Source organism: Mobula birostris, chromosome 1, assembly GCF_030028105.1.
Source record: "Mobula birostris isolate sMobBir1 chromosome 1, sMobBir1.hap1, whole genome shotgun sequence".
NCBI lineage: Eukaryota > Metazoa > Chordata > Chondrichthyes > Myliobatiformes > Myliobatidae > Mobula > Mobula birostris.
In genome coordinates, this window is record NC_092370.1 from 166,723,094 (window position 1) to 166,795,182 (window position 72,089).

A 72,089-nucleotide genomic window follows, 5' to 3' on the forward strand; every position below is an offset into this window, starting at 1 on the left:
TCAACTGGCTTTCGTCTAGGGGGAGCAAGCCTTCAGCCCCTCCAAACTGGGTAATCAAGTTTGTGTGGATACTGTGTGATGTACCCCACCCCGCCCAAATAACAGACAATACACCAGATACGATTAAATGATTACACTTTACTGGAACTATGTAATTAATGGAGATGAAATATAAAAGGAAAATAAAAGGTGAAAAACTTATCAAAGTTCAACCACTTCATGCACACAGCTGAAGCTCAATTAACGGAGTCTTCTTTCCACAATTCGATCCCCTCTGACCCCCTCGACCCACCGCCTGGGACCAACCACGGTGGTAAGTTAATACTGGTCAGGATAATGGGGGGTTATTACTTCTGTTCTTTTTACTTCTGGTGTGCTTTGTATATAGTGTGTCTGCCATGCTGTATAGGTTGTGAAAGCTTCTGTATATACATAACGGTTTTGAAGTTCGAGATAAAGTTGTTTGTTCGGCATGAAATTGTCGAGTGTGCCTTTTTCAAAGTAGAAGTAACAACATATTTTTGGTGACAAGGTGAACTGGTTTTGTGAACGTATTGGCATATTTTTTTTGAACAGGAGCTTTGCGTTTCAGATGGCTACGTTTAGAACTATCGGTGAATTTCTGGAAGGAAACAAGGACTGGCCGGAGTATGAGGAAAGGTTGGGACACTTTTTCTGTGCTAATGGAATTACTGAGAAGGCTAAGAAGCACTCTATTCTCCTGAGTGAGTGTGGGGCAAAGACTTACAAGCTAATAAGGAATTTATTCGCACCGCAGAAATGGGGACATTCCATATAATGCACTGGTCAAGCTCATGGGGAACCACTACAATCCGAAACCTTCTGTAATAGTCCAATGGTGTAAGTTTCACAGCCGTTTCAGGAAGCCAGGTCAGTATGCGGCCGATTTTGTGGCAAAGTTTCGGCAGCTGTCAGAGCATTGTGATTTCGGAGCGGTGTTGAATGACATGCTCCACGATTGATTGGTATGTGGCATTAATAATGACGGCATGCAACGCCGCCTGTTAGGGGAAACCCCACCACTGACTTTCAAGAAATCTTTAGAGATTGCCCAAGGCATGGAGATGGATGCTAATAATGTCAAGGATATACAGAAAGGACATGGGGGTCGCAGTCAGCGGCAGTGCACCAAGTCAGGAGGGAGACTGGTAAACAGGCAAAGCGGGTGGAATGTTTCTGGTGTGGAGGGACCCACTATGCAAATGATTGCAAATTCAAAGACACTGTCTGCCATGCATGCAGCAAAAAGGGACATTTAGCTAAAAAGTGCAGAAGTTCAAAGGGTAAGATTAAGCCTGGGCAGGGGAAAGCTCAACAGGTTCAGGCAGCCACACACCATCTAGAAGAAGCAGATGAAGAGGCAGCGTGTGCCGACAACATGTTTGCAATGGAAACAGATGAGGAACCGCCTGAACCATATTATGCCACAGCCACTGTCAGGGGAAAGGACATTAAGTTTGAGGGCTACTGGATCGGTCATTAGTGAGGAGACCTACAGGAGGACATGGGGGTCCAACCTGCCTCCCATTAGACCGTCAAAGCTCAAACTTAGGATCTATACAGGGCAGCCCATACCTCATTTATGGGTGTTATATGTGGACATTTCAGCCGGGGGTCAGAAGGCTGAAGCCAGGTTGGTGATAGCTAAGGGCAGGGGGCCCAGTCTTTTGGGTCGCGATTGGCTTTGCAAAATCCGGCTAAACTTGCGTTAAATTAAGTATGCACACATGATGGAGGACATTCTGCAGCGGTACAGTGATGTTTTCAGGGACAAGCTAGGAACACTGAAGGGCGTGATAGTGAAACTCCATGTCGGCCCTGAGGCTACACCACGTTTTTTTAAAGCCCAGGTCGGTGCCCTATGCCATGAAAGGCAGAGTCGAGGAGGAGCTGGAACATTTACAGAGGCTGGGCATTATCGAGCCCGTCCAGTTTTCAAGGTGGGCAGCTCCCATTTTTCCAGTTTTGAAGGCAGACAAAACGGTGAGGGTATGTGGGGATTATAAGCTTTCGGTGAATCAGGTCTCTAGGCTGGAGGAGTACCCATTGCCACGGGTGGATGACCTGTTTGCGACTCTGTCAGGAGGTACGCTGTTCACAAAGCTGGACATGAACCACGCCTACCAACAGCTGCTGCTCGATGAGGATTCAAAGGAGTACGTCACAATTAATACGCACAAGGGATTGTTCAAGTACAATCGCCTGGTGTTTGGAGTAGCATCCAGCCCTGCCATTTTCCAAAGGACAATGGACACTTTGCTGCAGGGGATTCCACACGTAGCAGTGTAACTTGATGATATTTTGATCATGGGGGCTACGGAGGTGGAGCATCTGGCTAATTTAGAACGGTGCTGAAGAGGATCTCAGATGCAGGGCAGCGGTTGAAACATGGAATATGTGTGTTCCTGGCATCGAGTGTGACTTACCTGAGACGCAAGATCACAGCTGAGGGGCTTTGCCCTGTGGAGGACAAAGTTAGAGCTATTAAGGAAGCCCCAAGCCCTAAGACTGTCACGGAACTCAGATCATTTTTGGGCATGGTGAATTGTTATGGCAAGTTCTTTCCTGAACTCTCAAAGGTTTTGACCCCACTGTATAAGCTGCTTCACTATGACACTAAGTGGCAGTGGGGTGAAGAGCAGGAGAAAGCTTTCAAGCAAATGAAAGAACTCCTCCACTCAGCGAAGCTCCTTGTTCACTATGACCCAGACAAGGAGATCACCCTTGCATGCGATGCCTCGCCCTATAGAGTCGGGGCAGTTCTCTCACATGTAATGGAGGACTGTTCAGAGAAGCCTATTGGTTTTGCTTCACGTGCCCTGACAGCTGTTGAGAAGGGATATTCACAGCTAGACAAAGAAGGTCTGGCCATTGTTTTTGTGGTCAAACGCTTTCATCAGTACCTTTATGGACGCGTATTTACAATTTATACAGACCATAAACCACTGATGAGCCTGTTCAGTGAGACTAGATGCATACCACCGCTACCCTCAGCCAGGATGCAGCGTTGGGCTCTTACATTGTCAGCCTACCAGTATACCATAGTGTACAGAGCGGGTGGAAATAATGCAAACACCGATGCACTGAGTCGACTACCTTTACCTGAGACACCTGTTACTACATATGTGCCTCCAGAGACTGTGTTTTCATTGGAGAGGCTGTCAGAGACAGCTGTAAAGGTGACCCAGATCAGGCAGTGGACAGAGAGGGACCCAGTCCTGTCCTAAGTCAAGACTTTTCTTTGACAAGGTTGGCCCAGAGTTGTGGAAGGAGAGGATCTGAGGCCTTACGCCAAACGCAAGACAGAACTCAGTCTGCAGGATGGCTGCATTTTCTGGGGGGGGGGGGCGAGGGTCATCGTGCCTCCCCTGGCCGTTCACAGATTGTGGAGGAAATTCATGAGGCTCATCCAGGAGTGTCTCGAATGAAAAGCCTTGCAAGATCCTACGTTTGGTGGCCAGGAATGGATCAGGATCTGGAGAACAAGGTAAAATCATGCACACAATGTCAGACTAATCAGAATATGCCACCACCAGCTCCTTTGCACTCATGGGAGTGGCCAGACCACCCCTAGCCTAGCTACATTTGGACTTTGCTGGCCCTTTTATGGGGCAGATGTTTCTTGTAATGGTAGATGCGTATTCTAAATGGATCGAAGCTCACATCATGAGCAACATCACAGCCCCCTCAACCATAGACAAACTCAGGCAAGTGTTTACAGTCCACGGGTTGCCCGACACTCTGGTCACTGATAATGGCCCGACGTTCACCAGTGTACTGTTCAGTGAGTTCATGCAGCAGAATGGCATTTGTCACATTCAGACGGCCCCTTTCCACCCAGCCTCCAATGGTTTGGCTGAGCGGGCTGTTCAGACAGTGAATGCAGGCCTGAAGTGGATGACAGGGGACTCTCTTAGCATTTGGCTTTCACGTTTCCTGTTTAAATACCGCCTCACGCCACAGACTACGACTGCCCGCAGTCCAGCAGAGATGCTGATGGGGCATAGGCCCAAGTCAAGCTTGGACCTGCTGTGCCCGGACATGAAGGCCAAAGTGAAGAGAAAGCAGGAAAAGCAGAAAGAGGGACATGATCAACATGCGCGAGAGAGACAGTTAAAACCGGATGACAATGTCTATGTAAGAAACAATCAGCAATGGCTGCCTGGGGTTATTCTTAAGCAGAGTGGTCCTGTCTCCCATGTTGTTAAGCTGACTGATGGGCGTGTTTTCCGCAGACATCAGGACCATGTGCGCCTGCGTCATGATACCGGCTCAGAGGCAGACAGTTCCATGGAGTTTCCATTTGTGAGACAGACTACGGCGGAAGCATGTCCACCAGTGACTTTGCCAGAGGGCGAGACGCTGGCAGAGGGGTCGGGGTCCCCTGAGGAGGATGGACATTCTCACGCAGACACACAGACCCCTCTCATGCCCCCAACACCAGATCCACCCAAAACACCCTCACCAGCGGTGCCTGCTGGGTCACCAGGGGTATTGCGCAGATAACAGCGCACTCGTAAACCTCCTGACAGACTGAATCTTTGACAGGACAGTTCTTTTTTTGTTGTTGTTAGATTGAATGTTGAATCTGTCACGTTTTCCAGGTGTTTTGTATTGGTAAACTGTTGCTGAGATACTAGTATAAGTTTTCAGGGGTACGCAAGTTAATAACACCACTGTTTTTATTTCCTAGTTTTTACATTTGGGGAATGTTGGATTTTAAAGGGGGAGAAGTGTTGTAACGTGAGCATTATTTAAAGTAAGTTAATATTGATTAGGATAATGGAGGGTTTTAACTTCCGTTCTTTTTACTTCTGGTGTGCTTTGTATATAGTGTTCCTGCCATGCCATATGGGTTGTGAAAACCTCTGTATATACATAACGGTTTTGAAGTTCGAGATAAAATTGTTTCTTGGGCATGAAGTTATCGAGTGTGCCTTTTTCAAAGTAGAAGTTACTACAGTGTTTTTGGAGAAAAAAGGGTGCAGAATTTCATGAAAAGAACACCTCTCCAACTGTTAAGCACAGGGATGAATCAATCATGCTTTGGGCTTGTGTTGCAGCCAGTGGCAAGGAGAACATTTCACTGGTAGAGGGAAGAATGAATTCAAATAAATACCAGCAAATTCTGGAAGCAAACATCGCATCGTCTGTAAAAAAGCTGAAGATGAAAAGAGGATGGCTTCTACAACAGGATAATGATCCTAAACATACTTCAAAATCCACGATGGACTACCTCAAGAGGCGCAAGCTGAAGGTTTTGCCATGGCCCTCACAGTCCCCTGACCTAAACATCATCGAAAATCTGTGGATAGACCTCAAAAGAGCAGTGCATGCAAGATGGCCCAAGAATCTCACAGAACTAGAAGCCTTTTGCAAGGAAGAATGGGTGAAAATCCCCCAAACAAGAACTGAAAGACTCTTAGCTGGTTACAGAAAGCGTTTACAAGCTGTGATACTTGCCAAAGGGGGTGTTACTAAGTACTGACCATGCAGGGTGCCTAAACTTTTGCTTTGGGCCCTTATCCTTTTTTTGTTATTTTGAAACTGTAAAAGATGGAAATACAAAAGTAAATCTTGTTTAAAATATTAAAGAAATGTGTCATCTTTAACTTTATGCCTTTTGGAAATCAGGTCATCTTTTACTCGCTTAGCTATTCACAGTAACAGAAATTTTGACCAGGGGTGCCCAAACTTTTGTATGCCACTGTACATGTCTCCTCTAATTACAAACTGTAGAGCAGAGGAGAGAGTATGATGGGGAAGAAATTGATGATAGATTAGGAAAAAAAACTCTTAACTATTTCACCTTTGACCCTATTAAATTAAAAACTACTCTGATCTACATTGTGTCTTCACAGAAAAGCAATAAACTGATAAAAATTAACATGAGATCTTTTCAAAATAGTTCAGGTGATTTATAAAGAGTCTGCAAAACCGTAATTTACTCTTAAATTAACCAAAATTAATCCATGCATTTTCATTCTGGATGCAATTATGCTCTCATTCTCACTCCTGAATCTGAATGCATTGCCTCAGGCTGCAATATAAACAACTATTCTAACTTGCCATTCACAGAAGAGAGCCAATTAATTCCTCTGATAAACAGCCCAATAATATAAGGAGTCTATATCATGGGTAGAAATGGAGGACATAATCAGAGCACAGCACTGACAACATTAATGGAACCATGGACAAGAATTAAATACAATGGGCATTCAGCAGGTTAAGCCATTTAGGCTTTGTGAAAGAGAAATCAAGTTAGACCCTTCAAATGCCTCTTCCCTGTAGCCTGGTAACATTTTGTTCTTCAAGTATTCATCCGGTTTTCATTTAAAAATGTATTGAATATTTTCACCACTCCTTTATGAAATGTACTGCAAAAGAATTCTTGTCATGTTCTATCTTGGAATTCTTTCAATAATCGCCTTGTATCAATATCCTCTGCTTGGTGCCATTCCAGTTACAAGAAATAGCACTAGAAATTGCATTGCCCATAGAAGGATGTGCTGTGGTTTCAGTAACTGCTACTCATGCCAATCACTTCCATCTCCCTATTAGCTCATGAGAGACGTGAGTAATTTTCTCAGCTCTGATGAAATTAGTTAATGATGGCCAAGATCAAACCCTTACTTCTGAAAGGAAGGGTGAACACTAAACCATCCTTGGTGGCAAATGTGCAATGCAGAGGAATGGCAGGACTGGGACAGAAATGGTTAATGGCATTGAAATCTTGGTGAGAGACATCAACCACTCAAAGTGGATGTGTACACTGGAGATTTCAGTAAGGCCACCCAGAGCAAGGTGAAATAGAATGGGGAAGAAGTTGGGAATGATGCCCCTGAACTTAGTCCACAGCCACAAGAATCTTAATAGTGTCACACATGTAATCAAAGAAGACTGAGGCAACCACACAGGCGAATTTACTTATAGTAAATTACAATTTTTGTGGATTCAATATAAGTAACCTAATCAAATTAGGAATGGTCAGACATACAGTTTATTGCTTTTCTATGAAGATGCAATGTCGATTTTTAAAAATTTAATGTGGTTACAGAGGTCAAATAGTTTTGAAACTTTCCCTAATCCACCACCACAGTATCTTACATCTGACTCACTGATGCATGCTACTGTTTCTTGCAGAACAGTGTGACATCAGGAGCACTGTTCCATTCACACACTCACTGTGGTGCACACACATTTCACATCTCACCCACACTTTAACAGTTATTCAGTTGCACAAATTGAAATGTGACCAATCACTGTCCCTCTTCCCTCTGCCTTTCAGAAACAACTAATTAAGTGCCACAGCAAGTTGGAAGGAATTCTTCCAAAGCCAAAGGCTCATTTGATTAGAGTATCGTGTATTGGCATTAGCTCTGAGGCTGACTAGCCACTGGAGAATAACCATTGGTGGATTAGAGGTCACTGTAGATTGTGATATGCTTGTAAAAAGGAAAGCCCATAGATTTCATTCCATGAGAAACACACAAGGTCCACAATAAGCAGTGAAAATTAATAACTATGTATTCACATCAGTGCCTCAGGCACTGCTTGCATTGTATTCAGTTTCAAGGGCAGCTTTGGTGCTCTGAATGCTCTCTATAATTTCAAATATATAAAGAAGAATTGCCAGGGTAATGACGGTTCCATTACAAACATCCACATTCCAATTTCAAATGAAATCAGACATCTATTTTTAAGTACGTAATTTGTTTACTTTCTTTTCCTTTTTCTACTATCAACAGTTAAGAAATGCTCGAGAGAAAATAACTAAGGCTTCAAAAAAGATCGAAATAATACAAACACAATTTCTCAAAGAATACGTGGTGTAGGAATCAACTCCTTGATTTAAAATTCATTTTTGTTACATTCCCTCAATCCAAAAACACCAAGGCCATTTGTGGCAGCATGACAAAAACATTAATATTCAGTTAGAAAGACATGAACCTTAATGAACAGAGGGAAATATCTAGCATGAATCACTCAAACGTTGACTGTGACTGTGTTCAAAAGTAAAACTAATCTTCAGGAAGGTAATAATCAGAACCAACCCCAACTCAACATTTAACAAAATTTGAAATTTTCTTTGTTCACTCCGGTCTTTTCCTACTTACTTTGTAGAAAGCAATGTTGTTGTAGCCTGTGTAAAATTTTGCTGATGAAGTCAGCTCCAAGACTATATTCTCTCTAACTATCCACACCTATATTCTCTCTAACTACCCCTACCTGTGCGAGAGTGAGTTAACAATTGATTTCTAGGGATACCATTCAAATGAGATTTTGTCCATGGAAAGTAATGGCTGTAATGAGTCAAGGGGTTGCTGAATGTCTTTTGGACCGTTCACAAGTCTAATAGTGAGCTGTCGATGTTAGGTGCGATTGCTTGAATGGAAAGACCAAGTCCTCTTCATTCTTCCTGAGGCCCTACTAGCATTGTGACCAGCAACAGCACCTCACTTGTGATTTCAATTTTCCAGTCAAGTACGCACTAAACAAGTGGACAAATGAGCCTGTGAACAGTTGTGTGTAGAGATTGGGATCAACAGGAGGTAATTCAGCCTCATCAAGGCTGAACTGTCAATATACAGTTTTTTTTCCATCGCCCACCACATTCAGCAACATCTAGAATAATGAATGCATGTTATTCCATTGCAGTGGTACTGAACGATGGTATTGTGTCATTTATAAACAGCAACTGAGCTTCAACAGTATTGCATGGGTATACCTCTCTCTCTCACGCGCACGCGCACACACACACACACACACACACAAAAGCATACATGTATACACACATATAAACTGTACTGTGCAAATATCTTAGGTACATATAAATAGCTAGAATGCTGAAGACTTCTGCTTAGTATTATATTTGTCAATGTGGAACAGAGAGCGTGTTTGTAAATCTGACGGGAGAAAAGGATGTTGGGAGTGGTGAGGTTGGAGTGCCATAGGAGGGTGTGGGACAGGTGGCAGAGAAGGAGTGCCAGGGGTGGGGTTGGCATAGGTGCAGGCACACCCAGCCCTGAGACACCAGGCAAGGTCATTCCAAACAGTTGGTTTATTGATCATTATAGTATGTCTCTCTGGTGCTTCCTGCTCCCTCCCCTCTCCCTTCCCCTTTTCCCAAACATGATTCCCTCTCTCTGCCCCCTTCCCACTCTCAATCCACAGTAGAGACCCATATCAGAATTAGGTTTATCATCACTCACATATGATTTTTTTTTGCAGCAGCAGTACAGTGCAATACATAAAATTACTACAGAGCAGTGAAAAGCTCTAAGGCACCTTTGCTCTATATATGTACCTAAGACTTTTGCACAATACTGTAGGAGATTGCAGTGTCACCTGTTTTAATGAATTCATAAGAATAAATACACCCTCTCTCTTTAAGGTCCAACAGCATGGTAGATTTCCAACAGACCAAATGAAAATGAAGGGAGAAGTGTGTTCAAGACAAGTCAGGAAAATGATAATAGAGGAGCACAGATCTGGGGAAGGGCACAAGACCATCTCAAAGACACTGAACGTATCTCTGAGCTCAATGCAGTCCATTGCGAAAAGGTGGAAAAAATGTGGAACCGCAGCCACACTGCTTAGAGTCAGGCTGCTCCTCTAATTGTTTAGTTGCTGGAGAAGAATGACACTTGTAAAAGAGGCTACTGTGATGTCAGCAGTCACTCTGAATGAGCTGCAGAAGTCAGTGGCTGCAACTGGAGATGAAGTTCATGTCTCCACTGTCTCTAAGGGTTTCTGGAAGAGTGGCAAGGAAGAAGTCTTGGCTAAAAAAAAAATGCATATCCTTGCCCGTGAAGTGTCACTTAGAAAATACCAGGAGGATGTGGAAGAAGGTCTTGTGTTTGGATGAGACTAAGGTAGAACTTTTAGGCCTCAACCATAAGTGTTATGTGTGGCATACATCTAATACTGCACATCAGCCAGGTAACACCATCCCTACTGTAAAGTATGTGGAGGTAGCATCATGCTATGGAGATGCTTTTCAGCAGCAAGGACTGGAAATCTGGTCAGGATTGATGAGAAGGTGAATGAATGCTGCAAAATACAGAGAGATCCTAGATAAAAACCTGCTAGCTTTTGTCAGAAAGCTTAAACTGGAGAAGAAGTTCGTCTTTAAGCAAGACAATGACTCAAAGCACACTGCCAGAGTAATCAAGGAGTTGCTTCAAATGAAGAAAATTGATATCTTTAATGGCCCAGTCAGAGTCCTGACCTTAACCCAATTGAACATCTCTGGCAAGACCTCATGATTGTTGTCCACCACTGCTCCCTAACTTTATTTGAAAATTGTGAATTGCTTTGCAATTTTCCCTGTTCTTTTGGGCAGTACTGTGAAATAAGAAACATGTGGTTCACAATAAAAAATCTCAGTTAAATTGATCAAAATCTCCGGTTGTAATACTCATTTATGTGAACAAACGGTTAGGAGCTGAATACTTTTACAGGCACTGTATACATATATACATGTATAGATGTTTCTGTTAATTCTGTTTCTCTCTATAGATGTTGCCTTACCTGCTGAGTTTTTCCAGGTTTTTTTTTGCTTTTGTCATCTAATTTTTCTTACACTGCAGCATTTTACTTTGTAAATTAGACTTCGGGTATGGCACCATGTATTGTAATGGGTCAGACACTGACATTGCAAATCCACTGTATATTTTCACCCTGGCACTCAGGGAACATCAGTTGCTGACCATGTTGTTGAAGTCCAGTTCAGAGCATTTTGAATACACCTGTCATTAATGCAGAGGAACATCCTTTAATATTTAATGAATGAGAAAACTGAATCAGCAGCTATTGATAACAACATTAACCTAACAACCTAACATAGTCTGAACTCTTCTTTTATAGAAAGAAAGTTTCATTTTTTAAAGCAATTTTATTTCCGAATTCCTCCTTCATCAATTTTCCTAGGTCACCATCAAGGTTCAAAATGACTTATTTCCACCCTAGGACAGTTGATTTTGAGTTGACTGATGAGACAAATACAAGACCCATGGACTTTGAATTGAATTGACTTTATTTCTTACATCCTTTATATGCATGAGGAGTAAAAATCTTTATGGTGCATCTCCGTCTGAATGTGTAATGTGATTACACATTATAGTTACTTGTAATAAATAGTATGTACAGTAAGATATATAACAGAACAGTCAATATAGCTTAGAAATACAATTGTCTCAGTGTGAATTAACAGTCTGATGGCCTGCTGGAAGAAGTTGTCCCGGAGCCTGTTGGCCCTGGCTTTAAAACTGCGGTACCATTTCCCAGATGGTAGCAGCTGGAACAATTTGTGGTTGGGTGACTCGGGTCCAGTGATCCTTTGGGCCCTTTTTATGCACTTGTCACTGTTAATGTCCTGAATAGTGGGAAGTTCAAATCCACAGATGCACTGGGCTGTCCGCACCACTCTTTGCAGAGTCCTGCGATTGAGGGAAGTGCAGTTCCCATACCAGGCAGTGATACAGCCAGTCAGGATGCTCTCAATTGTGCCACCTGTAGAAAGTCCTTAGGATTTGGGGACTCATGCTGAACTTCTTCAAGCAGAACTTCTTCTGGTGGAGCAAAGGGCAATCGATGGTGTGGTTGAGTACTTTGGGAAGCTGTATGTTCCTCCTGTCATTTACGATGGCCTTCTGTGTGCTTGCCATGTAAGACTAAAAATTTATCAGTGCAATGTCAGATGCAGTCATGAGCCCACAGCTTGATGGAGACGTAAAACTTTTTTTCTTGAAGAGGCAGTGAAACATCGTTAAAGCATTTCACTCGTTCCTTGTTAATCTTCTTGTGGTGCAAATGATTCGTAATTCAATTAGTTGCATTTACAAGTATGAATTCAAGAGGAGGAGGAAAAAATTAACCGCCTCCCATTGCTGGGAGTTGAGTTCCTCTCCGCACCTTGTGGTGCACTTTGCCATTTCTTTAGCTACTGCTTGTTTTTTAGCTGGTGAGATGCTCAACTTGGCATGGATGGAAAGCCTGCAAGGAGATGGCCGGGTTCAAACCCAGGACCATTCACCTTGAAATCCGGTGCAGATGCCACTACACCACCAGCCAGCTGATGCTGGGAGAGCCGACATTAATTCTGTTTATCTCTCCACAGACACTGCCTGGCATGCTAGCTCTTTTTTAAAATCTCATTTCCACCATTTAAAGCTTTTTAATTTTCAGTTAAACTGGAAAAGTGGAAATACATTAACACCGGATATAATAGTAGATGTTTGATCAGAAGACTCAAACCCTTTGTACATGTCGAATGTTTTCATCACCATGACCAGATCCAGAAGCTTCGATGGCAACCATGAGGATGCAACTGTGAGAACACAGAAGTCACAGAGGTGGTGTTCATGAAGAGTGGTGACAGGAGATGATTGGTTCTGGTTTGGTGGTTTGAGCTGCTGCTAATTGATTGGCAGCATTTCGTATCAGTGGAGCGGGTACAAAAGTAGAAGCGTCAGAGCAAATGGAATCCATCAATGCTGCTTGGTTATTGTCAGACACTTAAATGAGAAGCCTCAGACACTCAGTACAAATGAAAATCATCAACAAAGCTCTCTTAGCTTAGTTGAACTATTGCAAAGCATCAGCTCCATTTTGAAATTAAACACATTCTATTCAGTAAAAGTTAATTTATTATTTCTTCGAATTCCTACGTGATGCAAGTAGTCTGAAATTATATTTGTGTTCAGCTTCAAGAGGTATATCATAAACAAAAGAAAATTCTGAGGTGAGGAATCCAGACTTCGAAAAAATTTATTATCCAGACTGATTTTGCATGATTAAGTCCCCTCAGCCTGTGTAGTCGCGTGGCTGTCCTGGGAAATGTTATCCAAGGGGTCTGCAATGGAGACATTAGCCAATGAGATGTCTTAAGCTCTGGAGTATTCAAAGAATGTGCTGACTTAACTGTTGATATAAGTGATAGTTCTGAGAACAGTCATCCTGCAGAATAGAATGGCTTTAGATTTTCCATTTGCAGAGAAAGGAGGCACCTATGCCATTACACACCGGGAGGCAATTGGTGACCCTTGGGAGTGCTAGGAGGCTGGTGGGCTATCGTACTGCACTGAGGTGTTACTGGAGCCATTTTGCTATTCTAATAAGTAGATTTATGATTTGTTTGTAATATAGTGGGGTTTCCATGGGGTTGTATCGAAGCCTGCCGGCTGGATGTAATGAGGTTGTGACATTCGAGGGATAGAATCTATTGTAAAGATTTAATCTTTGGAAGTGTCTAATGTCTTCACCACCATGGCTTTCAAATGCAATATTACTGTGAAAATACAACCATGGGAACATGAAAGTTGGGTGATCACAGGGATGGGACTCATGGCAAGTGGTGGCAGGTGATGTTCAGTGGTTTGATCTGTAGCTTTTCATATCAGTGGAGTGGGTATAAAAGTAGAACAGTCGGGGTGCTCCAAGGAATTTCACCAGGGTCTCACTGATGGGCTGGATCATGAAAGATGCCACAGATCAGGCAGAGTGGGAGGTGTGCTGCAGTGAGGAGGTCCTATGCAGATCTAGATAATTATTTTAATGCTTGTTCTGTTCTGTTCTAATAAATGAAGTTTTAAAACAGATAAGGAAATTTCTGTCTTTCTGCCTTACCAGCTGTCTGTGCAAAACCTTTGGAATAACATTTGGCAAAGTCGGCAAGGATCTGGAGAGTGCAGCAGAAAGCAAAACTGCTTAGGAGTAAGAGTAAGAGTCCCCATGCAAAGCATGCCGAGTACCAGGGTGAACCGATAACTCGGTGGCATTTGGCAGCCTGACCAATTTGCTGGTGGACCAAGGTGCACCAGTGGATTGGACAGACAAGCTGAATCCTTGAGCAGTAAAGATGGGACACCATTTTGTGTCCTAGAAAAGAAGGGGGCCAGGGAGGGACTGTTTAGCTACTGATGGCCATTTAAAACAACATGAAACAATCTTTCAGAAAGAGGAGAAATTAGGGTATCCTAAACATGGGGGTAGGGGCTCGAGGAGAAACCTGAAACCGTGACCACTTCAGTGGTGATTAAAGATTACTCGTCCAAGGAACTAGTGGAGTTGGGGATCAGTACAGACAGGAGTCTGGGAACCATTAGCAGTGCAGTTGTTAAGGATACCGGATTCTGCGGGGGGAGGTGGAGTGTTCTTATCTGACTGGGAAATGGGGTCCTGGGAGGATTGTCATCACACCACAGGCTGAACGATGCCCTACGGGGAACGGAAGGGAGGAATTGTGGAAATTGCAGCAAAGCAAGGGTTAAAATGTGCTAACTGAACAGAATGCAGACCCCTTGTACTGTCTTTCTGTTCAGGCCTGGGAACCAAGTTCACTAGGTATGTGTGCCCTCCGTCGGTCGTGGTCGACCATGGGTACTGCTCCTCTGGTAGTCACTGGGAGCGGCCTCTCCAGGGCACAAGCCAGGGCAGAGTTGATATGGAGATCCGTCTGTTGCCCATGCAGTGGGACCCTCCCCCCCCCCCCATGCTGATGACAGGTCCAAAGGAAGGATGAAAGTCGGTACGGTTTGGTGCCAGCAGCATCGCAGGATTTGCTGTGCCGGTGCTGGGTACAGCAGTCAGCCACCTTCAGGACTCCGACTCCGGATCTTTCCTCGGAGTTTACTCCCCAAGCCTTTCCCGTGAGCGGGTATAGCCGCAAGGCAGCGGGGGTTTGATATCGGAGTTTTCCCTCTCCTAGATGAGCTACCATCCATGGTTAACGAGCCCCATCTGCCCAGAGCAACTGGTTTTAAGGCGCCAGTGGCCCGCCTTTGCCCCTTCTCCTGTCAGTGAGAACAGCTCCTCCGGGCATAAGAACTACGCCACATGTGAAGGCCAGGAGTTGGACTTAGTTGTCAGAGGCTGTGTGAGACAAATGCCACGAAGAGCATTTGTTTAGTAGTGGGAGCTCGTCCCCACTACCACCCTTCGGCTATGACTACCTTTGGAGCCACTAGGTATACCAAGACAAAATGAAGATGGAAATGAAGGATTCTAGGGCAACTCTTATGATTGGGCAGTTATTTTACTGGTTCTCAAGTATTATTGCCTTTAATATGAATTTAATTGGTTATTAATACCTGATGTATGTATTATGATTGGTACTTAACTATGCAAATGTCGAGATTCAGAAGTGTACAAAGTTTCTATTGCATCAATATTTGTATACAATTTCTGTTTAAAGATGACATTTCTTTGTTCAGACATCAGCGCACTGTGATAGGGGCCAGGCTGTTATCCTTGTGCACCAGGTAAATAAAGTATGATTGATGAACAAGTACAAGTCGTTGGAACCTAGTTAATGGGTGACTATGGTTAGTGGAGGTTCCACCGGGATGGCTAATCCTAGACTTCATTATATGGGAGAATGAAATTGTGCCCTCGTAGCTGATCAGTCTCAGATCCGAGGCAGCCCATATTGGAGTAAAGGACTGAGACGGCTGTTGGAAATCAAATTTCCTGCCGCTTGGAATAGTCAAGGTATGGATCACATTAGTCGGCGACAGATTGAGAAACGGGTGTTAATGGAGGAAAGCCGCAGGAGTATAAAAAAAGGGTGGGGAGAGTACAGGGGGTTCGGGTCCTGCGAGTGTACCTGTGGGCCGGGTCCCAAGAAAAGAGTGTGAGTGTGAGTAAGAAAAGGAATTTCAAAGTGCAGATGACTGTGAATATGTGAATGCTTTGGTAGTGTGGGCGGGAGGGGGAGAGAGAAAGACAGAGACAGCGAAAAAGACAGAGAAAGAGATGAAGCTATAATACTCATATAAATTATGCTATACAGGAGTATATTATGCTTTACAGTTAAGAGGGTTAAGAAAAGCCTTGCAGTATAAGCACCACAGTCTGCCTGTACCATCCCTCAATCTATGGGACCAGTAAAAAGACAAAATGGCACCTGAAAAATTGTTTGGCTAAATTGTATGAGGAACCTGCAATAAAGAGGCTAGAGGTGCTTCAACTGGTTCCTAAGACAATATGCTGTACTCCAAGCAGTGTAACAGGCCTATCTCTGCATGAGATAGTATTGGGACATCCTATGTGCTCGCGAGTTGATCCTCCACTGTGACAATGGGCTGAGGAGTAGATTTAAACGGTGGGGGCAGGGGAGAGAGAAACACAAGATGATAGGTGAAAACTGAAGGGTCAGGATGAAGCAGAGAGCTTGGAAATTGATAGGTGTAGGAGAAAGAAGACCATGAAAGAAAGAAAAAGAGGTGAGGAGCACCAGAGGGAGTCAATGAGGGGCCAAGGAGATAAGATCAGAGAGTGAAATGGTGAAAGGTGAAGGGTTGAGGCATTACCGGATGTTTGAGAAATCGATGTTCATGCCATCAGGTTGGCGGCTACCCAGACAGAATACAAGGTGTTGTTCCTCCAACCTGAGTGTGGCCTCTTCATGACAGTGGAGGAAACCACGGATAGACTTATTGGAATGGGAATGGGAAGTGGAATTAAAATGGGTAGCCACTGAGAAATCCTGCTTTTTCTGGCGGACAGAGTGTAGGTGCTCATTGAAGCAGTCTCCCAATCCGTGTCGTGTTTCACTGATATACAGGATGCCACACTGGGGGCACCAAGCACAGTATATGACTCACAGGTGAAGTGTCACCTCACCTGGAAGGACTGTTTAGGGCCCTGAATGGTAGTGAGGGAGGAGGTGTAGGGGCAAGTGTAGCACTTGTTCTGCTTGCAAGGATAAGTACTAGGAGGGAGATCAGTGGGGAGGGACAAATGGACAAGGGAGTCGCATAGGGAGCGAACCCTGCGGAAAGCAGAAAGTGAGGGGAAGGGATAGATGTGCTTGGTGATGGGATCCCATTGGAGATGGCAGAAGTTTTGGAGAATTATGTGCTGGACATGAAGGCTGGTGGGGTGGTAGGAGAGGACAAGAGGAACTCTAGGCTGGTGGGAGGATGGGGTAAGTATAGACGTGCGTGAAATGGAAGAGATGCAGTTGATCTCATTTCCCATTCCCAGTCCGATATGTCTATCCATGGTCTCCACTGTCATGATGAGGCCACACTTAGGTCGGAGGAACAACACTTTATATTCCATTTGAGAAACCTCCAAACTAATGGTATGAACATCGATTTCTCGAACTTCCGGTAATGCCCCCCACTCTTCTCCTCTCCTTCACCTTTTTCCCTCTCTCACCTCATCTCCTTGCCCACCCATCAACTCCCTATGGTCCTCCTCCCCCCCATTTTTTCCTTCCATGGCCTCCTGTCTTCTCTTTCACCATCAATTTCCAAGCTCTTTACTTCACCCCTCCCCCTTCAGGTTTCACCTATCACCTTGTGTTTCTGTCTCCCCTACCCCACCTTTGAAATCTACTCCTCAGCTTTTTTTTCTTCAGTTCTGCCGAAGGGTCTCAGCCAACATGTTGACTGTACACTTTTCCATAGATGCTGCCTGATCTGCTGATTTCTTCCAGCATTTTCTGTGTGTTGCTTGGATTTCCAGCATCTACAGATTTTCTCTTGTTTGTGACATGGGGCCCTGGGACCTCCATTCCTGACTCTCCTGCTGGCAATCGTACAGTCTCTGGAAAATAAAACCAAAGACCTCAGAGCATAATTGCAGTAACAGAGGGACATCAAGGACCAGTCTCTACTTCATGGAAATATGGCTCGCCCTCAACACTGCGGGCACAGTGCTGCAGCCCAAGAGTTTCAGCATCCACCAGAAAGGCAGGAAAGCTGAGTGCGTGTAAGGGATTTCTTCTTTTATGTTACTGCTAAGGCTAAGAATAAAATGGCTTCTTTGTTATGTTAACTGCCGAGAAAGTGCTTCTCTCTCACAGCTTGTTTGGGTTATATTACTGATAAGAGCATTGTATTCATTTGCTAACCAACTGGGATAGATGTTATTCTTTCTTGTGTGTCTGTAAGCTATTGTTTTGTGGGCTTTAAGGCAGAAGGCGATGGCAACAGAGAGAGGAGATGTAATGCTGTAAGCTGGACGGCGGGACGGACCCCGAGCAGGAGTCCGAGGCCCAGGGTCTTCGGCGAGGAGAGGAGACGAAGACAGACTCGTGGAGTGTCTGGTCGACCACCGTGGTTGGTCCCAGGTGGCAGGTCGAGGAGGTCGAAGGGGATCGAATGGTGGAAAGAAGATTCCATTAATTGAGCTCCAAATGTTGTGCACGAAGTGGTTGAACTTTGGTAAGTTTGGTGCCTTTTACTTTCCTTTTATATTTTACTTCTATTAATTACATAGTCCCAGTAAGATCTATAAAGTGTAATCATTTAATCACATATGGTGTATTGTCTGTTATTTGGCGTGGTGGGGTACATCACACAGCATCCACACAAACTTAATTACCCAGTTTGGCGGGGCCGAAGGCTGTTCCCCCTAGACGAAAGCGAGCTGAGCAAGCCTGAGGCTTACCAGGGGGCTACATGTGTTAAAAGTAAAGGTGGTGGAGTAGGTTTCATGATTAACTCATGATGGAGCACGGATATGGTGGCCCTGTCTCAATCCTGCTCAGCTGACCTGAAACATCTAGAGGTCAAATGTCATCCATTTTATCTGCCAAATGAGTTTTCCACCATCGATCTGGTAGCGGTCCTTGATGTCCCTCTGGTACTTCCATTATGCTCTGAGGTCTTTGACAGTCTGACCAAAGGATTTATGCCCGAAACGTCGACTGTACTCTTTTCCTAGATGCTGCCTGGCCTGCTGAGTTCCTCCAGCAATTTGCGTGTTTTGCTCAGATTTCTAGCATCTGCTGATTTCCTCGTTTGTGAATCTGGTACCAGTGTATATTCCACGTCTGGCACAGTAGGAACTGAGCACCATGATCAGCAGACACGAAACAGTGCACCCTGATGCTGTTCCTATCATTGCAGGGGAGTTCATACAGGCCAGCTTGAAGAAGTCTTTGAACAACTACCATAACAGGAGTCGACACACTTGACCACTGTTATGTTAGCAAAAAGAGTGCTTGCCATGCCATCCCATGCCCACATTTTGGAAAATCTGATTACCGGTCTGTACTTCTACTCCAGGTGTACAGGAAAAGACTAAAGACCGCAGCACCAGTGGTGATGACAAAGAAGGCATGGCCAAGGGAGGTGGAGACTGCTTACTGAACTGCTTCAAGACAGTAGACTTGACAATATTCAGGTATTCATATTCGAATCTGCGGCACCTTTCACAATCCAGCCTGTCAGTGAGACCCTGGTGAAATTCCTTGGAGCTCTCAGACCACTCTGCTTGAACACCCACTCCACTGATATGAAATGCTGCAGTAAGTGGACCAGTGAAACCACCAAACCAATCATCACCTGCCACCACTTGCCATGAGTCCCACCCCTGTGTTCACCAAACTTCCATGTTCTCACAGTCATAATTTCACAGTAATATTGCATTCGAAAGCCATGGTGGTGAAGACATTTGACACTTTCAAAGATTAAATCTTTACAATAGATTCTACCCCTCGAATGTCACAACCCCATTACATCCAGCCGGCAAGCTTCGATACAACCCCATGGACGCCCCACTGTATTACAAACAAATCATAAATCTACTTATTAGAATAGCAAAATGGGTCTAGTAACACCTCAGTGCGGTACGATACCCCACCAGCCTCCTAGCACTCCCAAGGGTCATCAATTGCCTCCCAGTGTGTAATTGTCATAAGGGCAGTGGCTGGGAACGGACCCAGGTGCAAGACACAGACACTGAAGTACTAGGGACAGGACTAGGATACAGGGCAATGGCAAGGACATGGACAGGAAAACCAGGAATCTGGAACAGGACTGAACAAGGGAGCTAGGAGCCCAGGCTTGGACTCCGAGCCAGGGACTGGACAAGGACCCAGTACCTGGGTCTTACCTCTGGCTGGGGACCCAGAACTAGCCAAGGATGAGGCTTGGCAGGCAGGCAAGCAGGACGAGGCAGAAATCTACAGGCTTGAAGCTTGAGGCTAGAGGCTAGAGACTTGAGGCAAGGCTGGAGGCTGGAGACTTGAGGTGAGGCTGGAGGCTGGAGGCAGGAGACTAGAGGCGAGGCTGGAGGCTGGAGACTTGAGGCGAGTCTGGAGGCTGGAGGCAGGAGACTTGAGGCGAGTCTGGAGGCTGGAGGCAGGAGACTTGAGGCGAGTCTGGAGGCTGGAGGCAGGAGACTTGAGGCAAGGCGAGGCTGGAGGTTGGAGAGTTGAGGCGAGGTGAGGCTGGAGGCAGGAGGCAGGAGACTTGAGGCAAGGCGAGGCTGGAGGTTGGAGAGTTGAGGCGAGGTGAGGCTGTAGGCAGGAGACGAGGCGAGGCTGGAGACTGGAGGCAGGAGACTTGAGGCAAGGCTGGAGACTGGAGGCAGGAGACTTGAGGCAAGGCTGGAGACTGGAGGCAGGAGACTTGAGGCGAGGCTGGAGGCTGGAGGCAGGAGATGAGGCGAGGCTGGAGGCTGCAGACAGGAGACTTGAGGTGAGGCTGGAGGCAGGAGACAAGACGAGGCTGGAGGCTGGAGGCAGGAGACTTGAGGCGACGCTGAAGACTGGAGGCAGGAGACTTGAGGCGACGCTGAAGACTGGAGGCTTGAGGTGAGGCTGGAGGCAGAAGACTTGAGGCGAGGCTGGAGACTGGAGGCAGGAGACGAGGCGAGGCTGGAGACTGGAGGCAGGAGACGAGGCGAGGCTGGAGACTGGAGGCAGGAGACTTGAGGCAAGGCTGGAGGCTGGAGGCAGGAGACAAGACGAGGCTGGAGGCTGGAGGCAGGAGACTTGAGGCGACGCTGAAGACTGGAGGCAGGAGACTTGAGGCGACGCTGAAGACTGGAGGCTTGAGGTGAGGCTGGAGGCAGGAGACTTGAGGCAAGGTGAGGCTGGAGGTTGGAGAGTTGAGACGAGGCGAGGCTGGAGGCTGGAGACTTGAGGCGAGGCTGGAGACTGGAGATGTGAGTCGAGGCGAGGCTGGAGACTGGAGACTTGAGGCGAGGCTGGAGACCGGAGGCAGGAGACTTGAGGCGAGGCTGGAGGCTGGAGGCAGGAGACTTGAGGCAAGGCTGGAGGCTGGAGGCTGGAGACTTGAGACTTGGCTCCTCCGGGGCAGGGCACGGATAACCATCCGACAGAGGCAAGGAACAGGATGGGACAGAACCAACCCCAGTTAACAGCAAGACGGCCTGGCTTACCTAGGCGGAGGCAAGGGACAGGAAGGGAGCTAGGAACAGGGTGGCTCCAGGACAAGACTGCAGGCAAGACGAGGCGAGGGTTACGGGAGAGGAAACAGAAGGCAGAGGAAGGGATACAAGGAGTAAGGACAAGAACAATCCAGCAGCCATGCCCTGGTGTCTGAAGGTATTTATGCAGCCAGCCCCAACGAGCATCAGCTGACTCAATTAGTTCAACAAGGACAGAAACAGGGTAGATAGGAAAACCTGGAGCAAGGATCGATGGACTGGACCGTGAACTGGAATACGGACTTCACGGACCGGACTATGACAGTAATGGGATAGATGCCTCCTTTCTCTGCAAATGGAAAATCCAAAGCCATTCTATTCCGAAGGATGACTGTTCTCGTATCTATCACTTGTATCAACAGTTAAGTGAGCACATTCTTTGAATACTCCAGAGCTTAAGCCATCCTATTGGCTAACGTCTCCAATGTTACCCTATGGATAACATTGCCCAGGATGGTCTAGTGATTGCACAGGCTGAGGAGACTTAATCATGCAAAATCAGTCTGGACAATACATTTTTTTGAAAGTGTTGCTTCTTCACCTCAGAATTTTCTTTTATGATATATCGCTTGAAACTGAACACAAATATAATTTCAGACTACTTGCATCACGTAGGAATTTGCAGAAACAATAAATTAACTTGTATTGAATAGAATGTGTTTAATTTCATAACAGAGCTGATGCTTTGCAATAGTTCAACTAAGCTAAAAATGTTACGTTGATGATTTTCATTTGTAATCCCTCTGAGGCTTCTCGCTCCAGCGTCCCTGAATAATAAGCCAGCATTGATGGATTCAATTTGTCCTGATACTGTTTCTCCATGACCACAATGTCCTTGTGAAACCTTTCACCATGCTTGTTACTGACAGTGCGAAGGATCGCAGGGAAGAAGTCTAAATGGGAATGTAGAAAGTGAATCTTTAGTGACCTGTCATACTTCATGGTTTTGCATGGTTGAAGCATGTTGTCAACCAGCTGCACATAGTTTGTTGCTCTGTAGTTGCCAAGAAAATGTTCAACAACATCCTTGAATACATTCCATGTGATTTTCTCTGGTCCCACTAGAAGTTCTTCTAATTGCCTGTCATTGATGACGTGCTTGATTTGTGGACCAACAAAAATGCCTTTCTTAATCTTGGCATCAGTCATTCTGGGAAACACCTGTCTCAAATATTGAAATCCTTCATGGAAATTTATAGCTTTTTCAAACCCTGTCCTGCCATGCCTAAGCATGCCCAAACATGCCTGGACAAGATAGACAACTTTACAGATTACATTGTGGCCAACATTTTAATTGAATTGGACTTGAATTGAAATAATGGAGATTTTTCATAATCAGCAGCCCAAAATCCATAAGATACCCTCAAAAGTATTCAGGAAGCTGCTCAGTATATCATACACATACGGCACAACATACCACAGGTAGCAGAATCAGGTTTATTACCACTGGCATAGGTCGTAAAATATGTTGTTTTGTAGCAGCAGTACATTGCATTACATAATAATTTAAGAACTATAACTACAACAAGAAATATATATTAAAGTTAAATAAGTAGTGCAAAAAGAGAACAAAAAAAAAGAAATAAAAACAGGAAGGTTCATTGTTCATGGATTCATTGTCTATTCAGAAATCTGATGGCAGAAGGGAAGAAGCTGTTACCTGGAATGTGAGTGTGTATCCTCAGGATACTGAGCCTCCTCCTTGATGATAGCAATGAGAAGAGGGCATGTCTTGGGTGATGGGGTTCCCTAAAGATGGATATCACCTTTTGGAGGCATCGACTTTTAAAGATGTCATCAATGCTGGGGAGGATAGTGCCCATAATGGAGCAATCTGAGTTTACAACTTACTGCAGCTTTTTCCAGATCCTGTGCCGTGGCCCCTCTATATCAGATGGTGATGCAACCAGTTAGAATGCTCTCCCTGGTACATCTGTAGAAATTTGTGAGAGTCTCCTCAAACTCTTAATGAAATATAGCTGCTTTTATACCTTCTTTGAAATTGTATTAACATGTTGGGCTGGGGATGGATTTTCAGAGATGTTGACACCCAGGAATGTGACACTTCTCACTTTTTCCGCTGCTGATCCTTCGATAAAGACTGTTGTGTGTTTCCTCAGTTCCCCATTCTTGAAGACCACATTCAAATCCCTGGTCTTACTAATGTTAAGTGCAAGGTGTTTTTTGTGACACCACTCAAAAAGCTAATCTATCTCACTCCTGTACACCTCTTTGTCATCATCTGAGATTCAGCCAAAAAGGTTGTGTCATCGGCATTTTATAGATGGCATTTGAGTTGTGCCTTGTTAGACAGTCATGGGTGAAAGAGAGAAAGGTGTCCATCTTTTTGGGTGTGGCATTTCAATGATTGTATTGTGTTTCTTTGTATTTACTGTGTATGCCTACAAGAAAATGAATCTCAGGGTTGTATACAGTGACATATATGTCCTTTGATAATAAAATTACTTTAAACTTTTAGAACTTTGAACATAACATCATATACACAGCATTCATAAGAGAAACGTAAACATAAATTTTAGATTGTTTTTTGCATGATTAGATTAGATTATGAGGACACGCAGTCCTCTTTTATTGTCGTTTAGTAATGCATGCATTAAGAAATGATACAATGTTCCTCCAGAATATCACAGAAACACAAGACAAACCAAGACTAAAAAAAACTGACAAAAACCACATAATTATGACATATAGTTACAACAATGCAAAGCAATAGCGTAATTTGATGAAGAACAGACCATAGGCATGGTAAAAAAAAGTCTCAAAGTCTCTCGAAAGTCCCATTATCTCACGCAGACAGTAGAAAGGAGAAACTCTCCTTGCCATGAACCTCCAGCGCTGCAAACTTGCCGATGCAGCACCCTGGAAGCACCCAAGCACAGCCCACTCTTGAGTCCGTCGGAAAACTTCAGGCCTCTGACCAGCCCTCTGACACCGAGCACCATCTCTGCCGAGCGCTTCGACCCCAGCACTGGCAACAGGCAGTAGGCAAAGCCAAGGATTTGGGGCCTTCCCCTCCAGAGATTCTCGATCGCACAGTAGCAATGAAGCAGGCATTTCAGAAGTTTCTCCGGATATTCCTCCGTGCTTCTCACGTCTGTCTCCATCAAATCAGGATTGTGCACAAATCATATTTAACAAATACGATATCATTTCAGAGCGGCCGCGCACGCTGCACCGCGCCGCCATCTTCTCCTCCCCTCCTAAGCATGAAAGAACAGAATTAGAACACAAACAAAAAACAATGCTAATTTTAGTGCAAAGTCATCAAAAATGTTGTGAGTTCCTAAACTGGGTTTTTACTTAAATTAGGCTTTTGCCAGGAGGTTCAAGAACAGAATGACTGAAGGGAAATAGATGTTTATGATCCTCTATATATTTGTTTTTGAAATATAACTAGTATATGAGTGCAAGGCCCCTGTAAGCATAACTACACAAATGCTTATATACAAATGGACAAGCAAAGTTTCCATTTCAGGAATCCAGAATGGGCATCTGCCCTCCATCAGTTAAATGTAGTTATAGCCTCAATGCTAAAGCTGTTGGCCTGGGAGATGAAGGTGATGGTGATTGACTTACTGGTGGACTCGGAAGTGGAGATATCATTGATGGCATCTGTTCCTTGCTTTGAACAGCCTACTGCAGGTAGCCCATGCCTCAGTGCATCAGTGTTGCCAAGCAGAACATGAATTTTGTGCAGCATCTTCAAACACTGTGCTTTTCTTTAAATTTGCATTGGTTATGCAAGGAGATCCTACAATGATTTAACTTCCATTTTATGTCCAGGTCTTGAGAGTGATACGTTATCTAGAATAAAAGACACCCCTTACCCCTTGTCAGTTCAAATGAAACAGGATTCAATAGGATTCATCTAAAATAATTCCCCACATGCAGTGTATTGAGTGAGATTTTGCTGCTATTGTTGGCAGAATTTCAGATGGTGTCAAGGCAGCATACAGGAGTGAAGTAGATCAGCTGGTTGAGGGATGCTGCAACAACCAGCATCAATAAGACCAAGAAACTGATTGTGGACTTTAGGAAGGGGAAGTCGAGGGAACACACATTAAAGGATCAGCAGTGGAAAGGATGAGTAGCTTCAAGTTCCTGGGTGTCAACATCTCTAAAGATGCATCCTGGGCCCAACATACTGATGCAATTACAACAGCAACCTTATTTCATTGGGAGTTTGAAGAGACTTGATATGCCACCAAAGACTCATGCAAATTACCACAGATGTACCGTGGAGAGCATTCTAACTGGTTGGGCCACAGCGCAGAATTGGAAAAAGCTGCAGAGGGTTGTAAACTCAACCAGCTCCATCATGGGCACTAGCCTCCCCAGTATCGAGGACACCTTCAAAAGGTGATGCCTCAAAAAGGCGGCATCCATCATTAAGGTCCCCCACCACCCAGGACATGCCCTCCTCTCATTGCTACCACCAAGGAGGGGGTTCAGGAGCCTGAAGACACATACTCAATGTATCAAGAACAGCTTCTTTTCCTCTGCCATCAGATTCCTGAATGGACAATGAAGCCGCGAACAGTACCTCACTATTTTTTGCTCTCTTGTTGCACTACTTATTTAAAGTATTATATATATATATATATTTCTTGCTTTAATTTATAGTTTTTTATTATTATGTGTTGCAGTGTACTGCTGCTGTAAAGCAACAAATTTCATGACATATGGCAGTGATTTGAAGCCTGATTCTGATTCTCAAGAATCTGGAGTGCAGCTTGAATCAAAGGTTTTCTGATTTATAAGTAAGAATACTACTAATTGAATTACATCCCTTATAATACAGACTTAATGAAGAATCCCAAGTGCCTTGGGTACCATTGTCACTATTTGGAGGTCAAGTTCCATACATTTCACTCTTCAGATCAAATAAAACTTCACTGCCTACTTAACAGAGACCCTCATTTCAATGAATGTCAGATGCGGCTCAGTTAAAAGCATTGTTCAGCCAGCATAAGAAAATCACAAATTTCCCACTTTGAAGTAAGTTAGTGATAAAAAAAAATCTAGTCTGCTATTCCACTGAGGGACCGCTGCCCTATTGGAAAGTATAATAAATCAAGATTCTAGCTTTTCTCTTAGGTAGAGCTTACAGTTGATGGTGTAGTGTATTACATATCTAGAGAAGTTGAACACATTTAGACTGTTTTCTCTGCAGCATTGGGTGCTAAATCAGCAATTGGGTAGAATTACATAAATGGCATAGGTAGCACCAAGTGCCCTCCAGCTTTCCTTTCTCCCATGGTGAACCCTCCTCTCCTATCTGATTCCTTCTTCATCCCTTTAACTTTTCCGCCTATCACCTCCCAGCTAAATACTTCATCCCCCCCTCCTCCACCCACCTGACTTCACCTATCATTTTCTAGCCTGTGCTCTTTCCCCTCCCATACATTCTTATGCTGGTATCTACCCCCTTCCTTTCCAATCCTGAAGAAGGGTCTCAGCCTGAAACGTGGACTGCTTATTCAGTTCCATGGATGCTGCCTGACCAGCTGAGTTCCTCCAGCATTTTGTGTGTGTTGCTCTGCATTTGCAGCACCCGCAAAATCTTTTCTGTTTATAGATTGAGTAGACAGTCTTTTTTCCTAGTGTAGAAATGTCAATTACTAGAAAGCATAAGCTTGAGGGGAAAAGGGAAAAGTTAAAAGAGATTTATTAGGTTTTTTTTAATTAGACAGAGTTGTAAGTGTCTGGTGAAGGTGGTAGAAGCAACAATGAAGAGGAATTTAGACAGATACATAAACAGGACGGGGATACAGAGATACAGAGTACATGTGGCAAATGATATTAGTTTAAATTGGCATCATGGTCGACACAGACAAGGTGAGCCAGTGCTGTACTGTTCAATGTTTGATCATCGAAAAGATCCAAAGACACACTTTCAAACAAGAACAGGGGCGCTGTCCCTGCAAATATGTATATCTCACTCACTATTACTAAAAGATAAAATAAGGCCAAAGGTATAGGAGTAGAATTAGGCCATTTGGCCCATTGAGTCTGTTCCACCATTTCATCGTGGTTGATCTGTTTTCCCTTTCATCCCCAGTCTTCTTCCTTCCCCTCACACATCTTCATGCTTTGACTAATCAAGAATCTATCAACCCTCTGCCCTAAATATACATGAAGACTTGGCTTCCACTGCCACCTGTGGCAATGAATCATCACTCTCTGACTAAAAATCTCTCCTCTTCTCCGTGGTAAAAGGATGCCCCTCTAATCTGAGGCTGTGTCCCCTGGTCCCCCACATAGGAAACATCCTCTCCACATCCACTCTATTGAGGCCTTTCAATATTTGATAGGCTTCAATGAGGTCATATGTCATTCTTCAGAACTCCAGTGAGTACAGGCCCAATCATCATCAAATCATTGTTAGTGGAAATCTATTACACATGCACTCACTGGCCACTTTATTAGGTATGCCTGTGCATCTGCTTGTTAATATAAGTATCTAGTCAGCCTATCATGTGGGAGCAACTAAACAAAGGTCAAGAGATTCTTTTATTTCAGACAAATCATCAGAGTGGGGAAAAGATGTGATCTAAGTGACTTTGACAATGGAATGATAGTCCGTGCTGGATGGTGTGGTTTGAGTATCTCAGAAGCTGCTGGTCTCCTGGGATTTTTGACACATGACAGTCTCTAGAACTTACAGAAAATGGTGTGAAAAAAAACAAAAACAAAATACAAAATCCAGTAACTGAAGATGCCTTGTTCATGAGAGAAGTCATAGGAGAATGACCAGGCAGGTTCAAGATGACAAGAAGTCAACAATAACTCAAATAACCACACTTTACAATGGCAGTGTGCAGAACATTTCTGAACGCGCAAACATTGAACCTTGATGTGGATGGGCTACAGCTGCACAAACATATACTCAGTGGCCACATTATTAGGGACAGGAGATACCTAATAAAGTGGCCACTGAGTGTAGATTAGCTGCAGTACTTTGTGCATTCCAATATTGACTGAGGAAAGTACTTCCTTGTTGTATTACATTGAAGGACGTCCTAAATGTAAATGCAACTTCACTTCATTATTTAACACTATTTGTGCATTAAAAATAAGTACTTTTGGGAATCTACTCTATTGCTTGGACGTCATCGTAGCTTACCAAACCTAAGTATTCCATGTTGTTAAACAAGCATATTTTAGCATCAGGCAGTTTTCACTCAATAGGAATAGGGGCTTGGGGCCGGCTGGTGGCACAACGACATTGGCGCCAGACCTGGGAGCGGAGGTTCCCGGGTTCGAAACTAGTCAGGTCCACTCCTGAGCATGCTTTCCACCCGTGCCGAGTTGAGTGTCGAGACCGCAACTCGACCTCGTAAAACAAAGGGAAAATACTGCGAAAATGTCTGTGTGAGGAGTGGCGCGCCACACAGTCTCTCTCTTTCGTTCTGTGCCTTGGAAAAAACCATGAAAAATCCATCATCACGGACACGCAGATGCACACGCACAGAGGTGCATGCACGCACACGCTCAGACTTGCAGGCACACAGGCACACGCCGAAAAAAAGGAATAGGGGCTTGGATTCTGATTGACTCTCCATGGGTATGGGGCACCAACACTGCCCAGACATAGCAATTTATGAGCTACAAAACAACCCCACAGTTATACACTAACCACAAGAGATCTTATTCCATCAGCCTGCATGAAGCGTGCAAACACAAGGAAAGATTTCAGGGGCATATGCCAGGTTGGCATGGAGTTATCATGTTCATTTCAAACTCTGACGATCCATACAGACACAAAGGGTAGACATTTGCAGATTTCAAACTTATCAGGTCACAATTATGAACAACCCCATCAATAAAACACAGGAGCCTCCCAACAACAGCTATAAAAAATTCATTTTAAGTAAGTTGAATACTTTTTCTCTAGAAGAACAACAGGTTTCAATACTTCTTGAGAATGAGAGTTTGCACAAAATTATCAGTTTCCAGGTGAACTCACCACTGGTCACAGCTGCTAATCTTACACCCATTTGGGAAGGACAACACTTCCACTAAATGCTACAATGGATGAGAAGACAAAGGGGATCAGTGTCCAGGTGCCAAAATTCAATAAACCCTTAGAAAAACCATGCAAAATTATTGGGTCAGGTTCTACAGGGAAGGAAATGAAGATCAAAAATTGAACTGACATAGAGCCTTGAATCACACTGGGAATTCTGGTCACTTCTGATTATTGCATTGCAGAAAAAGAAAATAGAGATACTCTAAAAGGTGTAAAGGAAGTTTGACAGAAGGCTACTGAAGCTGAATTCCTCTGATAAAAAGAACATCAGCAATGTGCTGAAAGCAGGTAAGAAAGAATGGGAGAAAGGAGCAGACAGATATTGATTGAGTTTCGGAGCCAAGTGGGATTGAGTTTAAGAGCTGAGAGGTAATGTTGCAGCTATGTAGGACCCTGGTCAGACTCCACTTGGAGTACTGTGCTCAGTTCTGGTCACCTGACTACAGGAAGGATGTGGAAATGATAGAAAGGGTACAGAGGAGATTTACAAGGATGTTGCCTGGATTGGGGAGCATGCATTATGAGAATAGATTGAGTGAACTCAGCCTTTTCTCCTTGGAGCGACGGGGGATGAGAGGTGACCTGATAGAGGTGTATAAGATGATGAGAGGCATTGATCATGTGGATAGTCAGAGGCTTTTTCCCAGGGCTGAAATGGCTAGCACGAGAGGACACAGTTTTAAGATGCCTGAAGGTAGGTACAGAGGAGATGTCAGAGGTAAGTTTTTTTACACAGAGAGTGGTGAGTGCGTGGAATGGGCTGCCAGCGACGGTGGTGGAGGCAGATACAATAGGGTCTTTTAAGAGACTCCTGGACAGGTACATGGAGCTCAGAAAAATAGAGGGCTATGGATAACCCTAGGTAATTTCTAAGGTAAGGACATTTTCGGCACAGCTATATTTCTATGATATGTTGACAGATTAAATTATGAAGAAGTAAGAAGCCCATACATCAGATAAGCAGTGGCATAGATGAGTGACTTGTTCTATTTTGTAATTGCTTTGTGATATATCATCAAGATGTACCATCAAGCAGGCCACTGGCATGCTCAAGACGTGCTCTGTATACCTCAAATGCTCTTCAACCAGCCTTCAGTATTTACCAGTGAGGACCCATCGGATTATCAGGTGGTACTGCATTCTGCATAACATTTCCCAATTATGGGTAAAGTTGGGGTTGGGATTGGGTTGATGGGTGAAGGTGGGGTAGTCGGGGGTAAAACACAGACCTCTAGTATGGGGTACTAGTGAAAGTGTGCTTGCAGTACTGCATGCATTTCTGGTCTCCTTTCTTGAGGAAAAATATACCGATTTTAGAGGTTCACCAGGTTGATTCTGGAGATGAGGAGATTAGTCTGTGAGGAAAGATTGAGTTGCTTGGGACTATACTCACTGGAAGTCAGAAGAATGAGAAGAGATCTTATAGAAACTTACAAAATTATGAAGGAGATAAATAAGAAAGAGGTAGGAAAACTGTTTCCACTGGTTGGTGTCATGGTCCAGATCGGGGTCCCTTTAAATTTAGCTTGTTTATGTTACGATCCGGACTGTTGATTCCCTGTTTACCCGTGTCCCTCGACTTTGGTGATTAGAGGCAATTAACACTCGGCTGAACCGGTAGTCTAGAGTCTCCAGCTTACAGCCGTTTGGTGCAGGAGCGTCTGCGAAGTCTGCAAAGTCACGGCGTGCCAATGTCTTCTGGCCAGAGCAAGCCTAGTCTCCGCCCGAAGCGAATGCTGGTAATTTGCCTCTCCTCACCGGAGCAACCCTGTCCAGTTACCTCGCCAAAGCAAGCCTGCAAAGTTTCCTCATCAAGGTGGGTCTATCAGTTAACCCGCCGGAGAGAATCAAGAGCTGCTGTCTACTGTTCCCGGGCTGAGTCGAGAGCTCGGCACTACCCGGAGGTTCCAAGCACCACGTCCTGGCTCTGGTGGCATCCAAGTATCACGTCCACATCTTGGCTCTGGCGGTATTCAAGTACCATGTCAGTCCTGGCCCTGGCGGCTTCCCAGTTCCGAGTCAAGTCCTGGCCCTGGCGGTCTGTGATTCCTGTCCTACCACCCCTGTCTGAATCCCTTCTCTGCCCCTCTCGCCTCTAGCCCTCGTCTGCAGCCCCTGCCTGCACTTTGGTCTAGTTCCATCACCGGAGCTAGATAGGTGCTGTCTGGTGTTCATTCGTGTTGGTCTTGTCTTGTCTTGTCCTTGCCTCCGTGGGGTAAGTCAGGCCGTCTTGCCGTTGCCCTGCGGGGAGTCATGTCTTGTCGTGTCTCGTTCTTGCCTCCATGGGGTAAGTCAGGCCGTCTTGTCGTTGCCCCGCGGAGGGCCATGAGTCCCGGCCCTATGTCCTGTACCCAAGGTGGGGTCCCGGCTCTCTGTTCTGTGTGTGAGTCCTGGCCCTATGTCCTGTTCCCAAGGAGGGGTCCCGACTCTGTGTTCTGTGTATGTGCCCATGGTTCCATGTACCTGCTCTCCCAAGACCGAGGCTCTGTTTTCCATGTTCCTCCTCTCCCTAGCCCATGTCATGTCCATACCTGGTTCTGGGGTCTGAGCCCGAGACTTGCCCAGTCTCGGGCTCGGACTCCATACCCGAGCCTCTTCATGTCTCCTCTAGTTCTGGGAGCCGATTCTGAGTCCTAGCCCAGACCCTTGGCCCCAGCCTAGTCGTAGTCCTCACTCCTTGTCCAGTTCGCTACTCCTGCTCCTGCCTAGCTCTCCTGGTATCGAACAGTAAGCTAAATCTAGGTAACCTCACAAGATGTGTCTTGCATTTGGGTCCACCCTTGCTCCCAATGCCTCCGCCATTGTGACAGTTGGTGAGACCAGAACTAGGGAATATAAGCTCAAGATTTGGGGGGAGTAAATTTAGGATATAGATAAGGTGTAAATGGTTTTGTTTGTAGCGTATCTGGAAAGAGGCGGAGCAGAGTGATGATGGCGCTAAACAGCAACTCCTTTGTTTGCACCTTTGTAAACAGTTCTATTTCCATCTTTAATATCTCTATTTTACCCTTTCTGGGTTCTTTTGAAGATCCTGACCTGGAGTTACACGCTGACTATGGTTCTTTGCAAGAATGGGACCCGCTTTCGGGGTTTCAGGACTGGCTGTTGTTTGGCACATTAAGGGCTCGACCTAAGTATTTGGCTCGGTTTTGGAAGCCTAGGATCTCGGGGCTCTGGAGACGGGAGGATCAAGGGTCGGTGTCACAACAGGAGACCCGTGTGTTGTCGGGGGAGTGGGAATATCTGTGGCTGTGTGCCCATGCGCTCGTGATCTTTGGGCACAGAGCGCAAAAAAAGCGACATGGCGGACTTTTAACATTGTAAACCAGTGAGTTGTTTGTTATGTCTCCCCACTCGCTATGAAAATGATGACACCTCTTTCTCCGTTATTAGGGAGAGAGAGAACCTGTGGTATGTCGAATACCGGGTGAACAAGTAGTCTTTGGGGTAACTGCAAGTTTGTGTCTTTACTGTTGCTTTGCTCACGCTTGAGTGCTCAGTGGCGGGTGCCGATGCTTTTTTGTGCCGGCAGGGGGAAGGGGGATTCTTGCTTACGCTTGGGAGAGGGGAGGTGGGTGGGGGGGGTACTTTGGGGTTCTAACATTTGACTGTCATTCATTCTTCGGGGGCACTCCTCTGTTTCTGTGGATGGTTGCAAAGAAAAGGCATTTCAGGATGTACATTGTATACATTCCTCTGACATTAAATTGTACCTTTGGAACCTTGGAATTCTCTTCCCAGCGAAATGGTAGAAATTACCTCATTGAAAATATTTAAGACACAGTTAGGCGGATTTTTGCATAGCGGTAGAAATAAGGGCTATGGGGAAAAGGAGCTGAATCCATGGCCAGAACAGGCAGGATCTTACTGAAAGACAGAACAAGCTTCATGGGCCAGTTGGCCAAGTCCTGTTCCTGTTTTTTATGTTGTCAATGCCTCCAGTGAGATAATTAATATTACATTGCACTCACGTGAAATCAAGTCAACATTGCCAAGTCTGTCACCAGACAGCTGCAAAGCTCCAGTCATTCCATTTCCAATAGCCAGTGATGAGGAAATTATCTCCAAGATTTCTTTGTTTGATATCAGCTGGAAAACTATGGCAAGATATCTCCAGTCCTTGTTGTGCCTATTTAACCAGCGATCCAGGAAAAAAACAAACATTTGACTGAACATATGAGTGTGGGTTCACCTGATCGATGGGTGATGGAGACAGAGATGCCAGGCTGTAAAGACTGAACTGAGTGCCACTGATGGATGGACAAATAGAGATGGAAGGAATATTGAAGAAAGCACACACTTCAAACTTGTTGGTGTGAAGAGCAATGTGATGGATAAAGCAAGCGGGAGTAAATAAGAGACAGTTTTTTGAGGCTGGTTTGTTTGGTGTATGTGGGTCAATCAGCAAATATACTGACATATTCCAACCCTGGTTGGTTGTGAAAAACGTGTGTCTGTTTGGATTGTCAGAATGACTGGAGCGTGATGGTTCCTTGATAATCACTTATTCATGACACCATGAATCACCAAACATTAACTGCCTGGCTGTCCCCATTAACCAGCCACTCAACTAGAGTAGATTGCAGGAAACATTTCCCCATGTCAGAGGTAGTTAAAACTAGAGGACATACACTCAGTGGCCATTTTATTAGGTATGCCTGTACACCTGCTGGTTAATGCAAATATCTAATCAGATATCGAGCAGCAAATCAATACATAAAAGCATGCAGACATGGTCAAGAGGCTCAGTTGTTGTTCAGACCAAACATCAGAGTGGGGAAGAAATGTGATCTAAGTGACTCTGGCCCTGGAAGAATTGTTGGTGCCAGACAGGGTGCTGTGAGTATCTAAGAAACTGCATTTCCTAGGATTTCCATGCACAACTGTCTCGAGAATTTACAGAGAATTATGCAATAAACAAAAAAACCTTCAATGATCAACAGTTCTGTGGGTAAAAATGCCTTGTTAATGAGGGAGACCGGAGAAGAATGGCCAGGCTGGATTAAGCTGACAGTAACACTGCATTACAACAGTGCTGTGCAAAAGAGTGTCTCTAAACGCACAACACGTTGAACCCTGAAATGAATGAGCTACAGAGGCAGAAGATCACAAACATACTCTCAATGGCCACTTTATTAGGTACAGGAGGAACCTAATCAAGTGACCTCTGTGTGTAGATTTATGGTAAAGACGAAGCGATTTGGAGGAGATATGAAGGGAGGACTTTCTTCACCGAGAGAGTGGTAATTATTTGAAATAGACAGTCTGAGTGAGTGGTCAAAGCTGTTTAAGTGGCTGTATTTAAGCAGTATCTAGATGTACACTTGGACTGCCAAGGCAGGGAAAGCCATAGACCAAGTACTGGGATATTTCAGATTTAGATTAATTTATCACATGTGCATTGAAGCATACAGAGACGTGCATCATTTGTGTTAACAACCAACACACCCAAGGGCATGCAGGGAGCAACCCACAAGTGTTGCCATACATTCTGGCATTAACGTAGCATGCCCACGCTGCTTGGCAGAACAACACAGTACATAATAAAACAGAACACTCCAAGAAACAAAGTCAGAACAAGGCCCACTCCTCTCTGCCTGCCACCCATGCACATAACCCCAGGACAGGCTGTCTTCTTCGGCCTGCCGTGACTCGTGGATTCACAGATGTTGGTCTTCCCCAGCAGACTCAGAGATTCACAAACTCAAACTCTGACCATCAGACCTTGACCTCTGGACTTTCTACTTGACCCTTGGGTTTCAATCCAGACTATCAATTGAACTTTGGTCTTCAATGCAATTAATATGGAAGGCTGCCACTTGTTGGTGTGGGTAAGTTGGGCTAAGTAACCTGTTCCCATGCTGTATAATTCAATAATGCTGTAACTGGATCAGCCACATAAATACAACAGCAGCATATCTTTTTATCATGGCTCACAATAACTCCAGCCATTCTGACAACCTTGACCCACTGCAATATAATGTAGGACCAAAACAGGTCTATTGACCTGGTCCTACATATTTCTGAAGCTTCTGGACAATAAAGGCAAATGTCTCAGTCTATTGTTTATTGACTTCAGCTCTGCCTTCAATACTATAATTCCAAGCAAACTCATCATCAAACCCTGGATCCTGGGAGTCAACATGTCCATCTGCAACTGGATTTTTGACTTCCTGACCAATAGACCCTAATCAATAAGGATAGGAAGCAACACTTCCTCCATGATTACTCTAAACACTGGTGTTCTACAAGGTTGCATCCTCAGTTCCCTACTCCGCTCCCTGTACATTCATGGCTGGGTGGTCAAATTCTCCTCTAACTCCATGTAAAAATTTGTAGACGATACCACAGAACGGGCCCAGATCTCAAATAATGGTGAGTTGGAGTACAGGAAGTTGATAGAGATCTTAGTAACATGTTAACATGACAACATTTCGTCAATGTTCGTAAGTAGAACAAAAGAGCAGGTCATTGACGTAAGGAGGGGTGGGGGAGGAGGCAGTGCAAATGCTCCTGTCTACGTCTCTGGCATTGAGGATGAGAGTTGAGAGCATCAAGTTCCCAGGAGCAGACAACACCAATAGCCTGTCCAGATCCAACTACATTGGCATCACAGCCAAGAAACCTCAGCAATGCCTCTACTGTCTCAGGAGGCTAAAGAAATCTGGCACGTTCTCGTCGACCCTCACTGACCTTTTAATCGGTGCATCATAGATAGCATCCTATCTAGATGCTATCACAGTTTGGTATAGCTACCGTTCTGCATGGGACTGCAGGGTACTGCACAGAGTCATGGACACAGCTCAGCACATCATGGAAACCAGCCTCCCCTCTATGGACTTGGACTATACTTTTTACTACATCAGTAGAACAACCAGCACAAACAAATTCCGCACCTCCCCTGGACATTTTCTCTTCGCCCCTTTTCTGATGGGATAAATTGGATTTTTGACCTCACTACCTCATTATGATCTTGCACCTTATTATTTACCTGTTTCTCTGTTGCTGTGAAACTTTATTCTGCATTGTTATTGTTTGACCTTGTTCTGCCTCAATGCACAGTGTAATAATCAGATCTGTGATGAAGCTCACATCTCAGTGCTGAGTGCTCCATTCTGCCCGACACCAGCCCTCAGATGCAGCCTCTCCATACCAAGCCACGGCTGATTCATTGCTTGAATCCACAGTGAGCCAAGAGCAATTAATTGCTATGGGACCTCCAGCAAAAAGCATGGATTCAAGCCAGGCTCACACTGAGCCACACAGCCCGATTGATATTTTAACGGCAGAGAAATATGCACTTTTAGGTATTTGTGCTGGAGGACCAAGAGCATTATAGCAAACCAGTGCTTGATGGGATAGAACTAAGCAAGGTAGTATTGTGCTCCCCACTTGCCTGGCTCCAAAAAGTCTCAAGAAATTTGACATAATCCTTGACAATGCAGCCATTTTGATTGACAGCCATTGATCACCCTAAACACAGTGGCCACAGTGTGTAGCCTCTACAAAACACACTGTAGTTACTTAGGCAAATCCAACTGCACCTCCCAAGACAGAGGAAGGCATGAGTAGGAGTAAGTTACAAGGCTCTTCAAGCCTACCTTGTCTAGAGTAATTAGAGGATGAATGGTTAATGTTGCCAATGCCAGCAATACCTACATCCTGAAAGGGAACTTAAAAATCTCCTGATTAATCTACCTTTACCCATTTACTTGTGTTTCTGTTTTCTCTCACCATCCAACATTTCTTCTTCCTTCCTTTAATTCTTAGGTTGTGCTGCTCTTCCAATCAGACTTAATCCTGTTGCATTCAGAGTATTTCTTAATTAAACATTATTTTTCTATTTAACAATCTGTGTGTTTCTGCTATTTACTGTATGCCTTAATGTATTACAGGAAAAGTTTATACTTCCAGAACAAGTTGAATTGCCTGGTCACATGATTCTTGTCTGACTTTTTAGCAATGGTTCAAGTTCTGGCGGTCACACATCTTTGGAATTCATTTGCAATCTTTATTTGTACATCAGTAGAACATATGGTATGAACTGGATTGTTTTCTAAGAAGAGTATAAAAACAACATCATCAATTAAATTTGTAATTCAACCCAAGTATATTTTTAAAATGAAAACTGTTGAGTGCATAGATTGCTTTAAAAGTAAAAGAGGTTTGAAGAGTCAATAAAACAGGGGAGGACACGGGAAAGAAAGCAAATGATATCACTTTTTCACCTATCACATCTTTGCTGGCTGAGAGAGCCATACCATTCTCCCAGTAATTTTCTCAGTAAATTTCTCTCCTCACACTCCCATTTCACCTACACTACGAGCATCTTACTATGGCGAATTCACTATTGACCTGTGAATTAAATGGAGCAAACATAATTTGCAGAGTGTCAAACATTTCCATTTCACCCAAGTCCTTTCTCTTCCTACAAAGTCAGTGACAAGTTCTTTTGCACTTGCCTGAACAACCACAGCTTTTGCACACTCAAGAAACTCAATTCAACTCAATAAAGCAGATCAATTGACTGATACACTATACACCCCTCTAAGCACTTACTCTATCTATCTCCATCAGGCTGTGCCATCTGCAGAACTCACTGTTGTAGCTCATCAAATTTTGTTGAAGCACCTTCCAAACCTCTTGGGTTTTTAGCACCGAGAATGAGGGTTATTGATGTGTGCACACACTGCCACCTCCTGGTTTACGTTCAAGAGCATATGAAAATTGGAGTGGTGGGCCTCAAGCCTACCATTCAATATAATCATTGTCTACTTCCTCCATCATAACACTCAATTCCCAATCTTTCAAAAACTTATCTGACTGCTCTTTAAATACTTTTAATGATCCTACCCCCACAATTCACTGCATCATAACATTTGAGAAATTACTTCACCAGCCACTGTGAGAAAACAATTTCTACATATTTTATCTAAGTGTCCATTATCATAAAACTGTGGCTCTTTGCTTGAGACTCACCCACAGGTGAAATCATCAAAATATATATGCCTTATCATGTCCTTGGGCAATAAGGACATGAAGTGGTAGATGTCTCAATAAGATCACACTTCATTCTTTTAAATTTACACCCAGCATCCTGATTAGAAACTTCACTGGATCTAAATCCATAAACTCCTTCCCCAAAAGCAAAGTAGAAGAACCTTCACCATAAGGATTGCCACAGTTCAAGGTAGAAGCCTATTGCACTCAATTCAATTAAGAGATGGCATTAAATATTAAATAAAAGCAAAAATGCTGGAAGTAGTCCACAGATGAGACCACATATGTGGGAGAGATACAGGTTAATGCTTCAGGTCAATAGTTTTCATGAGCAGTCTTCAACCTGAAATGTTAGCAACACATGAAGTGTTGTAGGAATTCAGCAGTTCAGGCAGCACTTATATAATCAATATTTTGCATTGAATCCCTTCATTTGGACTCATGGGTCTTAACCTGAAACATTGACTGTCCATTTTCCCATATAGATACTGCTAGATCCACAGAGTTCCTCTAGAGCTTTGTGTGTTGGCCCAGATTCCAGCATCTGCAGTCTCTTTTGTCTCTTCTGAAATTTTATTTGTTTCTTTTCCTACAAGTGCTGCCTGGCTTGTTGGGCATTTCCAGCATTTTCTATTTTTATTTTAGATTTCCAGCATCTGCAGTTTTTTTATTCTTTTACGTTTAAGCATCAAATCAGTTATTCCTGTGTCCCATGAGGATTAAAAAATGATAGGGTCCAAGTCTGAAATTAGGTGGAGTCATGGCAGTTGTAATGCCCTGTGGGAGCTGCTTGGCTCAAAGTATCAAAATCACATTTATTTTATCAAATTATGTATACTATATACAACCTTGAGATTTATCTTCTTACAGGCAGCCATAAATCAAAGAAACACAATAGAACCCATTTTAAAAAAGACCATTATGCCCCCAACGTGCAGAAAAATAATCAGATCATGCAAACAATGAAAGTAAGAAAATAACATTCAGAACTGAAGTTCACAAATGTGAGTCCACAGCCACGAAGTCAGTCATCGCTGAAGCCGATCCAGGAGCCCATTCGTTGTGTTGGCCACAGCCTCAGTTTAGCACAGAGGCGATTCGGCCCCTCTCTTGCCCCCGGCCCCAACACACTGACCTAGTGCTTAAAACATGAAGTGTTTTGTGCACAAGATATAAGGAGAAACATTATAGATCATGATGTCCTTTGGATTGTCAGTGGATGGGAAGAGAAATCATGGCTGGACAAATGGAAGATTAATTCTGGTAGAGACTTGTCTCAGGACTGCAGGGTAGTGTTTTGATAATCAGAGAAATCCACTTTGCAGAAAATACAAGACACATGAAGGAGGAATATTTGCATAATACAATTGATGAATAATAAATATGTAAAACAAAATATTAAATGAATAATCAGAGAACAGGCAAGCTGTGAAGAGGAAGACAATTCCTGCCTTAGTGTAATTAGTATATAACATACTTGACAAACACAAATTAAACAGTATTATCAAGATACATAGGCCTCATGCAGCGCTGAGGGCAACCATAGCTCTGGTGAGTTAAAACAACCAATTTTTATAAAAGACTACAATCCAAAGAGTAAGTGATAGCTATGTTTGCATTATATGGTAGAAATACCCTCAGCAGATTCAGATAAAATTACAAACCAGGCAAGCAGATTCCAAGTAGTTCTTAATCATTGTAGGAGCTAGAGATAAGACTACATTTGAAATCTCTCCTGGACATTTAGCATTTTCGTTAATATTATTTTTTATCCTGATATGGTCTGGGGCTGACTTTTATGTTGATAGCATTTGATAGTCAAGAGGAGGCAAATCATAACCTCCTCAGTCACAATTATGGCAGAGAAGGGCTGAAATTGAATGAACCTCATCTTCCTCATGGTGCTTTGTTGATAGCCTTTTGCTGCCTCATCTCCACTTGGCTTGAACTGTCTGACTACAGGGCAGAGGGAGCATAATTTAAAATTGATCACGGCCACAGGATGTAGTTAGGACCAAAATAATACTTTAATCAGAAGAAAATTCTCCATGGCAGGCCAGGTAAGAGAAACTTCAGGGCAGAAACTTGACCCCTTGTAGGATTAGAATGGAGCCATGACCATCTTCTTGGGTGCCCAGGAAGCAGTGCCCAAAGACGCAGACCCTGTCTAAGCCAGTTGGAATTGACCTGACCAGTTTCCCTGTCGACTTGTCTAAGCAACATGTCATTCTAGCCACTGTAAGCATGATCACTGCACTCAAACTCTCTGCCTTAGGATTTTTCTTGGTCTCCTCTGAGAGCAGCTCATGTATCAAGCAAGTATCACTGCACAATTTATCAGAGAGAATATTGTATGTAGTGCTTTGCCATTGATATCAGTCAGTAGCAAATGCTGGTATACTGCAAGGCCAAGATACAATTGATATTCATCTTTTATTCATTCCCAATTGTAAGAGTTTCACTGACGAGAGCGAGATAAATCAGAGGTTGCAACACCAACTTTACACTCAACATCAGTAAGACCAAGGAATTGACTGTGGAACTTTAGGAAGGGGAAGTCGAAGGAACATACACCAGTCCTCATCAAGGGATCAGCAGTGGAAAGGGTGGGCAGTTCAAGTTGTTGGGTGTCAATATCTCTAAAGATCTTGCATCTCTAAAGATGCAATTACAAAGAAGGTATGACAGCAGTTATATTTCATTAGGAGTTTGAAGAAATTAGGTATGTCACCAAAGACTCTCACAAATTTCTACAGCTGTACTATGAAGAGCATTCTAACTGGTTGCATCATCGTCTGATATGGAGGGTCCACTGCACAAGATTGGAAAAAGCTGCAGAAAGTTGTAAGCTCAGCCAGCTCCATCACGGGCACCAGCTTCCCCAGCATCGAGAACACCTTCAAAAAGCAATGCCTCAAGAAGGCGGCATCCATCACTAAGGACCCCCATCACCTAGAACATGCCCTCTTCTCATTGCTACCACCAAGGAGGAGGTACAGAAGTCAAAAGACACACACACACACAAAGTTTCAGGAACAGCTTCTTCCGCTCGACCATCAGACTTCTGAATGGACACCATGAATCCATGAACACCACCTCACTTTTTTTTCCTCTCCTTTTGAACTAATTACTTAGTTTAATTTTTATATATACTTCTTACTGTAATTTATAGGTTGTTCATTATTATGTACTGCTGTTGCAACACAACAAATTTCACAACATATGTCAGTGATATTAAACCTGATTCATAGGATCTGTCCTGGGTTCAGCACGCAACTGCCATTACAAAGAAAGCATGGCAGCATCTCTACTTCCTTAGAAGATTTCAAAGATTTGACATGCCATCTAAAACTTTGACAAACTTCTATAGATATGTTAAGAGTGTTAAGTTGGATTATATTGTGTGGAACAAGTACTTATTTCAGCGATTACATAATGTAAAACGTAAGTACAAGTTGTGCTGGGGAAGGTTTTGACACTTTTTAAATTCAGACTTGGTTGGAAAAATATGCCACTTTCTTTACAGGTGTGGCCTGTTTAGTTCGTGTCTGATAACAAATGCAGTGAGACATAAATAAAACTTGTTTTACGTTGTATCAAGGCGTGGTATAGAAACAGCAACGCCATTGAATGGAAAAGCCTACAAAAATTAATGGATATAGCCTGGTCCGTTCAAAGCCCTCCCATCCATTGATCGCATCTAAAAGGAGCATATTGCAGGCTGGCTGGTGGCTCAACGACTTTGGTGCCGGACCCGGGAGCAGAGGTTCCCAGGTTCGAAACTAGTCGGGTCTGCTCCCGAGTACGCTTTCCATCCGTGCCGGGTTGAGTGTCAAGATCACAACTCGACCTCATATAATAAAGGGAAAATACTGCGAAAATGTCTCTGTGGGGAGTGGCGTGCCACACAGTCTCTCTCTCTCGCTCCGCGCCTTGTAAAAGCCATGAAAAAGACATCATCATGGACGCACGCACAGACACGCAGACGCACACGCACAGACTCGCAAGCATGCAAGGACACACCAAAAATAAATAAATAAAAGGGGCATATAGCAGGAAAGCAGCATCCATCATCAAGGACCTTCTCCATCCAGACCATGCTTTCTTCTTGCTGCTGCCATGAGGAAGCAGGTACAGAAGCTTCAAGTCTCATACCACCAGGTTCAGGAACAGTTATTACCCTTTAACCATGTGGCTACTGAACCAGTGCGGATAAGTTCACTCAACTCAACATTGACCTATTTCAACAACCTATGGACTCACTTTCAAAAGTCTACAACTCATGTTCTCAGTATTATTTATCTATTCGCACAGTTGGGCTTCTTTTGCACATTGGTTGTTTGTCAGCCTTTGTAGTTGTTCATTAATTTTATGGTATCTTTATTATACTCTGAATGCCTGCAGGAAAATTAATCCCAGGGTAATGTATGCTGACATGTACATACTTTGATAATAAATTTAATTTGAATTTTGAACTTCGAACAAAGCATCAAGCTTCACAAGGACAAATCTAATGTAAGAAACCACATCTCTAAATCTTACCAGCTATAATGGTGCTGACAAATAACTTTCATCAACTAGTTTCCTTGTTCCTGCTGTATTGAGAAGCTAAACAAATGTTCAGCATGTTAATGCACACTATTTCCGAATCTTCTTACAGCATCAACTGTTGCAAGATGTAAATATTCAGGCAATTACAGATACAAACTGAAGCTAAGCAGGTTATTTGTTTCAGTCCTAGCATATTTCAAATTAGCCTTAACACCCACTTACGCTCCCACCTCACCTCTCTACTCTTCATCTTTCTGTGCCAATCTGATAAATGGTAGTAGGCAATAACATCTAAATCATTTCCGACAGAAATTCCCACTTCACAGTGAAAATCACTTGCTCAACAACCATTGGAACATTGAACTTAGCCAAAGGAAGTAACTTCCCTCACCCTGATGAATTAGCTCATTACAAGACATATCATGAGATAACACAACTGTAAAACCAGCAAATTCTTGTAAGCTGCACGGGGCCTCTTTTCTCATCTCCCAAGTTTATTCATATTGGAGGGTCACACAGGCAGAACCCAAATTGATAGAAGAATTCCTTTATAAGTAAATCACCTCCTGACCTAGACTCAGACTCACTCACAGGGGTGTGAAATGCAGTGTGTGATGAAAAGAAGCGTGGAATAGTGAACACTTTTTCAGCTCCTTAGTCCAAAAAGAACAAATAAACTATATGGTTGATGAAATGCTGTTCCAAGCAACGTCATTGATCTAGTCCAACATGAAGCAAATTCTGTGATACAGTGGATTCCGGTTAATTGGGACACATCGTGACCATACATTTTGGCCCAATTCAGTGCGACTCCATTTAACTGAAATTTCATGGAAATAGTTAAAAGGGTATAAAAGAGACAAGCTACAAACAATTTAACTGAGTAACAAATTATGTATTTAAATAAAGTACAGAACAAATTAGAACACTAGCACTTCTACTAAAAGATTCCAAGTAAATTTAGTATCAAAGTTCATATATGTCACCATATACAACCCAAAGATTTGTTTTCTTGTGGATATATGCAGTAAATCCAATAAACACAAAATAATCAGTGAAAGACCACACCCAACAGGATGGATAAACAACCAATTTACAAAAGACAAGAAACTGCAAATACAAAAGAGAAGTATATACATATGCAATAACTATCCAGAACATGAGATAAAGGGTCCTTGACAGTGAGTCCATAGGTTGTCGGAACATCTCAGAGTTGGTGTGAGTGAAGTTTTCCCCTTTGTTTCAGGAGCCTGATGGTTCAGGGATAATAATTGTTCTTGAATCTGGTGGTGTGAGTTCTGAGGCTCCTGTACCTTCTTCCTGATGGTAGCAGTGTGAAGAGAGCATGAACTGGATGGAGGAGGTCCTTGATGGATGCTGCTTTCACACGACAGCACTCTGTACAGATGTGCTCAATGGTGTGGAGGGCTTTACCTGTGATATACTGGGCTATACACATTACTTTTTGTCAGCTTTTCTGTTCAAGGGCATTGGTGTTTCCATATCAGTGATACAACCAGACAATATACTCTCACTAAGTGTATATATAAGTTTGTCAAAGTTTTAGATGTCATGCTGATTCTTCGCATACTTCTAAGGAAGTAGAGGTGCTTTCTTTGTAATTGCACTCATGTGCTGGGCTCTGGACAGATACTCTGAAATGATAACACTGAGGAATTTTAAGTTGCTGACCCTTTCCACTTCTGATCCCCTGATGAGGACTGGCTCATGGACCTCTAATTTCCTCCTGAAGTCAATAATCGGATCCTTGGCCGTGCTGGCATTGAGTGAGCAGTTGTTGTTCTACGACAAAACTGTGTATTAGTTCTTAATAGTTATCGATGGAGGAATTCATCCAGTGTACATTGCCATGTTCTTTTGATTGACTGTAAATGAACAAAATCAGCGCAGACACTTGGTGCAGATATTGGACTGCCTTCATACGATGCTTTAGATGAATGCAACCTCCAAACCTTCATTTTCATTGCAACATTCAAGATAATTGTTAATACCTTCAAATTTTTCATAGTTCATAACTTCTTGAAGTAAATAGTTTCATTTTCACTTCTGACTTTTTCTGGTATCTTCAAGTCTGAATGCCTGAAGTCACAGTGAGCAAAATAGTTCTGAATTGCCTTACTGATTATTTCTCACCAACTATCAATGACAAAAATCACGGCTTTTTGAACACAACACATGCAACTGACAATATTTCAAAACTGTTTGCTCTCAGCACGGTGTAGTGCATGCAACTGACGTTAGTTGGAAACCTAGTAACAGTCTTCTGTTCCAATTAAGTGGTATAGGGTTACAAATAAGCAAAGGGAATCTCAGCTGTTTTCTCAATTAGTTTTAGTTCTTTAAGATTTTTCCTAAATGACTGGCTGCCCCAATTAACCAGAGTGTATTTCAGTACTACAGGTAATGTTCAGATATTGGGGTGACCTTCACTCCTGTGCAGAAAGGCTCTTTTTGTGATTGTTGTCTCGCTGAATTCCAAGAGTCAAAAAAAAAGTCGAAAGTTGACTTTATTGTCATTTGCACAAACAGACGTATGCACAGGTACAATGAAAAACTTACTTGATGAAGCATTACAGGGACATTGTATCTTACCTTTTAACCTACTATGCTAATCTGCATAAAAACATCCTTAATACTGATCCACAATGATTGAAAAATATCTGGAGCACTTCAATACATTTCAGTACAGTAAAACTACAATAACCTGCTATTTGATTATTTAGAAATCCTGATATTTCAATGTTCGGCCCACCAAGTGATGTTTGCCACACTCCCCTTGTACTCACCATGGTGCAGTTTCTCACGTTCTCTGGTTCAGCGTCTCTAAGAGCTATTCACTGGTTCCACTTGTACAGGAACTATTGATGCCCATCGGCTATTTGCTAAACTAAGGCAAAAAGTTGAATGGGACGGTAAGCAAGAGTGAATCTCTGAGAATATAGGGAAATGGAAAGGATGAAAATAGGTAGTGTGCTTTGGGCAAGTGGTAAGGAAGGTATAACAAGCTACAGTGAATAACATTATATAAAAGAGTCATAGAAAACTACAGAACAGAAATGGGCCCCTTGGCCCATCTAGTCCATACCAAACCATTTAAAATACCTAATACCATCGACCTACATCTGGACCATAGCCCTCCATATACCTCTCATCCATAGATCGAGCCAAACCTCTCTTAAGAGTTGGACTTGAAATTGCATCCACCATTTGTGCTGGCAACTCATCCCACATGCTCACAACCCTCTGAGTGAAGTTTCCCCTCATGTTCCCTAAAATAGTTCACCTTTCACCCTTATCCCATGACCTCTAATTGTAGCTACACTTAACCTCAGTGGAAAAAGCCTGCTTGTATTTATTCTATCCATACCCCTCATAGTTTTGTGTACATCTATCAAATCTCCCCTCAGCCTTCTATGCTACAGGGAATCAAGTTCTAACCTATTCAGTCTTTCCTTATAACTCATGTTCTCCAGCCTCAGCAACATCCTTGTAAATTTTATCTGTACTCTTTCAACCTTATTTATACCTTTCCGGTAGGTAGGTGACCAAAACCGCAAACAATATTCTAAATTAGGCCTCACCGATGTCTTATGCAACTTCAGCATAACATCCTTACCCCAGTCCTCAAAATTTTGATCTATGAAGGCCAATGTGCCAAAAGCTTTCTTTATGGCCCTATCTACCTGTGATGCCACTGACAAAGAACTATGGATCTGTATTCCCAGATCCCTTTGTTTTACTGTTATAGTTTTTATCTATTACAGTAAGTGATCAGGTGCATAAAATTATAATTTAATATTGAGTTTCATATTGCAAGCAAAAACAATTTCAGAATTACTCTTGTGGCTTGCAACACAATTTAAAGCACTCTGATTAAATCCCAGATATATTGCTTTCTCTCAGACATCTAAAATAATATATCTAGTTCCCAAGGGAGTGCAGCATATTCACAGGGAATAGTCAACAGTGCCCTAGGGTTAGTAATTTCACCATTGCCTTCCCTACTTTGGCACCCTGTCTGCGAAGGAGTAAGTACTTGCATTTACATTTGAAGCTGGATATTAAAATATGAACACTGTACTTCACTTACTCGGCTCCCACTCAGCTGCTGAAAAAATGTTTAGAACCAGCTCATTAAAACAGAATTCAATGATGAACTGCAGAACAGATAATAGTAGACACCACCCCATGCAATTAATAAGACAATGGCATTGTGAACATGGAATTGGCTGGTGACAGAAGGGAGGGTGTAGGGTTCTTTTTTTTTTGGTTCAGTAGGAATAGCCAAGCTCCTATCTTGAAATGATTTCAGGACTATTGCCTACCAAAGTTAGCATACAATATTTAATGTTATTCCAAAGTTTATAGATGCCACGGAAATCAGAAATATAGTGAAGAGTAAAAGGGATAGAGGTGAGCTTGAGGGCAGATGGACAGACTGCTAAAACATGCAGATTTACCAAAAAGTGAGATTAGCTTTGTTTGTCACATGTTCATCAAAGCATACATGAAATGCATTGCTTTCCATCAAATCAAATCAGCAAGGTTGGTGTTGGGCAGCCCACAAGTATCACCATATTTCTGGCAGCAACATAGCATGCCCACAACTCACCAAGCCTAACCTGTACATCCGTAAGGGGAAACCGGAGCACCCTGGAAGAAGCTCTCATGGCCACGGGGAGAATGTGCAAACTTCATACAAACAGTGGCAGGAATCAAACCTAGATGTGTTGGTACGAAGAGTGAATATGGGCAGTATATACTAAAAGATAAATTATTAAAGATAAACTCAAGAGATTCTGCAGATGCTGGAAATCTGGAACAACATATACAAAATGCTGGAGGAACTCAGTGGGTCAGGCAGCATCTATGGAGAGGAATAAACAATATTTCAGGCCAAGATTCTTCATCAGAACATGATGAAGGATCTCAGCCTGATGTATTGATTGCTTGTTTCCCTGCATAAATTATTAAAGATCTGAGGAACAGCTGGGAAGAAGATTAAGTTGCAGAACTATTTTCAACCTCTCATTGCTACGGACAAAAGTTCCCACCTGCTTCAAAAGGGCAGCAGTTATACCAGTGCCCAAGAAGAGCAGTGGAGCTGCCCTTATGCTTAATGACTATCATCTAGTAGCAATCACATCTGCAGCTTTGAAAGATTAATCATGGCCAGAATCGTCTCCTGCCTCAGCAAGGACCTGGACCCACTGCAATTTGCCTATCACCACAATAGGTCTGTGGCAGACGCAATCTCAGTGGCTCTTCACATGGCCTTAGACCACCTGGACAATGCAAACACCTATGTCAGGATGCTGGTTGCTTTCTACAGCTCAGTGTTTAACACCATCGGTCCTATAGTCCTCATCAATAAGCTACGGAACCTAGGTCTCTGTACCTCCCTCTGCAATTTTATCCTCAACTTCCTAACCGGAAGACCCCAATCTGTGCAGAGTGGCATTAATAATTCCACCTCAGGGATGTATGCTTAGCCAATTGCTTTACTCTGTCTACCCCCATGATTGTGTGGCTAGGCATTGCTCAAATGGCATCTATAAATTTGCTAATGATGCAAGCATTGTTGGCAGAATCTCAGATGGAGATGAGAGAGCGTACAGGTGTGAGGGATACCAGCTAGTTGAGAGGTATCGCGGCAACAATCTTGCATTCAACATCAGTAAGACCAAAGAGCTGATTACGGACTTCAGAAAGGGTAGGACAAGGGATCACAAACCAATCCTCATAGAGGGATCAGAAGTGGAGGGAGTGAGCAATTTCAAGTTCCTCAGTGTCAAAGACAAAGAAGAGAAAATCTGCAGATCCTGGAAATCTGAGCAACATACAAAATGCTGGAGGAACTCAGCAGGCCAGGCAGCATCTAGGAAAAGAGTACAGTAGATGTTTCAGGCACAGCTGAAGGGCAAAACGTCAACTGTACTCTTTTCCTAGATGCTGCCTGGCCTGCAGAGTTCCTCCAGCATTTTGTGTGTGTTGGCCAACATATTGATGGAGCCATAAAGGCAACAAGACAGCGGCTATATTTCATTAGGAGTTTGTGGGGGTTTCATTTGTCACCTAAGACACTTGAAAACTTCTACAGATGTACCATGGAGAGCATTCTGACAGGCTGCATTACTGTCTGGTATGGCTGTGGGGGGTGGGGGGCGGGAAGGCGGGGGCTAGGGTACAGGATTGTAAGAAGATACATAAAGTTGTAAAATTAGTCAGCTCCATCCTGGGTACCAACCTCCATAGTATCCAAGACATCTTCAAGGACTGGAGTCTCAGAAAGACTGTGTCCATCATTAAGAACCCCCATCACCCAGGACATGCTCTCTTCTTATTGTTAGCATCAGGGAGGAGGTACAGAAGCCTGAAGGCACACACTCAGCGATTCAGGAACAGCTTCTTCCCCTCTGCCATCCAATTCCTAACTGGAGATTGAATCCTTGCACAGTGCCTCACTTTTATTATTTCTGTTTTTGCACTATTTTTAATTTAACTATTTAATATGCAAATATATACTGACTGTGGTTTATTTATTTATTTATCTTTCTACATTATCATGTATTGCATTGTACTGCTGCTGTTAAGTTAACAAATTTCACAACATATTCCAGTGATATTAAACCTGATTCTGAGAATCCTTTGCTTTATAAACCAGAGCATGGAATACAAAAGCAAATATGTTTTCTGAATCTTTGTAATAAGAAGCTATGCTCCAGCCAAAGCAAAATAACTTTTTCTGGACTCCATGCTTTCAGGCAAGGATGTCAAGGCCTTATTCAAATACAGAAGAGCTTTACAGGAATAATGCCAGGAATGAAGCTCTCCAGTTACAGAGCATGATGTCGCAATTTATACTCTGACAGCACAGAAGATAAAAGGGAGATATAACAAGAACTCAACCCAATTTTTTACTCAACATCAGCAACACTAAAGAGCTGATTGTTCATTTCGGGAATGGGAAGGAAGGTGCATATTGAGGGATAGGTGTAAATCCATATCAAATTACCTATCCTGAGCCCAATGCATAGATGCAATCACAGGGAAGGTGCCAGTGTCTTTACTTTATTAGGAGGTCAAGAAGGATCAGCTTATCATTGAGAACTCTGACAAACTTCTACTGATGTGCAGCTAAAAGTACATGACTGGTTGCATCGTGGACTGGTATGGCAATTCAAATGTGTAGGAGCATAAGAAGCATCAGAGAGTGGCAACTCAGCCCAATGCAACACACACATTCCTCCCCTCCTTTGACCTCAAGAAGGCAACATTCATCACCAAAGATCCCCACCATCCAGGCCATGCCATCTTTTTGCAGCTACCATCAGGCAGGAGGTACAGAAGCCTGAAGTCCCACATCACCAGATTTAAAAACAACTACTTCCCGACAACAATTTGATTCCTGAGCAACTAGCAAAACCCTGATCATTACAGTTTAGCAACACCATGAACACTTTGACCACTTTGTACTAAAATGTACTTTCTTTTCTTGCAATTGTGCTTTATTGAAAAAATTGTGTATATTTTATTTTTAATTTATGTTTTTCTTGTGAAAGCTACTTTTGTGATGCTATATGCCAGTTTTTTATTGCACCTACAGTGCTGTGCAAAAGTCTTAGACATATATATAGTATATATAGCTAGGATGCCTAAGACTTTTGCACAGTTCTGTAGTAATTTTATGTATTGTGCTGTACTGCTGCAAAAAAAAACAAATTTCATGACATATATGAATGATGATAAACCTGATTTTAATATGGGTCTCTATTTTGGCGGAGCAGTTTAGCACAAATCATTTTCAGTGGCAGAATGATCAGTAACCTGAGGATACATAGTTAAAGTGTTTCGCAATAGAACCCGATATGAAGTGAGATTTTGAAAAGCTACTGAGTTACTTTCACAAACATGAGAAAATCTGTAGATGCTGGAAATCTAAAGCAACACACTGGAACAACTTAGCAGGTCAGGCAGCACTTATGGAAAAGAGTAAACCAACAACGTTTCAGGCCAAGACTCTTCGTCAGGACTAGAAAGGAAGAGGAGAAGTCACAGTAAGCAGAATAAGAGTCTTCTTACCCTGACTTCTCCTCTTTCTTTCCAGTCCTGATGAAGGATCTTGGCCCAAAATATTGACTGTTTATTCATTTCCCTGGATGCTGCCTGGCCTGCTGAGTTCCTCCAGCATTTTGTGTAATGAGCTACTTCCCTGCTTTTATTCTGATGTGTTTGGTGAATCTAATGTGGGCCCTGCAGATTTAATTTGTTGGGGCACAGGAACTTGATGGGACAGTTAGATGAGTGTATAAACTGTTGTCAGCCCTCCCACTTTCTACATTTACTCCCGCCAGAGAGATTTAAAGTGGTCAGTAGATTTTCTTCTACTCAGATTCTCTTGGGCTGGGGAATATAGGGAGACGGTGAGAAAGTAATGTACTTTTCAAGAAGGTTTTGAGGTTTCCCATCAAGAGTTTACTCTGTCCTCCTCGAAACTGTTTACCCTGACGGAGCTCAGAATAGAGTGGTTATTTTGGGAGCCTGGTGTCACGCGTGTAGATAATGTAGCCAACCCAGCAAAGCTAACGAATCCTCAACAAATCCTTGAGGCTGTGGACTTAGCCAAAGAAAAGTTATTAACTCTATGTCAGCCATGCTGCTCAATGGTCTTACAAAGGCAATGTCAGTGGCAATTCACTAATACTATAAATTGCTGACAAATCCAAAGTACAGAAGGGTGAGGATTATTAATAGGTAATGAGCTTGAAGCCCAGTCTTCCCTCTTTTCTGCATTTGGCAAGTGTTGCAATTTAGGAGGTGGACATAATTTGTAGTTGATATCTACCCTTAGTGTGTTATCATGATCTGGAATGAATTGCCAGGAATGGGGATAGAGGACAGAACTGATAATAATTTTCATAAGAGTAATGGGCAATATCAAAAAGTTGCAGGACCTTTGGGAAAGCACAAGGAATGCGATTAATTAAATAGCCTCTACAAGAAAGCTTTAATGGGGCAAATGGTCTACCCTGCAGGGTATCAGTCTTGGGTTTTCATTCTCTGGCACCATTGTCTCTCTCTTTGAATTGGGGGCACTGTAGCACTTCTAGAAGAGAGCAAGAGTCACAGCTCCAATGATCTAGTTCCATCCTAACGACTGTGTGGAGTTCACGTTATCACTACAGCTCTGTGGGTTACCATCAGCTGTTCTGTTTTCCACCCCATCCCAAAAGCATACCATCTGATTAATTAGATGGCAAATGTACATTGCCCTAGTATGCACATGGGTGGTTGAATATGAAAAGTATTGATGAGAATATGGGAAGTATAAAATGGATGGTAAAACTGGTGCAAATGAATGTTTAATGGTCAGCACAGATGTATTGAGCTGAAGGTCCTGTTTTCCTGCTGTAACGATATGACACATAATAAAAGCAATCATAAAAGGACCTGGCATACACTGGAGCAAATGCACTGAGTATAAAACCAATCAAAATCTCTGGGGATAGAATGACGTTTGTTTTAACACTTATGTGAATATAAATTTCCAGCAATGTTAACATCACACAGATACTTTTACTTACCCTCCCACCAGCAAGAAGCACGTTAATAATGATTATGCATAACCAGCTAAGAGAAATGAGCTTATCATTGCCTTCTAACAGCCTTCAAAATACTCCTGCAAAAAGAAGAGAGGGATTTCGGCTTCCTATTCTGTCTCTTCAGTCTCTTTGGACATACTCTGCAAAGTCCCGAGAATTTTATTCAATTATGCCAGGAAGTAAAAAAATCTCTGATTGACAAGGATATCATGATAACAGCATTATATGTTTTAATAGATCATCTTTCTAACTCTATATTATCGACTTCAATTCCGACTTCACAAGGACAACTTCCTGTCAGTTTGTCTTCAACATTCACCATCTCCATTGAAGGCTTTGCATTTCTATAATGCCATTCATATCCTTCTCAGGATACCCCAAGTCACTTTATAGTTAAGGAAATTCTACTGAAGTGCAGTCATCGTGGAAATCACATCCAGTTTGGGTAGAACTTGCCTTATGCCTTATGCCCAACGCTGGCCCCCTAGGCCTGAGTCGACGTCGTAGTAGTTGGGTAGAACCTGTTCCCACACATAGGAAAGTAATCATTTGATAATGTTTTCAATTAGGTTGACTAAGAGATTAGTATCAGCCCGGAGACCAGGGGTAACATTGGGAATCCATTGAGGAATGGATTCTCAATATTCCTGGATTTCAGTGCTTTAAAAGGGATAGAGAGGGTGGAAAAAGGGGAGGAGAGGTGGCATTACTGGTCAGGGATACTATTACAGCTACAGAAAGGGTGGATAATATAGCAGGAACCTCTTTTGAGTCAATATGGGTGGAAGTCAGGAACAGGAAGGGAGCAGTTCTTCTACTGGGGGTATTCTATAGGCACCCTGGTAGCAGCAGAGATACAGAGGAGCAGATTGGGAGGCAGATTTTGGAAAGGTGCAAAAATAACAGGGTTGTTATCATGGGTGACTTTAACTTCCCTAATATTGATTGGCACCTGATTAGTTCCAAGGGTTTAGATGGGGCAGAATTTGTTAAGTGTGTCCAGGATGGATTCCTGTCACAGTATGTGGACAGGCCGACCAGGTGGAATGCCATACTAGATCTAGTACTAGGTAATGAACCGGGTCAGGTCATAGATCTCTCAGTGGGTGAGCATCTGGGGGACAGTGACCACCGCTCCCTGGCCTTTATAATTATCATGGAAAAGGATAGAGTCAAAGAGGACAGGAAAATTTTTAATTGGGGAAAGGCAAATTATGAGGCTATAAGGCTAGAACTTGCGGGTGTGAATTGGGATGATGTTTTTGCAGGGAAATATACTATGGACATGTGGTCGATGTTTAAAGATCTCTTGCGGGATGTAAGGGATAAATTTGTCCCGGTGAGGAAGATAAGGAATGGTAGGGTGAAGGAACCATGGGTGACAAGTGAGGTGGAAAATCTAGTGAAGTGGAAGAAGGCAGCATACATGAGGTTTAGGAAGCAAGGATCAGGTGGGTCTATTGAGGAATATAGGGAAGCAAGAAAGGAGCTTAAGAAGGGGCTGAGAAGAGCAAGAAGGGGGGCATGAGAAGGCCTTGGCGAATAGGGTAAAGGAAAACCCCAAGGCATTCTTCAATTATGTGAAGAAAAAAAGGATGACAGGAGTGAAGGTAGGACCGATTAGAGATAAGGGTGGGAAGATGTGCCTGGAGGCTGTGGAAGTGAGCCAGGTCCACAATGAATATTTCTCTTTGGTATTCACCAATGAGAGGGAACTTGATGATGGTGAGGACAATATGAATGAGGTTGTTGTTCTGGAGCATGTTGATATTAAGGGAGAGGAGGTGTTGGAGTTGTTAAAATACATTAGGACAGATAAATCCCCGGGGACTGACGGAATATTCCCCAGGCTGCTCCACAAGGCGAGAGAAGAGATTGCTGAGCCTCCGGCTAGGATCTTTATGTCCTCGTTGTCCACGGGAATGGTACCGAAGGATTGGAGGGAGGCAAATGTTGTTCCCTTGTTCAAAAAAGGTAGTAGGGACAGTCCGGGTAATTATAGACCAGTGAGCCTTACGTCTGTGGTGGGAAAGCTGTTGGAAAAGATTCTTAGAGATAGGATCTATAGGCATTTGAAGAATCATGGTCTGATCAGGGACAGTCAGCATGGCTTTGTGAAGGGCAGATCGTGTCTAACAAGCCTGATAGAGTTCTTTGAGGAGGTGACCAGGCATATAGATGAGGGTAGTGCAGTGGATGTGATCTATATGGATTTTAGTAAGGCATTTGACAAGGTTCCACACGGTAGGCTTATTCAGAAAGTTAGAAGGCATGGGATCCAGGGAAGTTTGGCCAGGTGAATTCAGAATTGGCTTGCCTGCAGAAGGCAGAGGGTGGTGGTGGAGGGAGTACATTCAGATTGGAGGATTATGACTAGTGGTGTCCAACAAGGATCTGTTCTGGGACCTCTACTTTTCATGATTTTTTTATTAACGACCTGGATGTGGGGGTAGAAGGGTGGGTTGGCAAGTTTGCAGACGACACAAAGGTTGGTGGTGTTGTAGACAGTGTAGAGGATTGTCAAAGATTGCAGAGAGACATTGATAGGATGCAGGAGTGGGCTGAGAAGTGGCAGATGGAGTTCAACCCGGAGAAGTGTGAGGTGGTACACGTTGGAAGGACAAACTTCAAGGCAGAGTACAAAGTAAATGGCAGGATACTTGGTAGTGTGGAGGAGCAGAGGGATCTCGGGGTACATGTCCACAGATCCCTGAAAGTTGCCTGGATAGGGTAGTTAAGAAAGCTTATGGGGTGTTAGCTTTCATAAGTCAAGGGATAGAGTTTAAGAGTCGCGATGTAATGATGCAGCTCTATAAAACCCTGATGAGGCCACACTTGGAGTACTGTGTCCAGTTCTGGTCACCTCACTATAGGAAGGATGTGGAAGCATTGGAAAGGGTACAGAGGAGATCTACCAGGATGCTGCCTGGTTTAGAAAGTATGCATTATGATCAGAGATTAAGGGAGCTAGGGCTTTACTCTTTGGAGAGAAGGAAGATGAGAGGAGACATGATAGAGGGGTGCAAGATAATAAGAGGAATAGATAGAGTGGACAGCCAGCATCTCTTCCCCAGGGCACCACTGCTCAATACAAGAGGACATGGCTTTAAAGTAAGGGGTGGGAATTTCAAGGGGGATATTAGAGGAAGGCTTTTTACTCAGAGAGTGGTTGGTGCGTGGAATGCACTGCCTGAGTCAGTGGTGGAGGCAGATACACTAGTGAAGTTTAAAAGACTACTAGACAGGTATATGGAGGAATCTAAGGTGGGGGCTTATATGGGAGGCAGGGTTTGAGGGTCGGCACAACATTGTGGGCCGAAGGGCCTGTACTGTGCTGTACTATTCTATGTTCTATTATGTTCAAAAAGGTGATTTGACATCATCTGGAAGAATACACTTTGATTTTTCATCAAATGACCAATTCTGAACATTCTCAGAGATTTTTTTGTTGCTGTTTTTTTTTACTTTTGAAACGGGGTGGGGGAGAGGATTATTTTGCAATTAGTCTATAGACCTTGGCAAATCAGGCACAGCTGATCTATAGATTACTAAATATCAGTCTTGGCTTTCTAATTCCTCCCTATCAAATATTAACATGTGAATGTATTCTGTTTTGCTTGAACTGCATTGCAGCTGAGAGATATCAATTCATGGAAAATTAGCAAAGATACATTTTTCAGCAGGAATATCCACAAAAGCAGTTACAACCAGAGACTTCTAATTATTTTCAGTACAGTTCCAATAAATATATTTACTATTCAGTTTTAGCTTATATAACATGCTCCGTAACATTGAGTTCTGGCCAAAATGTAAAGGCAAAACAAGGACAATTTTTAATATAATTGAAATGTTTGTCACTTATCCTTTTCTTTGGGATAAAAATATGATGTATATTCTTCTGCCACTTTACCTGTCAACCTAGTTGCAATTTACATCAAGAAACTTTAATATAAACACCTTAAACATGTATTTTGCAGTACTCCTTGATGTAATTTTAAGGTAGTTATGCAGAAAAAGACCATACTTGCAGCATCTCTACCAATTTAGATCTAATTGCTTAGGGCACTATTGTTGGCTGGACAGGTATTGACTTTCAATGAATCCCAAAAGTAATCACTAACTAAAAGGAAGCACTGTGCTTTAGGAAAATAAGTGAATGGGCAGCTAAGCAAATACACCAGCAGCATTGCTAGGACACCTACTGCCTCACAGCCCGAGTGTCAGAGATTCAAACCTGTTCATGGGCATGATCTCTGTGTTGTTTGTACATTCTCCCTGTGCCCGAATGGGTTTTCACTATGTGTTCCAGCTGCACCCCAAATGCAAAAGGGATGCATTTAAAAACACAAACACGAGGGATTCTGCAGATGCTGGAAATTCAAGCAGCACACATCAAAGTTGCTGGTGAACGCAGCAGGCCAGGCAGCATCTCTAGGAAGAGGTACAGTCGACATTTCGGGCCGAGACCCTTCGTCAGGACTAACTGAAGGAAGAGCTAGTAAGAGATTTGAAAGTGGGAGGCGGAGGGGGAGATCCAAATTGATAGAAGAAGACAGGAGGGGGAGGGATGGAGCCAAGAGCTGGACAGGTGATTGGCAAACAAAAAGCAGGCTCTCCCAGTGGCCACACATTTTAGTTCCACATCCCATTCCCATTCTGATATGTCTATCCACGGCCTCCTCTACTGTAAAGATGAGGCCCCACTCAGGTTGGAGGAACAACACCTTATATTCTGTCTGGGTAGCTTCCAACCTGATGGCATGAACATTGACTTCTCTAACTTCCACTAATGTCCCACCTCCCCCTCATACCCCATCTGTTATTTATTTATTTATATACACACATTCTTTCTCTCTCTCTCTCCTTTTTCTCTCTCTGTCCCTCTGACTATACCCCTTGTCCATCCTCTGGGTTTTCCCCCCTCCTCCCTTTTCCTGCTCCCTGGGCCTCCTGTCCCATGATCCTCTCATATTCCTTTTGCCAATCACCTGTCCAGCTCTTGGCTCCATCCCTACCCCTCCTGTCTTCTCCTATCATTTTGGATCTCCCCCTCCACCTCCCACTTTCAAATCTCTTACTAGCTCTTCCTTCAGTTAGTCCTGACGAAGGGTCTCAGCCTGAAACGTCGACTGTACCTCCTCCTAGAGATGCTGCCTGGTCTGCTGCGTTCACCAGCAACTTTGATGTGTGAGGCATGCATTCAATTGGTCAATCAGCCAATGTAAATTGGCCATGTTGTGCTGCTGACTGGTATAATCTAGCAAAGATGGAGGTGAGGAAAGAAAGAATTGGTAGGAATGTAAGGAGAATAGAGTGGATTAGGTTAAAATTGGTGTAAAAATGGCTGCTGGTTGATCCGTGCAGATTTGGTGGGCCAGCAGACCTGTTTCAGCATTCTATCTCTCCGTGACTCTGTCAGATGAGTTCACCTCCCTGCATTTCATTCAAGACCAGGGGTTTGAGAGAAAGTAGCAAATGAGATAAAGTAACCCAATTAATTACAGAGTAAATGATGTTGTATATAGCTCTGCAGGTCCATTAGGTCTCTGCCATCATTAATCATTTCCACCAGGAAAGATTAGGCCTTGCTCCAATTATCCTGTAAATAAGCTCCAAGCTTCCCATTCTGTCCCAACCAAACCCCAACTTTACAGGAGCACAAACAGGCTACAATGGGCTCTTTGGCTGCTGCCTGCTTTCTTACAATGAACAAATACTCAAAATTAGTCTCCATGACCCCACTTAGTACCATCCCTTCCCACCTGGTGCTGCTTTATCTCAACACACCTTGTTACCTTCTGACAGGATGAGACAATAACACATTCCTGTTACCACTCTCAGCAACAGGCTAATCTACCCACCAACATTTTTGTTCGTGCAACACCATTAATTCAGGATGCCATCAAGGGGTTATTACTCTCTTGAAAAAAAATGTACCTAACATATTTACCATTCACTGTGTAATTCACAGACAGCATCTTGTTATAAAATCTATGTGATCAGCTTCACAAATCATTAAATACTGTTAATACAGTGATAAATAAAACCAAGTACCATGTTCTCAATTATCAACTATTTCGAGAGCTTTGCATTGAGAATGATGAATCACTTGAATGCTTGCTGTTGCACACAGAAGTCAAATGGCTCTCAAAAGGAAATTGCTGAGGTGCTTTTTATGGGCTTTTTGAAATTGTGATAAAATTCTTTGAAGAATCAAATGCTTCATTTGGCTATCAACTCAAGGATATTAGGCATGACATTGTTTTCCTACAGAATTATTCACAAGGTTTAATGAAATCTATCTTCAACTGCAATGAAGTGATGTGAATCTTGTCAAAGTGAAATCGTTCACCTCCACATTTTTGTCCAAGTTAACCCTATTTAAGTGTAACATTAGGCATCGCAACCTTTACTAAATTCTGAGCCTCTCTGAGTTGGAAGAGAAAGAAAGAATACCAGATGATTTATCTTTAAGTACACTAAAGACTAATGAGCTGAGCCTCATAAAGACATGTCAAAGAGTTTTCAGCATCTTCTCTGGATCCAAATTCCAGATCGTGTAATAAATCTTGAACACTTGTAATGAGGAATTAACAAGAAGGGTGGAGGAAGAACTGATCTTAAAGAAACTACTTTGAGCTGAAGCTGAGGTTCAGAAAATCATATCAAAACATTTGGTTACAGAAAGGCTTCTCTGAACATTATCCTGCGCTGTGGAAAAAGGTCAAGATATTCTTCATTGCCTTTCTAACATTCTATCTAGTGAAGTGCAGTTTCAGTACAGTCACCCAACTTCTTTCAAATCAACAAAACAGACTGCAAATTACTGAACATGGGGATCAGTGACTCCTCTGAGTGACATTCAGCCTGATGTTGAGAAGCTGATATCACTGCACCAAAGTCATCCATCTCATTGAAAGGTGAAAAAGCAATGAATTAGTGGACTACTAATGTATGCTCTAAAATTGTTGATGAAAATAGTTTTACTGTAATTAATTAACTAAATAATTTTATTTGTAACTTTAAAAAGATTTGAATAATGTTTGCAATTATTTGTCACTGCTCTGAATTTTCAGTTTCTATTTTCTTTCACTGTACATCATAAATCAAAATTCTTTATATTTTTTGTGTAATGGCCAGAAAGGGAGAGGCGGTGCGGGGGATTGTGATAATGACCAGGCACCTCGTGTTTTCATTACTAATGCTTGTTCAAAGACAAACAATAGCTAAGGAAGGGAGTGAGGGAGCCTGTGCTTTGATTTTGTAAATTATCAAGAATTCTTCAACCCAAAACACAAAGCTCAACAGTGAAAATGTACTTCCAAGAGAGCAGGGCTTCCTCAAACTTCATTACATTACTCCAGGTTACATATCGGACCACAGAGTAAAATGCAGACCCAAGTTTATACAATTTGTACATCTGTGCATCTCATTGGCTCTAGTTATCATTATTGCTCCAACTTTTAAAGAGTGGTTGACCATTAAACACACCATAGTTGGAAGTCAACAGGTTGAAAGGCAGGTTCAGCTGGTGTTACCTAACCGGCAACGATGAATATCAATCAAAACAGCTTATATAAAAACAACCAAACATTTATTAAACACGGATAAACAATAGGAAAAAAAAAACAAATGAAAACTTTAACCGGAAGTTAACAGATATGCAGCCATTCACCAACTTGCCACTCGGCTCTGGTTCTTTAAGCATTAAATGCGAAAACAGTTCTTAAAGCGATACAGTCAGGTATAGTTCTTAAAGCGATAACCTCAAAAGACCAACAGATTTACACATTCAATTGGGAGAGACTTCTCTGGAGAAGGATTTCTCCACAGACGCAACTTTCCTGCTGGTTCTGTCCACAGGATTCACGATGCTGAAAATAAACAGTTTAAATCAACTGACCTTAAATTCCTTTAGAGAGAGAGCACTCCTTTGCATGAACTCCTTTCTCTTTTTGGCAAGAGTTATCCTCGATACAGGTAGCTACTCCTCCAACGAAGACTCAATAAGGTCGATCCTTTATTAAACTGCCAAACGATGCTGACTCCTCTCGATCTTTCAGTCCTGTACTTCGATAAGTTCTTCACTGTCCCTTCTACTGTTGGAATTGGGTAAACCAACACATCTAGCAAAAATTTCCAGTCCAATAATAAGGTATCTTGCAACAGAATGCACAACCATTTTAAAAATGAAACTGTGTCACAAAAACAAACACGCAAGTTATACCTGGAAATCTACAAACTAAAAAAAACCTACTGCGGCATCCGTGTTGACTCTTACATAGTCATGGGGCACATGTCATCACATGACCTCACATCGGCAGGAAAATCACATCAGGTGACCTCCAAAAGACCATTACATCATTCTCAAAAAAAAAACACAGATCTCCTTGAGTATGTAACACCTCCCTCCAAAAAAAAATTTTTGGTCTCTTGAAGAACAAAATTTTAACAATTTATACAAAAAAATACAAAGGTATAAAATTTACAAAATACACAATATATACAATCTTATCTTTCAGCCCTTTACAAACTAATGTACAGTAGGAGTGTTACAAATGTTAAAATATCACTCCAAAAAAACACATTTTCATTGTACATTTAACATCTAGACAAACAATCAGCGATCACATTGTCTTTACCCTTAATATGAATGATCAAAATATTGTACTCCTGTAACATTAAACTCCAATTTAATAATCTTTTATTTTTGTTTTTCATCTTACTCAAAAACACTAATGGATTGTAATCGGTATGAACTGTGAATGGTTTATGAGTAGAACCAACATACACTTCAAAATGTAGCAAAGCTAAAACAAGAGATAACAATTCTTTTTCTATTGTTGAATAATTTCTTTGATGAGCATTCAATTTCTTAGAAAAATAAGCTACCGGACGATCAACTTCATCACCATCATCTTTTTGAAGTAACACTGCTCCTGCAGCTTCATCACTAGCATCTACAGCTAATGAAAATGGTTTTTCAAAGTCAGGAGATTTAAGTATAGGTTGACTACATATTATAGCTTTCAATTTATCAACTGCCTCCTGACAAGACTCTGTCCAAACAAATTTCTCATTTTTCTTCAAGAGATTAGTTAAGGGAAGAGCAATGTTTGCAAAATCTTTACAAAATTTTCTGTAATATCCTACCATACCCAAGAATCTTCTGAGTTTTTCTACCAGTTAAAGTGGGTACTTCCAAAATTGCCTGAACTTTCACTTGAACAGGTGCTAATTTCCCCTGACCCACAACATAACCAAGGTAAGTCACTGTGGCATGACCAAATTCACTTTTAGCTACGTTAATAGTTAAGTTAGCTTTTGAAAGTCTCTCAAATAATTTCTTCACTGCCGTAACATGTGCTTTCTACGTATTATTCCCTGTAACCAAATCATCAATATAGGCATCTGTATCTTTTAATCCCTGAATCACTCCATTAATCATCCTCTGAAAGGTACCTGGTGCATTCTTCATCCAAAATGGAAGAACATTATATTCATATAACCCAGATGGGGTTACAAATGCTGAAATCTCTCTACCTCTATCCGTCAATGGAACACACCAATAACCTTTTAACAAATCAATTTTTGTAAGGAATTTGGCCTGTCCAACTTTATCCACACAATCACCTACTCTAAGGATTGGATATGCGTCAGTTTTTGTCACAGCATTCACCTTTCTGTAATCCATACAAAACCTAATATTATTGTCTGGCTTAGGCACCATAACGCACGGTGAAATCCAATTCGAATTAGAATGTCTAATAATATCATTCCCTAACATATACTTAATTTCTTGTTCAGCAAGTTCACATTTTTCCCTGTTCATTCGATATAGATTTTGTTTTAAGGGTTTTGCATCGCCAACATCTACATCATGCATAGCCACGGTGGTTCTTCTAGGGAAGTCTGGAAATAAATCTCTATATTTAAAAATTAACTGTTTCATCTGCTCTCTCTGCTCTGGCTGTAAATGAGCTAATTTTTCATCAATATTTTCCAGAATTTTTGAATTTGGTAACCTGGCTGAAATAATGTTGGGTTTAAAATGAGTTTCAGATGAATCCTCCAGTAAGTTTTCATCAAGATCAGACTCATTATTGATCACAACAGTCATAGTGGCAACCTCTCTCTCATAATACGGTTTTATCATATTTTTATGACACAGCTGTGTTGTCTTCCTCCGATCTGGGGTTTTTACCACATAATCAACATCAATTACTTTAGATTTAATCTCATAAGGACCATGGAATTTGGCTTGTAATGGGTTCGTTTGCACTGGGAAAAGAACCAACACCTTATCTCCAGGCTTAAATGACCTTATCCTAGCTTCCTTATCATACCACATCTTCAACTTCTCTTGAGCTAACTTTAAATTTTCCTTGGCCAAGCTACAAGCTTTGTACAATCCGTCTTTAAATTTCAAAACATAATCTAGCAAACTAGTGTGTACTTCTTTATTAATCCACTGTTCCTTCAACAAGGCCAAAGGTCCTCAAACTCTATGTCCAAACACAAGTTCAAAAGGACTAAAGCCTAATGATTCCTGCACTGCCTCTCTTACTGCAAAAAGCAGTAAATGTATACCTTCATTCCAGTCCTTTTCATTTTCTACACAATATGTCCTCATCATAGTTTTTAGTGTAGAATGAAATCTCTCCAAGGCTCCTTGTGAATCTGGATGATAGGCTGAGGAAATAATCTGCTTTTCCCCCATGTCTGCTGAAACAACCCCGACATAAAATTACTACCTTGATCTGATTGTATTTCCTTAGGCAACCCAAAATAAGTAAAGAATTTTATAAGAGCCTTTGTCACAGTTTTGGCTGTTATATTCCTAAGAGGTACTGCCTCTGGAAACCTAGACACTGTGCACATAATAGTTAATAAATATTGATATCCAGTTTTAGTTTCTGGCAAAGGACCTACACAGTCTACGATGATTTTTGAGAATGGCTCACCGAATACTGGAATAGGTTGCAGTGGGGCCACTGGAGTAACCTGATTAGGTTTACCAACAATTTGACATGTATGACACGTTCTACAAAATGTCGCCACATCTTGTCTTAAACTAGGCCAATAAACTAGGCTTCTTGCTACTGTCACCTGTTACGTAAACGGCAACAATGAATATTAACCGAGACAGGTTTTATAAAAACAACCAAACATTTATTAAACACGTATAAACGATAAGGAAAAAAAAAAGGAAAACTTTAACTGGAGGTTAACAGGTACGCAGCCGTTCACCAACTTCACTCGGCTCTGCTTCTTAAAGCGTTAAATGCAAAAACAGTTCTTAAAGCGATAACTTCGCAAGTCCAACAGATTTACACGTTCAATTGAGAGAGACTTCTCTGGAGAAGGATTTCTTCACAGATGCAACTTTCCTGCTGGTTCTGTCCACAGGATTCACGATGCTGAAAATAAACAGTTTAAATCAACTGACCTTAAATTCCTTTAGAGAGAGAGCACACCTTTGCATGAACTCCTTGTTTTTTTTGGCAAGAGATATCCTCGATGCAGGTAGCTACTCCTCCAACGAAGACTCAATAAGGTCGATCCTTTATTAAACTGCCAAACGATGCCGACTCCTCTCGATCCTTCGGTCCTGTACTTCGGTAAATTCTTCGCTCTCCCTTCTACTGTTGGGATTGAGTAAACCAACACATCTAGCAAAAATTTCCAGTCCAATAATATGGTATCTTGCAACAGAACGCACAACCATTTTAAAAATGAAACTGTGTCACAAAACCAAACATGCAACAGAAACGGAGATAGAGCAAGTTCTACCTGGAAATCTACAAACTAAAAAAAAAGCTACTGCATCATCCGGGTCGTCCCTTATATAGTCATGGGGCACATGTCTACATGTGACCTCATATCGACGGAAAAATCACATCAGGTGACCTCCAAAAGACCATTACATCATTCTCAAAAAAAAACACAGATCTCCTTGAGCATGTAACACTGGAAACTATGGAGGAGTCTTTCAGGTGTCTACCACACGCAGGGCCATCTCCTCAGCCACATCATCATACTGGCCAGAAAATGTCTTTGCAAAAAATATCTGACTGTCAAGCAGGAAATTCTATGGAGAATCTTTTCGCAATGTGACTGAATTCAGAAGTCCATCTCCATTCTATAATTGTTGTATAAAGACAAGCTGTGTGTGATTCTAATCAATGTTCCCACTGTGAATCCAGTCTTACTGCAGATTAAGATCAGGCAATATTTTTCTAATCTCTATTTTGCCACAATATTGCATCCCATCTCCAACAAATTTTCCTATGGGAGTGAATATTATCTGCAGAATGAATACAAAATTGTTCAACTTTCATCAGTCCCACTCTGGAATTAGGGTTACCTCTATCAAAAGTAGAAACAATATAAAATTTGCCACTGACACAGTTTGATACAAAGGATCATTTTAACTTCCTTATTTTTCTGCTCAGAGCCTCTGTTTATGAAGTCTAAGTTTCCAGATGCCTTTTTAACCACTTTCCCAACTTACATTGCTACCTTCAAAGATTTCTGCACATTTACCCCCAGGACTCTTACTATAAACTCTTTACATTATAGAGTATCTCTTTGCCCTTCCTATCATGCATCAATTTGCATTTTCTGCAGTAAATTTAATTCTAGAACATACAAGAAATTCAATAAAGCATAACTCATTCTACCAGGGTGTCCTGCTCTTTTTCATATCCAACACTATTTTCATCATTGTACGTTTTACTTCCAAATTTTATATCATCTCCAAATTCTGCTGCCTTTACAACCAAATCCAATTTGTGAGATAAAGCAATGCTGCCCACCGCTAGCTCAAGTTAACACCACCATCTACTTTCCAGTAATCCAAAAATCAACTTGATGATCAAAAAACCATGGATGCCAGAACTACGAACAAAAATTGCTGGAAATATCAGATCGGATGGCATCTGTGGAGAGAAAAAGACAATTAGTGTTTCAGATGGGTGATATTTTTTCCCAAGTAGCTCATTCACTGCAACTCTACTTTCTAGTTTAAATCTAATTTCATATCCATGTTGTCACTGCTCCTTCATTTCATGGGCTTCAGCCTTGTTATTATATGGCATTTTATCAAACTAAAATTTACATAACATCATTATATTATTCTCATTAATACACACTGTTAAAATTTTGATCAGGTTAGCTAAAAGCAATTTACCTTTTGGCCTGATGAAGGGTTTTTGCCCGAAACGTTGACTGTTTATTCTCCTCCATAGACGCTGCCTGGCCTGCTGAGTTCCTCCAGCATTTTGTGTGTGTTGCTCAGATTTCCAGCATCTGCAGATTTTCTCTTGTTTTTATCTTTTATGTACCTATGATATATTACATTCATTACTCCATACCCATCAAAAGGACTGGATTTTTTTTTATCCCGGATTATTAATCAGTTATCCTGGGTAATTAATCATTTTAGTGATAAGGTTAGTAGCTAGTGGCCTGTAGTTGTCTTTAATTACTTTCTGAATGAAAGTGTAATATTTGCAATTCTCAAGTCCTCTGGCAATACCCGATATTAAGGACATATGGAACATTGTGGCAAATACTTCTATAATTTCAACCTTCGCTTCCTTTTACAATTTTTCCCACATGTCCCAGTAATATGCAGAGCCAGTCCTCCTAGTACCTCCTCTATCAGTTTGCTGGAGATTACTAGGCAAATAAGACAGAGCACAAAGTGATAAATATGTTCCAAACTGCTGCTTTGTCAGTGCCATGCTAATGAAAACCAGTTACTTGGGTATTATTGGCAGGGTCCAGGCCCAGAGCATATCGCAGCAACAGGGCTCGGGTCCTCGCATGAGGAATGACACAATGTTAGGACAATTTTTACGCCGGCCCAGATGGATTGAAAAGACAGGGTGTTGGGACCAGAGGTGAGGGTTGGTCGGGTTCGGCTGGCTGCTCTGTGACGTTTACACCACTCCTCACTGCACGGAGGCCAAGGCTGTGGGTTGGCTTGCTTTTATTGCTTGCATAATTAGCTTTTGTTCTCCCTCTCTGCACGTTGGGCGCTTCCCTTTTTTTTGTGGGTTCCTTTGGGTTTCTTTGTTTGTGCCTGCTTGTAAGGAGATGAAGCTCAAGGCTGTATAACGTATACATACTTTGATAATAAATGTACTTTGATCACGTCCATTCTGAGTTGCACCACTCTAAATACTCAACTGTGCCAAATGATGCAATTTCTGCATCAAATACCTCTCATTTCCTGTGGAAATATCCTTTATAATGTTCCTCTGAAGTTTTAGTTTGGTATATTGTTGCTAGTTGGGAGTCAACAGCTGACATTGGATGCCAACCTCTGTAAGCAGCCGGTCACATTTCCAAATAGGATTCTATTGTCAGAAAAACCTTCAAAACAACCACATCTTACAGTTCTGCGTCCTGTGATGGTGAAAAACCTCTGCAGATGGATTTGTTTATCTCCTAACAATCAGGCCCTCAACCCCTACAGAAACAAATCTCATGCTTAACTCCCCTATCCAAAACCCCTACAATCACTATCTGAACACTGACCAAACCTAAAATAAGATCCTGATTCAATCCCTGAGTACAACAGCTGGTTCTTTCTCTCTTAGGATCATAACCCCAAACACCTTCCCCATTCCTGGGATTGACAGGCATTTTCCTGCACTCTCTTTGAACGCTGCCATGTACAAAGGCCACTCAGTAGCTTTGTCATCTGCTGCTTTGACCTAAATTCTGCTGTACCTTCAAACTAATGCCTCTGCTTGTAAATGAGCTTGTGCATAATATAGTAGCTTCTACCAATACATGCTGTGGGTCTGAAATTGCTGGTGAGTGGTGCCATTACTAAAATGTATTACTGTTGTTCATTGTTACTGTTCATTAAAACATCCAACAACTTGCTGAGGAGAAAAGAGATATACCACAAGTCATGATTTAACACCATTAAACTAACCAAATTCCTATTTTTTTAAATCACATGCACTTTCCCAGTGAACTTCTGAGCAATTGCTGGATATTTGATATTAATATAAATTATTAAAACTATGCCTCTTCAATGCTGGAAACGATAGTTCAAATGGCATAACTTAGCTGCTGCTTATTCAGAGATCCAGAAAGCAAACAATGAATCTGTGGACATTCATTACAACATATTGTTCTTCAGGGATTGCTATATTTTTAAATTGCCTTGGCAATCCCTTGGTGAAACCTTGCACCCAGACTTCTGATAGTGTCAGAGGATAATGGGTTTCAATTGGCAGAATTGTTGTAACATTCAGCAGAGTGGTCCTCATTCAATGGCAAATTAGTGCAATTTCTCCTTGAAAATAAAATTTTTGGAACATTGTGTGATTGTAAAATAGACATGTAGTGAATGAAATGTTGTAAACAAGATAAGATATATTTGTTTCCCAAAGATTTCCTCGTGGATCTGTTGTATTGATCAACTACAATGGTTAGTCAATAATTCCCTTATCACTTCATCACAAGATCATCAGGATATAAGATGTAAAATGAATTTAGTTCTTTGTCTTGAAATTGTTGAATTCCTGTGGAGTTTGTATAATTGTGTATGCTATCGATGTTCTATACTCCTAATTATGATTGCCAAAGGCTTTGACTCTTCACGAAATGCATCAAACGTGCCTGGGAACTTCACACGTTTATCTTCTTCCTGACTCAATAACTTGGTTCTCTCATCTGTACATTGATTATAGAGGCAAACAAGAGGAAATCTACAGATGCTGGAAATTCAAGCAACACACATAAAAAATGCTGGTGAACACAGCAGGCCAGGTAGTATCTATAGGAAGAGGTACAGTCGACATTTCGGGCCAAGACCCTTCGTCAGGACTAACTGAAAGAAGAGATAGTAAGAACTGAAAGTAAGAACTTCTTTCAGTTAGTCCTGCCGAAGGGTCTCGGCCCAAAACGTCAACTGTACCTCTTCCTATAGATGCTGCCTGGCCCATTGATTATAGAGTATGGATACGTAGGCCATAGCTATAGAAACTTGCATGTATAACAGTTCATAAACACAAGAGATTGTGCGGATGCTGCAAATTCAGAGTAATATTCACAAAATGCTGGAGGAACTCAGCAGGTCAGGCAGCATCTATGGAAAGGAGTAAAGAGTCAATGTTTCAGGCTGAGACCCTTCAGCAAGACTGGAAAGGTCAAAGCACAAACCATGAGTTCTGTAAAAATGGAGAGGGGAAATAGCAGAAAAAACACTTCCAAAATTTAATGCCATTTAAAGACTGCCTCTACTCAACCCCATTTTAATAACTCGTAAGTAGTAGGAATAAATATATTGCAGCTGTAACATTAAATTTTCTAAAGCTCAAAATACTTATTAGAAATGCAATTTGCATAAATTATCTAAATACTTTCAAAATTGAGATATCTATCTAGATAATATTAAACTTCACTAGAGACCCCAGGAAGTGAGCCAGACATGGAATTCTAATAACTCACTTAAATTGCAATGCAGTATCACCTTCATGGACACCATGCAATTACAGGATAATGTAGGTAAATTTTCATCAGCACCACAATTCTTGTTAAGCAGAACATAGTTTCACAATTCCTCCTGTTGTACAATCAGCTCTGCTAACTTTACAATTAACTCTTGGCAGTGCCTTGGCCAAACTTTTATAAAATTCCTAACCCAAGAACAAAAAGAAAGAGCTTCAGTGTTGGGTGTGCACTTGCAAAATCAAAATCAGAAACCAGTGGATAATGAGGAGATATAAGAGATGACAAATAACTCGAATCTGAAGTGAAAAGAACAAATTGCTTGAGGAAATGAGTGCATTAGGCAGGAAAAGGAAGTGACAACATTCTAGACTGAGGCCCAGCATCAGGACTAGCAGTGGAGATGGAAGATGAAGAGAAGGGAGGGGTGCAACAGGTGGACCAAAGACGAGTGTGAGGAGTGATGATCAGATGAAGTCATGTGGGGGAGTGTACAAGTGGATTTGGGAGACAGAGACTGGTGGTGATAGGTGGAAACACACAGGTAAAAGAAAAAGAAAACAAAAACCCGTATAGAAGCAGGCGGGGCAATGGAGGGTGAAGAAGAAGTCAGCTGGGAATATGGTGTGCAGGAACACAAAGGCTACCAGTGCTGGATTCTGATTAGGTGATAATGGCAACTGGGAAGTCAGAAACGAAGGGTGGAAGGATAGGTGAAGGGTTCCAGAGGATTACAAGTGGGTAGATGAAACAAATGAAGGGAGGCTGAAAATGGGGCAAAAAAATGAAAAGGAGCTAGAGGAGGCAAGATGGGGGCAAGAGTGATTGAGAGAGGAGGCCGAGAGAGGTTTGAGAAGCATGGGTAAAAGATGAGAGTAAGGGAGGTTTATGACAGGTGGCAAGGGAGGGGAGGCAAGAGGAGGGGTAAAGTGAGTCCCAGGGGCCAGAGAGCGAGAGGAGAGATGGGGTGAGGGTGGGTAACAGAAGAGTAGGTAGGGGAAGTGAGCAAGGGAGGTAAGGTGGGTGAGGTGAGGCAAGAGAGGAGAGTGACAGAAAGTGGAAGGTAAAATGGGGTTTAGAGTAGTTGGCGCTGAGGGAGGAGGCAAGAGAGAGGGAGGAAAGAGAGGGGGGGAGAACAGTTGGGGAGAAGGAAGGTGGGGTGATAGTGGAGGCACAAAAGGGAGTGAGAAGGGCCAATGATGGGGAGTGAGGAGGATGATAGGTGATGCAAGTGAGAGTTGATTAGGGGTGTTGATAAGCTATCCATAAATTTGCCGATGATACTATTGTTGGCAGCATGGTCTGGATCTCCTCAGCAGATATGAATTCCCTGGCTCTGACTGCCTCATTTTCACCATGAATGTCCAGACCCTGTACACTTCCATCTGCATCATTATTGTGTACATGGTTAGAGGTAGAACAAGTGTTTGCAGGATGGTAGTTCAGGCTGTGACATGCTCCTCCTGTGAGGTGTGAGATTGCAGGGCACCTAATGGTCTTCCTGATGACTACATTTGCAGGAAGTGCACCCAACTTCAGCTCCTGACTGACAAGGTCAGGGAACTGGAGCTGGAACTGATGAACTCAGGACCATCCAGGAGGTGGGAAACTTCACTGATTTGTCTTTTATTGAGATGGTCACACCAGAGTGTTGGCTGCAGATAGTAGATCGGTGACCACTTGGAGAAGTAAGGGGTATAAGCAGTCAGTGCTGGGCTCCCCTGTGGCCATTGCCCTCAGCAACAAGTATACCCCTTTGGATATTGCTGGGGGAATGACCCATCAGGGCACAGCAGCAGCAGCCAGGCCAGTGGCACTGCAGCCAGCTCTGAGGCTCAGCAAGGGCAGGTAAAATCAGGCAGAGTGGCAGCGATAGGAGACTCAGTAATTAGGGGGACAGATAGGAGACTCTGTCGCCACAAAAGAGAAGCCAGGATGGTGTGTTGCTCTCAGGTGCTAGAGTCCAGGATGTCTTAGAACTGCTGCAGGAGACTCTCAAGAGGAGGGGTGGACAGCCAGAGGTTCTGGTGCACGTTGGCACTAATGACAAAGGTAGAAAGGGGACAGGTCCTGGATAGTAAGTGTAGGGAGCTAGGGAAAAGGCTGAAGAACAGGACCTCCATAGCAGTAATCTCTGGATTACTCCCAGTTCCGTGTGGTAGTCAGGGCAGGAATAGAATGACAGTACAAATGATTCAGTAGTTGAGGAAGTGGTGCAGGGGGCAGGGTTTCAGATTTCAGGATCATTGGGATCTCTTCTGGGGAAGGTATGACCTGATCAGTTACACCTGAACCCGAGTGGGACCAATATCCTCAGAGGCAGGTTTACCAGAGCTGCTGGGGAGGGTTTCAGCTAAGCTGCCTGGGGGATGGGAACTGGATTGATAGGACTGAGGATGGGTCAGTTGGAATGCAAGTCGATCCTGTGTGTAGAGAGACAGTGAGAATGAACAGGCAGAAGATAGGGCAAAATTGCAGTCAATGGAATGAGGTGAAGTGTAACATGGGGGCAATATTGAAAAGGGAAATGAATACAGGACCGAAGGTGTTACATGTGAAAGCACTCAATTTTTGGAATAAGGTAGATGATCTTACAGTGCAGTTAGAGATTGGTAGGTATGATGACATGGGCTTCACCGAGATGTGGCTGCAAGAAGATGATGGTTGGGAGCTTAATTTCAAAGGATAAACCTTGTACCAAAAGGAAACGCAGGGAGGTAGAGAGGGTTGACTCCATTGGTAAAAAATGGAATCATATACTTAGAATGAAATGACATAGGATCAGAAGATGTAGAATCCTTGTGGGTAGAGTTAAGAAACTGCAAGGGTAAAAAGACCCCAATGGGAGTTATATATAGGCCCCAAACAGTAGCCGGAATGTGGGATATAAATTTCAACGGGACATAGTAAAAGCATGTAAAAAGGGCAATGTGCAGGGAGATCGGGTAAAGTCAGGTTGATGCTGGATCCCAAGAGAGAGGATTTGTAGAATGTCTACAATATGGCTTTTTAGAGCAGCTTGTGGTTGAGCCCACTAGGGGATCAGCTGTTCTGGACTGGGTGTTGTGTAATGAACCAGATTTGATAAGGGAACTTAGGGTAAAGGAACCCTTAAGACAGTGATCTTATTATGATAGAGGTCACCTTACTGTTTGAGAGGGAGAAACTAAAGT